This window comes from Triticum urartu, chromosome 1A, assembly GCF_056163025.1.
Source record: "Triticum urartu cultivar PI428250 chromosome 1A, HENAU_Tu73, whole genome shotgun sequence".
Lineage (NCBI taxonomy): Eukaryota > Viridiplantae > Streptophyta > Magnoliopsida > Poales > Poaceae > Triticum > Triticum urartu.
In genome coordinates this window covers 278,862,963-278,935,051 of record NC_141873.1, presented here as the reverse complement: position 1 = coordinate 278,935,051, position 72,089 = coordinate 278,862,963, and the positions used below count along the sequence as shown (strand labels likewise).

The 72,089-nt window shown below is 43.9% G+C and overlaps 2 protein-coding genes across 5 annotated transcripts; both read right to left on the bottom strand.

Annotated features, from left to right (window-relative positions):
• Window positions 1-29,402: 29,402 nt before the first annotated feature.
• Window positions 29,403-34,888, bottom strand: LOC125507836 (putative methyltransferase PMT3). 2 transcript variants are annotated; one of them, XM_048672352.2, is made up of 8 exons: window positions 34,703-34,888; window positions 33,482-33,847; window positions 33,221-33,385; window positions 32,714-32,896; window positions 31,981-32,575; window positions 31,239-31,351; window positions 30,934-31,154; window positions 29,403-30,184 (listed from the first exon to the last, which is right to left on the bottom strand). In XM_048672352.2, exons 2-8 carry the CDS (start codon window positions 33,731-33,733, stop codon window positions 29,863-29,865), a joined length of 1,851 nt encoding a protein of 616 aa, XP_048528309.1. In that variant the 5' UTR covers window positions 33,734-33,847; window positions 34,703-34,888; the 3' UTR covers window positions 29,403-29,862. The 2 variants fall into 2 exon arrangements, with proteins under 2 accessions (XP_048528309.1, XP_048528319.1); XM_048672362.2 differs by lacking the exon at window positions 34,703-34,888 and adding an exon at window positions 33,937-34,355.
• A 1,148-nt stretch (window positions 34,889-36,036) lies between these two features.
• Window positions 36,037-51,204, bottom strand: LOC125507812 (exportin-4 protein). 3 transcript variants are annotated; one of them, XM_048672321.2, is made up of 32 exons: window positions 50,921-51,203; window positions 50,118-50,205; window positions 48,861-48,969; window positions 48,668-48,766; window positions 48,145-48,187; window positions 47,466-47,537; window positions 47,280-47,375; window positions 46,943-47,176; window positions 46,691-46,874; window positions 46,427-46,538; window positions 46,251-46,337; window positions 45,907-46,045; window positions 44,890-44,980; window positions 44,707-44,769; window positions 44,509-44,618; window positions 44,297-44,404; window positions 43,933-44,006; window positions 43,372-43,447; window positions 42,848-43,066; window positions 42,352-42,423; window positions 41,882-41,953; window positions 41,724-41,788; window positions 41,538-41,640; window positions 41,344-41,475; window positions 41,082-41,225; window positions 38,803-38,910; window positions 38,668-38,718; window positions 37,956-38,033; window positions 37,758-37,871; window positions 37,027-37,223; window positions 36,835-36,904; window positions 36,037-36,724 (listed from the first exon to the last, which is right to left on the bottom strand). In XM_048672321.2, the coding sequence occupies exons 1-32, from the start codon at window positions 51,005-51,007 to the stop codon at window positions 36,536-36,538; spliced, it is 3,486 nt and encodes a 1,161-aa protein (XP_048528278.1). In that variant the 5' UTR covers window positions 51,008-51,203; the 3' UTR covers window positions 36,037-36,535. The 3 variants fall into 3 exon arrangements, with proteins under 3 accessions (XP_048528278.1, XP_048528285.1, XP_087374820.1); XM_048672328.2 differs by having other exon boundaries at window positions 44,297-44,401; XM_087518694.1 differs by having other exon boundaries at window positions 41,724-41,953; window positions 50,921-51,204.
• Window positions 51,205-72,089: the final 20,885 nt, after the last annotated feature.

Sequence of the window (72,089 nt, the reverse complement as noted above, 5' to 3'; positions counted from 1 at the left end):
TCAGTAACTTGTGTTATGGATTTTGCATGTAATCCCTCTGCTCTCATGCCTTTGAAGACATGTTCTAGTGTCTTTGTTCACTCATTTCTGTGCGTATATGTAGTCATATATGGAGTATAATATCGAAAATCATCTTATATTTCTGAACGGAGGTAGTAATAAAATATGGTTTCTGTTTGAATTAGAACCAGGTCCGCGGTGGAGATGAAGTTCTCAAAGTCATGCCGTGTGAACTAGAAGACCTGATGATGAGTTCTACTGCTGAACTATCCAGCTGTTGTGTCCTTGTCGCCACGTGTCCTGAACTAGTGTTTTCCTATAGCATTATTGTCAGGCGTGTTCTCGAGGCTGTACTTGACCACAACAATTTCCTGGTTGTGCCTTCGATTACGAAGGGTGTGGTTCTTGTAAAGCTTCCCAACAAATCTGATGCGGCCTGTCTTCATCATCATGTTTATGAGTAGAAAGACCACTCTGTTAGGTTCTCCAAGGTTGACAAGATGGTGATGGTGCGTGTAGACATCTCACACGAAGCCCATGGCCTAGTCAGTTATGCGGGGTTCATCCCGTAGGTCGGTGGCAAGAAATAGTCTGCAGAGTTTAGTTAGTGCAACTTTGCTTGTCTATAGTAAGTACTATTGTTCAGTACTTGATTTGTGCTTGTGAACCCTGTATTGTTTATTAGTACTACCGCTTTTGGTGTGTGGTCAGTCCTGAGAACGGTCTATGTTAATGTCTGTCCACTCAATTCAGTCTGTATATTTTGAAGTATCCAGATCATATTTTTTGTGAGGACGGTTTATCAATTATGGTTACACTCCAATATCTGTATGCATTGCAGGGTTTATCGCACCCACCAGGATTTCCAGTCCCATGGATGTTCGGTCCATAGGATTTGTCACGACCTTTGGACTGTCCTGCTTGTGGGAGCAGGCAGGGCCCCTGCATGCCACGCATAGTTGGACGATCAATCTTCTGTTTAGTACTTCAACATAGTGATTTCCTGGTAAGGATTCACTCATGTCACATCAAGTAAATATTATTGATTTACTGTCTAAATCTTATTGATTTAATGTCATGTTTTCTTTCTTTTCCTGCAATTTTATGATGCAGGTTTTGCCATGTGACATTCATCACAGAATAAACCGTTTGGTTTGCTCTACGATGGCTATTTTTGCAGGTTTCACTTCTTATGTCGTGTCAGTAACGAAGGCACTGTCCATCACTTATATTACTGGAAAAATATGGATTAGTCTATTGTCTGAGTACAAGCTGAATCCCTATGATGAACTGCAGTTTGGTTTAACAAAAACGCCACAATTAGTCCTTCTCACATTTAAAAGAAATGAAGAAAAAAACTGGATCACGGTCACGGATCCTAGTCAAGTTAGAAAGCTGATCATAGCAGACCAGACACGATCACCGCTGTCTCGCACAGATCGAGCACCGGCAGTTGCTCTAGCACTGACAGCGGCAGCAGCTCAGTCTGATCCAGCTGAGGATTGGGCACCGACCGTGTCAGCGGATCAGTCTGATCTACTGGAGGATCGGGCATCGACACCGGCACCTGCTCCGACACCGGCACCAGCTCTACAAGGAGCACCATCTCCGGCAGCAGCAGCGGCTTCGGCACCTGCACCAACACTTGCACTTGCATCTGCTCCGGCCCGTGCAGTTGCACCGGCAATAGACTGGGCTGCAGTTCGCACTTCATATACCAAAGTCCTTACAAAAACTGACATCTCCACCTTCTTGGTAAGCATTGGCCGCCCAAGTGCTTCGTTCTTTTTTCTTTCCATGTTGTTTCACATGATCCACTCTGTTGATCTAACTGTTTGGGTATGTCTTCTTATTTGCAAACAGAGAATTCCTAGAGCAACGAGGGAGTCGTTCAACAATCCGGGCGACCGCGGCCAAGTTTCTCTTACCATGCCTTGGTGTGAATGAACCTGCTCAATATACTGTAAGTACAAAGGATGGTCGCATGATGATTGATGCTAAAGGATGGTCAAGGTTCAAATCTAAATCATATCTTGCGGTAGGGGATGATGTCAAAATCGAACTTTCTCGGCAAGGAGAGCTGGTCCAAATCAACTTTGAAATTAGCAGCACGCAACTGCCGAACTGATCTATCCTCTGAGAGATTTTTGATGTAATAATCTGGCATGGTGAAACAAGTGTCATGTGTGTATAAGTAGTACAACAGTATTATTTATCACATGGTATATCGTTGATAGAATTGCAAATCTGATTGCTGGTTAGGAATTGTCGTTCGATTTCATTCCAACAGCTGCCGTGCTTTATTCAATTTTGTGTATTTGCCTTGCGACAGCATCTAAAACCAGCGCCGTACCGATCACTTGCAATATGAAAAGTGCTGAGGTAGAACACATGGGCCCCCAAACATGCAGGGTCGGCCTATGGCCCAAAGTCTAGAACCGTGAGCCTATCTGAGTATTATATTCTCAGCTGAACCCCCATAAAAAAGTTGAACCCCCATAATGCCCGTGCGTTGCAGAGGGAGTATATTTCTTGGCAAGGTGAGCCTGTGATATAAAAGATTTGTATATTTCTTTACAGAGGGAGTATCTCTCTGTCAAAATATATATTTATGTGTAACTAGTTACTCCTGTCTTTCTACTTCCTTTCGCTGATATGTGGGGCAACCGGCAACGGGGTCCACGTGCCATATGCACAAATTAGAGTGCACAACTTCACGGTAGACACACCCCGGTCGTAGGGCCGCAGTAATGCCCAATGAGCCATCAAATCACAACCCCCCCTTTCCAGCTTTAGCAGTAAGCTGGACGGACGAAGCGGCAATATTTCACTGGGCCTAAATCCCCTTCTCCCTCGTCTGCTTGTTCAGAGAAAACCACCTCTCGGCGATTGCATAGGGTTTTCTCATGGAGAACCAGGTATGAATTCTTCATCCATCCCCGATAAACCCAAGTCCCTTGGTCGCAGGTAATCCTAGGATGGCAGTCGCCGCTGTTGATGCATTTTTCTTCCTACTGAATCTAGTGTGTTTGATTTGCAGTGCCCAAAGTGCGAGTACCCTACAGGTTTTTGCGCCCTCGGCGAGACGCCACACTTGTTCCTTCTCATCCTAACACGGCATTTTGAAATGCGCACAGTATGTTCCTAGAATCCTCTTTTCTATCCGGGAGGGTGGGGGTTTTTTGAACAAGTTGTGTTCTCATATTATTTTTCCTGCAGTGTATTATTTGCTTTGCCAGAACACGTGTACTCAAGATGCTCGGCCTTGCCATAACTGAATACACTAGTTTAATGGTCATAGTGAAGACAAGCCATGGATATAAGTTCCGAGTTGGGTTCATGAACCAAGAAGATCGCTGCTTTTTTATGGCCGAACTTGGATAAACTTTCTCAAGTGTTATGGATTGAAAGTTGGCGCACGAATGTTGATGGAAATAGCAGAACCTGGTCTCATCTTCACTGCGATCTTCCACCCCGACGTCGTTCCAATTGTTCATCCATGTTAGTTTTGTATCTGGTTCTTGCTTGTTGCCTCGATTACTTCTTAATCCACCTATTCTGTCTAACTAATCACAATTTAACTTTAGAAGTAGCAACGAATCTCTCACAAAGATGCTACTTCTAACTAATATTTTCTTATAATTGGTGGCACGTGTAGGTTTTTTCAGAGTTAAGCAGTCTGCTCGTTTGTTACTCTGTAATAACTCGGCTGTTACTAATGGCACTGAAGTTGATTGGATCGACATCCACAAGTTCCTACACTTTATTGATCGTCTTGATGTCCTTGTGGGGCGTTTCAATAGTGGAAGGCCACGTGGGATATGTGTGCCACTGCTGCACTCGTTGAACAGGTCCAACTGTGTCGAGAAACTTATGGTACAAGCTGTTTTCTATTATATATGGTGTTCATAAACTATTGCTTATACACAGTTTTACAGTTGTGATCTTCTTGAAACAGGAACTGCCGAGTTCTATTGTTCCTATACAGATGTCTGACCATGGTCGGGTCAGACTTGCGCTTGGTCACAACATGATGTATATGTTGACCTACTCAATTCCCCTTGGGGTGAAAATATACTTATTCATGGGTGGTATCAAATAATGAAGGCCCGTCCATCTTGGAGAATAGGACAGAAGATTATGTTCATGCTTTTCCATGGCTCTAAAGCGAATATTCTATTTATTTACCACGTTGTGAGATGAAGCCGCTTTCAGAAGGTTGTGGATGCGCGGGGTGGCGCATGGGCCTTGTCATGGGGCTTGGCGGCCTCACCCTTGGTTAACTGTAGGCAAAGTAGCATTGTTCGAGGCGTGCTTTGTACGGTTGAACCTGTATAAGTACTCATATTGCTTTCAGCTTTGGTTGTTAAGTGCCCCTGCTGGTTTCAGTTAAGGTTGTTAAGTACTCCTGCTGCTTTTACAGTCTGCCGTGTCTCTTCAGTCCTGTCTTCATCCAGCCACCAAAACCAAACCAGCACCGGCGGGGCCGCCTGGTTCTGCCTCCCACGGCTGGCTGCGCCTCAGCGCACGCATCGCCGCCCCACCGTCTCCTAAATCGTTAACGCTGACGACCTCCGCGCGCTTTGGTGCGCTCGCCGCGGCGCCGCCCTCTCGCGTTTTCAACATGGTCAACAAACAACAGGAATCGGCAGAAGTACGTGGAGAGGATGACAGTAGGGGCCCACCACATCAGCGTATGGAAAAATAAAATGCTTCCTCCTAGTGTTTTCCTGACATCTGGGACCCATGACATTGTGAGCGTATATAGTCAATAGACAAGAGAACAGCACAAGATCGGCTGACACCTGGGACGTAGCTACTCGAGCAGTATTTTTTTTGGTATTGTTGAGACGGAGCAGGGTTTGAACTGGGCTGTGGCCCGTCTAGCCCAGGCTTATATTTTATGTTCACCATGTGACCAGCCCAGCTATTTTTTGTTTGTGAAAATGAGCCCAGTTTATTTTTTCTGAAGAATAACCAATCCAGGCCTACTTATTTTTCTACGCCCTGATGGGCTGCAACTCTTTCAAGACGCCTGCAAATCTTGAAAGTAATATGAAATGGGTTGTAAATATAAAAACAGATGACAAATTGGCAATTACTTTATAATTTCTGAATTTTATCACATTTTCAGATTCCTATTTCACTGGGCATTAACCTAATTTAAATATATCTTCAAAGTACTTCAAATCTGGCTGGACATTTCGGTATTAAAAATAGTTTGGAACCCACAGAAATATGCGAAATTGGCCCTGGCCAACCAAAAAAACAACTGCAATAAATTGCATAAGAAGTTTCCTTGAGCTATATATAAATTATTATATATAGCCCTGGTGCACTCAGCGCGGCGTGGTCAACGTGGTCAAGGAACGGCTTCCATTGGACGTGGACTGTACGTGGAGAGGCTAATAGCTGGGTCCACGGCCGCAGCAAGGAAGTGCCTCCTTATTACGTGCAAAATAATTATTCCTCCACCTGACAGCAGGGACCCACCGGACGGGCCACCAGTATTTTGTGAAAAAAAATCGTTTTCCCCTGACTGCTGGGACCCACCGGACGGGCCACCGTATTTCGCAAAAAAAACGTTCCCCCCGCTGTCAGCTCGGACCCACCGGAAGTGCCTCCTTATTACGCACAATAAAATGAATACTCCCCCGGCTAGCTGGGACCCACCTTGGTGGGAGGCTGACTTGTGGGCCTACTAAGTTGACGGGGACGAAGGGCTTTGTCAACTTAGTCAATATGAACGATTCTAGCTGCATTGACCGTACGATGTCCATCCAACGGCCGTAGTGCTTCTTCAACCTCTGGTCTTCTTGCTCCAGCCGCCCAAAGCAGCGCCGGTCGTGCCGCATGCTCCTGCCTCCCGTGGTCGGCTGTGCTGCCGCGGAGGCCTCACCGCCCCCTATTATTCCCACCGCTGGCCAGGCCTTGCGGCGATGGCAGCCTCACACCGTAGTCGAACCAGTGAACCCTCGTACTCCTCTCCGCGCACGCCCGGGCTTCCACTGCCGCGTCTTCCCCGGCTCCCCGTCGTCCCCTTCCTAGGCCTCACCGTCGTCCACCGCCCTGGTGCTCTCGGCGTGGCGTGGTCAACGTGGTCAAGGAACGACTTCCATCAGACGTGGACTGTACGTGGAGAGGCTGACAGCTAGGTCCACGACGGCAGCAAGGAAGTGCCTCCTTATTACGCGGAAAATAATGATTCCTCCACCTGACAGTAGGGACCCACCGGACGGGCCACCGTATTTCGTGAAAAAAACGTTTCCCCCCTGACTGCTGGGACCCACCAGCTACACCTTCGCACGCAAGGAAGTGCGTCCGGGCAAAAAAACGATTCGCCCCCCTGACTGCTGGGACCCACCAGCTACATCTTCGCACGCAAGGAAGTGCGTCTGGGCAAAAAAACGATTCGCCCCCCTGACTGCTGGGACCCACCAGCCCCCCGACTACTGGGACCCACCAGCTACATCTTCACACGCAAGGATGTGCATCCGGGCAAAAAAATGATTCGCCCCCTGACTGCTGGGACCCACCAGCTACATTTTCGCAGGCAAGGAAGTGCCTGACAGTCGGGACCCACCTGGTCGAAGCGTACGTAACGTTGACATTCTGGTCACGAACATGTACGTACATACTGGTCGATGTAGAGGCGCGCACGTGTCGTAGTAGAGGCACGCACGTGTCGTAGTAGAGGCGCGCACGTAGCATGTACACGTACGTACAACGGCTAGGGTGCAAGAAAGAAAATACGGCCACGTATGTGTGCATACGGGCGGGGTCTCGAACGCCTACCCGTGCATACGTACGGCGAGGGCTCGTGTACATGGCTGGGTCGGAATGGAGAAACAGCGTCGTCGTCGTGTTCACGGGTTGGAACAGAATGCGTGGTCGTGTTCATCGGGAGGGCTTGGACGGAAGAGGCGATGGAAACGAGGCCCAGCGTACCGCACAACGGAGGAAACGGACCTCCTACGGTCGAAACGGGGGTCCTGTTGATCGGGAGGGGTGTGGCGTACCGCAAAACGGAGGAAACAGACCTCCTACGGTCGAAACGGGGGTCCTTTTGATCGGGAGGGGTGTGGCGTACCGCAAAACGGAGGAAACGGACCTCCTACGGTCGAAATGGGGGTCCTGTTGATCGGGAGGGGTGTGGTGTACCGCAAAACGGAGGAAACGGACTTGTGTTGGAGCGCTACAGTCAAAACGGGGGTCCTGTTCATCGGGAGGGGTGTGGCGTACCGCAAAACGGGACTCCACGAGATACTGTTCATCTCCACTGTCGACCCCCTCCAGCCTCCACGAGCTACTGTTCATCCACCGTCGACCTCCTCCAGCCTCCACGGGCTCCTGTTCATCCAGCCTCCACCGCGCGCTACTCCACCGGCTACTGTTCAACCACCCCTCCACCGTCTACTGTTCATCCAGCCCTCCACACCACAGGGTCCTGTTCAACCACCCCTCCACGGGCACCCCTCCACCATCTACTGTTCATCCTGCCCTCCACACCACGGGGTCCTGTTCATCCACCCCTCCACGGGTACCCCTCCACCGTCTACTGTTCATCCAGCCCTCCACCACACCACGGGGTCATGTTCATCCAGAGGCAACGCCACCGCTCACTGTTCATCCAACCCCCCCCCCCCCCCCCCCGCAACACTCACTGTTCATCCCATCGATCGGCTTCAGTTAGCAGCAGTAGCCAAGGAATCGCTCGATCGGGTTCAGTTAACAGCCATCGATCGATCGCTCGGGTTCAGTAACGCGTAGCCTGCAGTGCAATCGCTCGGGTTCGGTTAGAGCCCAATGCCTCACTCGGGTTCAGTTAGAGCCAATGCCTCGCACACATGCGCGTACGTGTACGAGAGAAACGCGCATCGCTCGGCCCCCGACCTCCCACCGTAACCGGGAACTCCCCGAAATTTTCCTCCCCCTCGCTTCTACCACGGTTTTTTCCGTCATGGACGGCCCAAAGAATGTCATGCAGTTGCGTCTCCGGCCCGCCCAGGACGAAAAGCCCATTTTCTGTCATGATTTTTTGTCATAGAAGTAGGCGTCCACCACATCTATGATGATACCAGGTTTTGTCACAATTATCGTCATAGAAGTGTCATATGTATGACAGAAAAAAAATTCGTTCGGCCCAAAATGTCACGGATGTGTCTTTTTTTTGTAGTGTATTCAGGGTTCGTTTTGCCTTTTTTATATACATTAATTGAGTTTCTCTACATTTAATGTGCATAATTCAAATTTAAACTACAAGCGCATGCTCCAGTGCATCGAAATGAGTTAAAAAATCATATATGTGTCCTTGGGTGAATGTTTAGATCCCATGCAAGAAATGGGAATGAATTTCAAACACCTTGGCATCGTGGCTCAGATGGAAACACTGAGATACTTGGTTTTAAAATTCCTGTAAATCCAAAAATCGCCTAAAAACACAAAACTTGGCATGGTATCATAAAATGGAACCAACATGTTGTGGTAAAAAAATTGTCCGATTTGGAACAAGTTTTGGTATAATCTTCTTACAAAACGGAGCTTCTCTCAAGAAGCCTCATGGTTCTGAGAGGGGACATTTCACCTCTGTGTGCGAAATGACATACACCGCCTCTTGCCGCCTTGATTTCTTTTACAGAGGTAAGATAGATGAGTAGGAGTATCATGCTAAATTTTGGAATTAATCCGGGTACGTCTGGCCTTTTTTATACATTAATTGAGCTTCCTAGGCATTTAATGTGCATAATTCAAATTTCAGCTATGGGCACATGCTCCAGTGCATCAAAGTTGGTTGAAAAATCACATGTGTGTCCTTGAGTGAATGTTTTGGTCACATGCAAGAAATGAGAATGATTTTCAAATATCTGGGCGTCGTGGCTCGGCTGGAAACATTGAGAAACTTGGTTTTTGAATTCCTGTAAGCCAAAGCTCGCCTGAAAATCATGAAACTTGGCATGGTCTCATGACATGGCACCAACATGTTGTGATTAAAATTTCGTACGACTTGGGACAAATTTTGTCTAGTAGTTTGATAGTTTTGATAGTAGCAGTAACAATAGCAATAATGACAGTGATAGTAATAGTAGCAGTTTTGTAGTGATTGTAATGGAAGCAGTGACAGTAGTAACTTAGGAAAGACAATATGAGCAAACGTGGGCACTGGATCAGCGATGGATATTTGTATGGATGATATTCATCATGCAACAGTCACAACCTAGAGTGATACACAATAGCTCCAGTTCATCAATTCATTGTAGGCATGTATTCCATATATAGTCATACGTGCTTATAATAAGAACTTGTATGACATCTTTTGTCCTACCCTCCCATGGCAATGGGGTCCTTAAGGAAATCTAAGGGTAATTAAGGCCTCTTTTTAATAGAGAATCAGATCAAAGCATTAATACATAGTGAATACATGAACTCCTCAAATTACAGTCATCCTTGGAGAGTATCTGGAAGATTGAGGACGTCGCCTAGAGGGGGGTGAATAGGTGTTTTAAAATAATTATGGTTTAGGCTTGAACAAATGTGGAATAAACCTAGAGGTTAATTTGTCAAGCATAAAACCTACAACAACTAAGCTCACCTATGTGCACCAACAACTTATGCTAAGCAAGATAAACAACTATGTGATAGCAAGATATATAACATGAAACACTATGGCTATCACAAAGTAAAGTGCATAAGTGATACGTCTCTGTCGTATCTACTTTTCCAAACACTTTTGCCCTTGTTTTGGACTCTAACTTGCATGATTTGAATGGAACTAACCCGGACTAACATTGTTTTCAGCAGAATTGCCATGGCGTTATTTATGTGCAGAAACAAAAGTTCTCGGAATGACCTGAAACTCCACGGAGCGTATTTTTGGAAATAATAAAAAATACTGGCAAAAGATCAAGGCCAGGGGGCCCACACCCTAGCCACGAGGGTGGGGGCGTGCCCCCTACCTCATGGGCCCCCTGGAGCTCCTCCGACCTCAACTCCAACTCTATATATTCGTGTTCGGAGAGAAAAAATCAGAGAGAAGGATTCATCGTGTTTTACGATACGGAGCCGCCGCCAAGCCCTAAAACCTCTCGGGAGGGCTGATCTGGAGTCCGTTCGGGGCTCCGGAGAGGGGAATCCGTCGCCATCATCATCATCAACCATCCTCCATCACCAATTTCATGATTCTCACCGCCGTGCGTGGGTAATTCCATCGTAGGCTTGCTGGACGGTGATGGGTTGGATGAGATTTATCATGTAATCGAGTTAGTTTTGTTAGGGTTTGATCCCTAGTATCCACTATGTTTTGAGATTGATGTTGCTATGACTTTGCTATGCTTAATGCATGTCACTAGGGCCCAAATGCCATGATTTCAGATCTGAACCTATTATGTTTTCATCAATATATGAGAGTTCTTGATCCTATCTTGCAAGTCTATAGTCACCTACTATGTGTTATGATCCGGCAACCCCGAAGTGACAATAATCGGGACCACTCCCGGTGATGACTGTAGTTTGAGGAGTTCATGTATTCACTATGTGTTAATGCTTTGGTCCGGTACTCTATTAAAAGGAGGCCTTAATATCCCTTAGTTTCCACTAGGACCCCGCTGCCACGGGAGGGTAGGACAAAAGATGTCATGCAAGTTCTTTTCCATAAGCACGCATGACTATATTTGGAATACATGCCTACATTACATTGATGAATTGGAGCTAGTTCTGTGTCACCCTAGATTATGACTGTTACATGATGAACCACATCCGGCATAATTCTCTATCACCGATCCATTCCCTACAAGATTTCCATATATTGTTCTTCGCTTATTTACTTTTCCGTTGCTATTTTTACAATCACTAAAAAATACCAAAAACATCACTTTTGCTACCGTTACCACTACTATCATATTACCTTGCTACTAAATACCTTGCTGCAGATATTAAGTTTCCAGGTGTGGTTGAATTGACAACTCAGCTGCTAATACTTGAGAATATTCTTTGGCTCCCCTTGTGTCTAATCAATAAATTTGGGTTGAATACTCTACCCTCGAAAACTGTTGTGATCCCCTATACTTGTGGGTTATCAAGACTATTTTCTGGCTCCGTTGCCGGGGAGCGTAGCTCTATTCTTTGAGTCACTTGGGATTTATATCTGCTTATCATTATGAAGAACTTGAAAGATCCAAGAACCAAGATTTATCCCTCAACTACGAGGGGAGATAAGGAACTGCCATCTAGCTCTACACTTGATTCACCTTTTGTTTTGAGTAAGCTTGCGACACCTAAACCTGCTTCTGCTATTGATTCTGATATCTCGCATGTTATTGATGATGCCACTTCTGCTATGCATGATACTTATGATGAAACTACTTCTATGCTTGATACTACTATGCCACTTGGTGAATTTCTTGATGAACAACTTGCTAGGGCTAGAGAGAATGAAATTATTGAAACTGATAATATTGATGAAAGTGATGATGAAGACTCTCCCCCTAATAAATATGAATTGCATGTTGTTCCTGAGGGTTATGTTATGGATGAAGAAGCTACTAGAGCTATTTTAGCTTGCAATGATAGATATGATCTAAAGAGGTTATTAGCTAAATGGAAGCAACAATCCCTTAATGCTAGAATGAAACCTGACCCTGCTTTTGCTACTTCACCTATCTGTGTTACTGATAAGGATTATGAATTCTCTATTGATCCTGATATAATTACTTTGGTTGAATTTGATCCTTTTTATGGCTATGAATCTGAAACTGTTGTGGCACATCTTACTAAATTAAATGATATAGCTACCCTGTTCACTAATGATGAGAGAACTCGTTACTTTTATATTCTTAAAATATTTCCGTTCTCATTAAAGGGTGATGTAAGATATGGTTTAATTCTCTTGATCCTGGTTGTGTGCGTAGTCCCCAGGATATGATTTATTACTTCTCTGCTAAATATTTCCCTCCTCATAAGAAACAAGCTGCCTTAAGGGATATATATAATTTTGTGCAAATTGAAGAGAGTCTCCCACAAGCTTGGGGAGGCTTCTCCAATTACTTAATGCTTTGCCTGATCACCCTCTTAAGAAAAATGAAATACTTGATATCTTTTATAATGGACAAACTGATGCTTCCAGAGATTACCTGGATAGTTGTGTTGGTTCTGTTTTCAGGGAAAGAACACCGGATGAAGCTGAAATTCTATTGAATAATATGTTGACTAATGAAAATAATTGGACACTTCCTGAGCCAGCTCCTGAGCCAACTCCTGATCCTATTCCTAAACCAACTCCGAAGAAAAGGGGTGTTCTATTTCTTAGTCCTAAAGATGTGCAAGAGGCAAAGAAATCCAAGAAAGAAAAGGGTATTAAAGCTAAAGATGTTAAGAATTTACCTCCTATTGAAGAAATACATGGCCTTAGTTTACCGCCTGTTGAAGAAATATATGGTCTTAATCCATCACCTATTGAAGAAACACATGGTCTTGATAACCCGACACATGTAGTAAAGGTAAATTCTCTCTATAGATATGATAAAGCTGAAATCCCATTTACTAAGTTTGCTAGCCCATGCTTAGATGAGTTTGATAAATTTATGGTTAAGCAAGAAGACTTCAATGCTTATTTTGGTAGAGAATTAAAACGCAGTGCTGATATGCTTGAACATTTGGGTGATTATATGGCTAATGTCAAAGGTGAACTTAAACTTATTAGTAAACATTCTTATATGGTTACCACTCAAGTAGAACAAGTACTTAAAGCTCAAAATGATTTGCTCAATGAATTGAATAGTGAGAATAATGATTTTGCTGTTAGAGTGGCTACTAGAACTGGTAAGATGACTCAGGAACCTTTGTATCCTGAAGGCCACCCTAAGAGAATTGAGCAAGATTCTCAGAGAAATAATATAGATGCACCTATTCCTTCTAAAAGGAAGAAAAAGAAAAATGATAGGACTTTGCATGCTTCTAGTGAACATATTGCTGAAACACCTGAGAATCCAAATGATATTTCTATTTCTGACTCTGAAACACAATCTGGTAATGAACATGAAACTAGTGATAATGTAAATGATAATGTTCATGTTGATGCTCAACCTAACAATGATAATGATATAGAAATTGAACCTGTTGTTGATCTTGATAACCCACAATCAAAGAATCAACATTATGATAAGAGAGACTTTGTTGCTAGGAAACATGGTAAAGAAAGAGAACCATGGGTTCAGAAACCCATGCCTTTTCCTCCCAAACCATCCAAGAAAAAGGATGATGAGGATTTTGAGTGCTTTGCTGAAATGATTAGACCTATCTTTTTGCGTATGCGATTAACTGATATGCTTAAAATGAATCCTTATGCTAAGTACATGAAAGAAATTGTTACTAATAAAAGAAAGATACCGGAAGCTGAAATTTCCACCATGCTTGCTAATTATACTTTTAAGGGTGGAATACCAAAGAAACTTAGAGATCCAGGAGTACCCACTATACCATGCTCCATTAAAAGAAACTATGTTAAAACTGCTTTATGTGATCTTGGAGCCGGTGTTAGTGTTATGCCTCTCTTTATATCGTAGACTTGATTTGAATAAGTTGACACCTACTGAAATATATTTGCAAATGGTTGATAAATCAACTGCTATACCTGTCGGTATTTGTGAGGATGTGCCTGTTGTGGTTGCAGGTGTTACTATTTTAACGGACTTTGTTATTCTTGATATTCCCAAGGATGATAGTATGTATATTATTCTTGGAAGACCCTTTTTGAATATTGCAGGGGCTGTTATTGATTGCAACAAAGGCAATGTCACTTTTCATGTTAATGGTAATGAGCATACGGTACACTTTCCGAGGAAACAACCTCAAGTCCACAGTATTAATTCTATTGGAAAAATTCCATCAATTATTTTTTGGAGGTTTTGAATTTCCTCTTCCTACTGTCAAGAAGAAATGTGATATTCTTATTGTTGGGGATGTGCATATCCCCGTTGAGGTAACCTAGTGTTATTCAAAAATTCTCTGGTTCCATGTTATTCAGAATGAGTTTGTTAACAAGACTTGATCAACCTTGTTAATGGATTCCTTTTGATGATCATGAGATGGATGAATTTAGAAAACACAACTCTCTGTACCCTCTTTCTACTTTCTGTTAAATAAAGTAAAAATAGTATTTTTCTGTCTGTTATCTGAATTATCCGTGTAATATAAAAATACCCTAAAAATAAAAGTTCTCCAAATGCCCTGAAATTTAAATATGATTTTTTTCTGGAATATTTGAGAATATTTGGCACTGAGAACACAGCGGGGGGGCATCCACCTGGCCACGAGGGTGGAGGGCGCGCCCTACCCCCTGGGCGCGCATCCCTGCCTCGTGGGCCCATGGTGGCCCTCCTCCACTTATTCCTGCACCCACATACTCCTTCTTCCTCCCACAAACACCATTATCCAGCTCAAGCACGAGTTCTAGCTCATTTTGTTGCGATTTTCGATCTCCTTGCTCAAAGCACCTCTCACAAAACTGTTTTGGGGGATTGTTCCTTGGTATGTGACTCCTCCAATGGTCCAATTAGTTTCTGTTCTAGTGCTTTATTCATTGCATATTTTTGCTGCTTAGGTGACCCTGTTCTTGAGCTTTCATGTCAAATTTATGTGGTTCCAAGTAGTTTTGATGCATGATATAGGCTCTAGGCACTTGTAGGAGTAGTTGCTATCAATTTTGTTGAGTTTGGTTTACTTTTATTTGAAGTTACTAAAAATTTCAAAAAAATTTAGAAAATAATGAAGATATTTTTGAGGGGCTCATCGAGCCGAAGCTCGAAGGAAAAGCAAAATGAAGAAGCAAAGAAGCCCAAATATAATCTGGCTCGCATCGTGGAGGTTCGGCCGTGTGAATGGCCTTGTGATGATTTCTTGAGAGCAGCCGGGATTTATGATGATTTCTATGAATTGGCTGAGAATGCAGGCCTCACCACCTTCCTCCACGACCAGCGCGAACAGTATCTCTTACTCACCAATATCTTTGTGCAAAACTTTCATTTCCATGCTAGGAGCTCACCACCTACGGTGGAGTTTTATTTATATGATGAGCATAAGGAGATGTCACTTCGTGATTTTTGTCGGGTTTGTTTGATCCCTTTTGAGGGCATCATAGAAGAACCACATCGCGGCTATGTGGATGGGTTTATTGATACCATCACTGTAGGGGAAACGAGGAAGGTTTCCGATGCACGAACTACTAGCATACACTTTCTTGTTCGACGTTACTTTGCTATATTTGCTAGTAGATGCTTAATTGGGCGCGGAAACTGTGGAAACCTGAGTGCTCCTGATATTGTTATTTTGTGCCACGCCTTATTTCGTGATGATACATTCAGCATGGGTGCTATTATTGCAAAGCGGTTAAATCTTAACCATACTAAGGGCCCAGTCTTTGGAGGAATCTTCGCCTCACGCCTAGCTGCACATTTTAACATACCTATTAGGCATTATAAGAAGGAAGAAAAATTGTTGCCTCCTGTTTATTTAGATTATAAGAGTATGGTAGCACACGATTTTATTGTCAAGAATAAGGGAAATGAGCTCAAATACAAATTGTTCTTTGATAAACATCATCCTGAGACTATTACCCTGCCTGCTCCTTCCTTGTTTGATTTATCTGCAGGCAAGTACCTTGTTTCATTGGAGGCTATTCACGCCTACCGGAACCCTACATCAGCCATAGAGCCAGATTCGGAACCACAAGTTGATCCTCCACGATAGTCTAATTACCAATGGGATCCGGAGATGATTGCCAACCAGTGGCAATCAGAGACTTCTTCTTCGCAGTACGACCCCAACTATTACTATGGATATCCGCCAGGCCAACCGTGGCCATAGATCAACTTAGGCCAAAAGCCTAAGCTTGGGGGAGTATGTATTTCTCACTGACATTATATTTATATTCACACACTCATTGCTAGATGTCAGTGCTCATACTTTTTCATTGTATCATCCATGATAGTTTATTTTCTCTTTTTATGCTTTCTTCTTATGTGTTTGATAAACCTTAAGAAAAACAAAAGGTTAGTTGCAGCTTTTAGCTAGTTTTAATTTATATGCTTGTAGTAGTAATTAAAAAGAAAACCCAAAAAGATTTCTTGTTCTTCTTTTGCTTGTTGGGAGCTTTCCCGTGTAAATAGTTTTATTTCTTTTCCTTTCTTTGGGATCGATAGGAGAAGATCATGATTAAATTGTTAAAGTGGCTCTTATATGCATTATTGTTGATCTGACAAAAGAGCCCGTATTGCCTTGTCTTCTCCTGTTTATTGAATGCTTGCGGATTCCAGCTTAGTCCAATGCACGTGCACTATTATTATTATCCACGTCGTTCGGTCGTGCAAGTGAAAGGCAATAATGATGATTATATGATGAACTTATTGAGATGAGAAAAGCTGGTATGAACTCGACCTCTCTTGTTTTTGTAAATATGATTAGTTCATCGTTCCTGGTTCAGCCTATTATGAATAAACATGTTTGCAATGACAACTAGAGATCATAGTTTCTTGTGCCATGCTTAATTAGTAGGAGCTTATAATGGTTTACCTTGCATGCCAACATGCTATTAAAATGGTTGTGATGTGGTATGATAGGGTGGTATCCTCTTTTGAACGATTCGAGTGGCTTGACTTGGCACATGTTCACGCATGTAGTTGAAACAAAATCAACATAGCCTCTACGATATTTATGTTCATGGTGCATTATATCCTACTCATGCTTGCATTCGGTGTTGACTAATTTTAATGCATGTTCATGACTGTTGTCGCTCTCTAGCTGGTCGCTTTTCAGTCTTTTTCTAGTCTTCACCTGTACTAGGCGGGAATACTGCTTGTGCATCCAATCCCATAAACCCCAAAGTTATGCCATATGAGTCCACTATACCTTCCTATATGCGGTATCTACCTGTCGTTCCAAGTAAATTTGTATGTGCCAAACTCTAAACCTTCAAATAAACATATTGTTTTGTATGCTCGAATAGCTCATGTATCAACTAGGGTTGTCCGTATCCATGTTAGGCGGGTTATTCTCAAGAGGAGTGGACTCCGCTCCTCACTCACGAGAAAATGGCTGGTCACCGGGATGCCCAGTCCCATGCTTTATGCAAATCAAATCAAAATAATTGCAAACAAAACTCTCCCTGGGACTCTTGTTAGTTGGAGGCACTCGTTGTTTCGAGCAAGCCATGGATTGATGCTTGTTGGTGGAGGGGGAGTATAAACTTTACCATTCTGTTTGGGAACTGCCTATAATGTGTGTAGCATGGAAGATATCGCCATCTCTTGCTTGTTATGTTGACAATGAAAGTATACCGCTTAAAATATTATTCATCTCTATTTAAAAACCGAGCTCTGGCACCTCTACAAATCCTTGTTTCCCTCTGCGAAGGGCCTATCTATTTACTTTTATGTTGAGTCATCCTCCTCTTATTAAAAAGCACCGGTTGGAGAGCACCGCTGTCATTTGCATTCATTACTGTTAGTTTACATTGAGTATGACTTGACTGGATCTCTTTTACCATGAATTACAATGTCTAGTGAGTCCTTGATCTTTAAAGGTGCTCTGCATTTATGTTTTGCGGTCTCAGAAAGGGCTAGCGAGATACCATCTTGTTATATCATATTATGATTGTTTTGAGAAAGTGTTGTCATCCAAGATTTATTATTATTGCTCGCTAGTTGATTATGCCATTGATATGAGTAAACATGAGACCTAAGTGTTATTGTGAATATGGTTAGCTTATAATCTTTGCTGAAAACTTGAATGATGGCTTTACATATTTACAACAACAAGAGCAAACAGAGTTTGTAAAAGTTTTTCTTTATCACTTTCAGTTTATCAGCTGAATTGCTTGAGGACAAGCAAAGGTTTAAGCTTGGGGGAGTTGATATGTCTCCGTCGTATCTACTTTTCCAAACACTTTTGCCCTTGTTTTGGACTCTAACTTGCATGATTTGAATGGAACTAACCCGGACTGACGCTGTTTTCAGCATAATTGACATGGTGTTATTTATGTGCAGAAACAAAAGTTCTCGGGATGACCTGAAACTCCACGGAGCATATTTTTGGAAATAATAAAAAATATTGGCAAAAGATCAAGGCCAGGGGGCCCACACCCTAGCCACGAGTGTGGGGGCGCGCCCCCCTACCTCGTGGGCCCCCTGGAGCTCCTCCGACCTCAACTCCAACTCTATATATTCGTGTTCGGAGAGAAAAAAATCAGAGAGAAGGATTCATCGCGTTATACGATACGGAGCCGCCGCCAAGCCCTAAAACCTCTCGGGATGGCTCATCTGGAGTCCGTAAGAGGCTCCGGAGAGGGGAATCCGTCGCCATCGTCATCATCAACCATCCTCCATCACCAATTTCATGATGCTCGCCGCCGTGCGTGAGTAATTCCATCGTAGGCTTGCTGGACGGTGATGAGTTGGATGAGATTTATCATGTAATCGAGTTAGTTTTGTTAGGGTTTGATCCCTAGTATCCACTATGTTCTGAGATTGATGTTGCTATGACTTTGCTATGCTTAATGCATGTCACTAGGGCCCAAATGCCATGATTTCAGATCTGAACCTATTATGTTTTCATCAATAGATGAGAGTTCTTGATCCTATCTTGCAAGTCTATAGTCACCTACTATGTGTTATGATCCGGTAACCCTGAAGTGACAATAATCGGGACCACTCCCGGTGATGACCGTAGTTTGAGGAGTTCATGTATTCATTATGTGTTAATGCTTTGGTCCTGTACTCTATTAAAAGGAGGCCTTAATATCCCTTAGTTTCCACTAGGACCCCGTTGCCACGGGAGGGTAGGACAAAAGATGTCATGCAAGTTCTTTTTCATAAGCACGTATGACTATATTCGGAATACATGCCTACATTACATTGATGAATTGGAGCTAGTTCTGTGTCACCCTAGGTTATGACTGTTACATGATGAACCACATTCGGCATAATTCTCTATCACCGATCCATTGCCTACGAGATTTCCATATATTGTTCTTCGCTTATTTACTTTTCCGTTGCTATTGTTACAATCACTACAAAATACAAAAAACATTACTTTTGCTACCATTATCTTTTGCCACCGTTACCACTACTATCATATTACCTTGCTACTAAATACCTTGCTGCAGATATTAAGTTTCCAGGTGTGGTTGAATTGACAACTCAGCTGCTAATACTTGAGAGTATTCTTTGGCTCCCCTTGTGTCGAATCAATAAATTTGGGTTGAATACTCTACCCTCGAAAACTATTGCGACCCCCTATACTTGTGGGTTATCAATAAGTACAAGGCTCGGGTAAGAGATAACCGAGGCACGTGGAGACGATGATGTATCCCGAAATTCACACCCTTGCGGATGCAAATCTCCGTTTGGAGCGGTGTGGAGGCACAATGCTCCCCAAGAAGCCACTAGGGCCACAGTAATCTCCTCACGCCCTCGCACAATGCAAGATGTTGTGATTCCACTAAGGGACCCTTGAGGGCGGTCACCGAACCCGTACAAATGGCAACCGTTGGGGGCGGTCACCGAACCCGTACACTTTGGCAACCCTTGGGGGCAGTCACCGATACCCGTCAAATTGCTCAGGGTGATCTCCACAACCTAATTGGAGGCCCCGACGCTTTCCCGGAGCTTTACACCACAATGATTGAGCTCCGAAGCACCACCAATCGTCTAGGGCGCCCAAGCACCCAAGAGGAACAAGCTCAAGGGTACCAAGCACCCAAGAGTAATAATCTTCTCAACTTGTAACTTCCACGTATCACCGTGGAGAACTCAAACCTATGCACCAAATGCAATGGCAAGGGCGCACGGAATGCCCAAGTCCCTCACTCTCAAATCCCACCAAAGCAATGAAAGCTATGGAGGAAAATGAGAGGAAGAACAAGAAGGAGAACACCAAGAACTCAAAGATCTAGATCCAAGGGGTTCCCCTCACATAGAGGATAAAGTGATTGGTGGAAGTGTGGATCTAGATCTCCTCTCTCTTTTCCCCCCAAAACAAGCAACAATCCCCCCCCCAAAACAAGCAAGAATCCATGGAGGGATTGAGAGATAGCAAGCTCGAAGAAGGTCAACAATGGGGGAAGAACACGAGATCAAAGGATAAGGTTCAATGGGGAAGAAGACCCCCTTTTTATAGGAACCCCAAAATCGAACCATTATGTGCCCAGCCCGCACACAAGTGGTACTACCGCTCAGAGGAGCGGTACTACCGCCCGGGCGGTAGTGCACATAGAGACATGCAATGGTGCGAGACCACGAGCCGGTAGTGCCGCTGGAGCGGTACTACCGCTGGGGTTGCAGCTCAGGACTGCCTCCTTAGTGCCCTGAGCTGCAACCCCAGTGGTAGTATCGCTCTGAGCTGCAACCCCAGCGGTAGTACCGCTCCAGCGGCACTGGGGTTGCAGCTCAGGGCACCAAGGGTACTACCGCTTGATTCACTCTTTGACTTAGTCTTGATCAACCTTGAATCTTTTTAACTCTCTTCATTAGGATGATGTCTTGAAGGAACACACGAATGTTCAAACAATCTTCTTCTTCAAGACATGCTTGCAATAAGCTCAAGTCTCACATGACCAATATTTGAATAAATCCTTGAATAGCACCTTGGCCAACACATAAACTCTTTGAAACCAACAAATGGACTTCAAGAAAAAGCCTATGGACAAATCCTTCAAATGTAACTCAAGGCAACCATTAGTCCATAGAGAATGTCATCAATTACCAAAACCTAACATGGGGGCACCGCATGTTCTTTCAGTATCCCAATTATTTTCACCTAGGGTCTACGGTTCGAAACAATAACAAGTGCATATAACTAGCAGATAGGATCAAGAACTCAAATATATTCATGGAAACATAAAGGGTTCAGATTTGAAATCATGGCACTCAGGCCCTAGTGACAAGCATTAAGCATAGCAAAGTCATAGCAACATCAATCTTAGAACATAGTGGATACTAGGAATCAAGCCCTAACAAATTGACTCGATTACATGACAAATCCCATCCATCTCCATCACCGTCCAACAAGCCTACGAAGGAATTACTCACTCCCGGTGGTGAGCATCATGGAATTGTTGATGGAGAATGGTTGATGATGACGGTGACGACGAATCCCCCTCTCCGGGGCCCCGAACGGACTCCAGATCAGCCCTCCCGATGAAGAACGTGAGGTGACGGCGCCTTCATATCCTAAAACGCGATAACTCTTTCTCTAAAAAAATTTCTCCACGAGACGGAACTTATAGGACCAGAGGTAGGGTAAACGGAGGCTTAAGAGTCAGCCATTATGGTGCGCCCTAGGGGGCGCGCCACCTAAGCTTGTGGCCCTGTCCTGGCCCCCCTCCAGTAGATATTTTCGTTGATATTTTTAATTAATTCCAAAATAATTCTTCGTAAATTTTCAACCAAATCTGAGAACTTTATTTCTGCACAAAAACAACACCATGGTAGTTCTGTTGAATACAGCGTCAGACCGGGTTAGTTTAATTCAAATCATGCAAATTAGAATCTGAAACAAGAGGATAAGTGTTTGGAAAAGTAGATACATTGGAGACGTATCACTTCTCCTTTTGTGCCCTTCTCTTTGGCAGAGCCGTCTTCATATCTTTAAAAAAATGTCTTCTGTCTTGCCTCCTCTTCATATCTTTAATTTTTTGTCTTATGTCTTGCCTCCTCTGCCTTTCCAAAAGCAAACTCATTAAAATTTTGTCTTTCTCACTTCTCTGTTATGTCTGCATCCTCACTAACAAACAAATTGTAACACCCTCGATGCAGCTATATCTCCCACGTGTCGAAGCACGACTTAGAGACATAACCGCATTGAAAGCAATGTCGCAAGTGAGGTAATCTTCACACACCCCATGTAATACATAAGGGAAAGAGATACATAGTTGGCTTACAATCGCCACTTCACACAATACATGAATAACGCATTACATCATCCAGATACAATCAAGGTCCGACTACGGAACCAAAATAAAAGAAGACTACCCCAAATGCTACACAGATCCCCGATCGTCCCAACTGGGCTCCACTACTGATCAACTGGAACGAAACAACACAAAGGACAAGATCTTCATCGAGCTCCTCATGAGCTTGGTTGCGTCACCTGCTCGGCAACATCGGCACCTGCAAACTGGTTTTGGAAGTATTTGTGAGTCACGGGGACTCAGCAATCTCACACCCTCGCGATCAAGACTATTTAAGCTTATGGGTAAGGTAAAAGGTATGAGGTGGAGCTGCAGCAAGCGACTAGCATATTTGGTGGCTAATAACGCAAATGAGAGCGAGAAGAGGAGGCAAAAGCACGGTCGAACAACTATGATCAAGAAGTGATCCTAGAACAACCTACGTCAAGCATAACTCCAACACCGTGTTCACTTCCCGGACTCCGCCGAGAAGAGACCATCACGGTTACACACACGGTAGATGTATTTTAATTAAGGTCAACTTCAGGTTTTCTACAACCGGACATTAACAAATTCCCATTTGCCCATAACCGCGGGCACGGCTTTCGAAAGTTCAAATCCCTGCAGGGGTGTCCCAACTTAGCCCATCACAAGCTCTCACTGTCAACGAAGGATATTCCTTCTCCCAGGAAGACCCGATCAGACTCGGAATCCTGGTTACAAGACATTTCGACAATGGTAAAACAAGACCAGCAAAGCCACCCGAATGTGCCAACAAATCCCGATAGGAGCTGCACATATCTCGTTCTCAGGGCACACCGGATTGTCCAAACTTCCGGTAGGCCAGCCCAGAGTTGCCCCTGGTGGCCACCGGCGGCTGACAGGTTGGACCAACACTCAGAGGAGCACTGGCCCGGGGGTTTAAATAAAGATGACCCTTGAGTCTGCAGAACCCAAGGGAAAGAAAAGGCTAGGTTGCAAAAGGTAAAACCAAGGTTGGGCCTTGCTGGAGGAGTTTTATTCAAGGCGAACTGTCAAGGGGTTCCCATTATAACCCAACCGCGTAAGGAACGCAAAATCCAGGAACATAACACTGATATGACGGAAACTAGGGCGGCAAGAGTGGAACAAAACACCAGGCATAAGGCCGAGCCTTCCACCCTTTACCAAGTATATAGATGCATTAATTAAATAAGAGATATTGTGATATCCCAACAAAATATCCATGTTCCAACAAGGAACAAACTCCAATCTTCACCTGCAACTAACAACGCTATAAGAGGGGTTGAGCAAAGCGGTAACATAGCCAAACAACGGTTTGCTACGACAAGGTGGGTTAGAGGCTTGGTTCAACAATATGGGAGGCATGATAATCAAGTGGTAGGTATCGCAGCATAGGCATAGCAAAAGAGCGAGCAATTAGCAAGCAAAGATAGAAGTGATTTCGAGGGTATGGTCATCTTGCCTGAAATCCCGCAAGGAAAAAGAACGATTCCATGAAGAAGACAAACGGACATAGTCGAATGGGTCCTCACAAACGCGACGTAACGGAACCAACCCGAAGAAGCAACATCGGAAAGAAGCACACAACATAGTAAACAACCAACACACGAACATGGTATGATATGCGGGATGCGGTATGCGATGCATATGCATGATTTGGACCTGAATGATTGAACCTGGCCTCAACTTGGAAATCCAAGAGTGCCACTGGAAAGAGGAGTTGATTTCGGTTGAAATCGATATAAAGATCACTGGAATCTGATGCACGGTTTGGAAATGGCAAGCAAAACAAATATGGCACCGGTCTGCGATAATCAGCAAGTGACCAACTAAATGCAACAAGTTAAATATGCTACAGCACTCAAACATGACAACAAAATACATGGCAGGGATCCACTCATGATGCTTGACAAACGATGAACACTGAGCTACGGCTAATTCATCCATTAACAGGTTCAAACAAGCATGGAAAAAGTGCAAGTGACAACAGGTTTCAGACAGTGAAATTAACACAAGTCTGGAATTTATCATCAGGGAGCAATCTTTACAGCATGATAACTATATGCTACAGGAACTTAACATGGCAAAGCAAGGCATGGCATGAAGCTACTCAAAGCACTTAACAAAAGTCCCTTAGTGACCTTAAGCCAAAAGGGATCAGAAAGTACAATTGCAAGCATGTGAACATAGCAAAAACATAAACAGATTCAGACTTAGTGAAAAACTGGAGCATGCAAAACAGTTAACAAGTAGGCATGTTTACGAGCTCGATGCACTCACTACGAGGCATTGCATGACAAAGTAAGCATACACCCATCAAGAAGACATGGCATAGAATCTAGGGATGGCAAGAACAACAACATAGCATGCACAGATCAACAACAACAAGCTTGGCAAAATTGCTAAACATGTTAACAATCTACCAGGAACATTTTATAGCAAAAGTAGAGCTCGATTGACTCAAGCTAGGGTAATCCATAAATGCAAACAAAGACATGGATGGATAGAGCACCACAATGTTAACAAAACATCCTTACTGATCATCCTCAAAAGAGGCACGGATCACTAGGAAACAACATGAACATATGGCATAACAACAAAATCAGGACAAGGACTTAGTGAAATTCTAAGTACCTGAAATCAGCATTACCGATTACGCTACTTTGCATGCTTGTGCTAGTCACCACAAAGATCAAAAAAATACATGGCATACACCCCTGTAAAGATGGCATGGCAGACAACAAAACACATGTAGAGCTCAGGATCATATCATGCACACATTAATCATGGCAAAAATGACAAGATGCCATTTGCTGAAACAGATCTGACAAATTCATCACATAGCCCTCTTCCAACATTATTTCGGGCATCAAGATGAGCTCAAAAGAAAATGATGCAATGAGATGAAATGATGTACTCGTCGAGACGAACATTTTGATATGATATACGCACGAATCGGTGCTACGGATGCAGAGTTATGGCATGATGAATATTGCAAAATAAATCTGAGAGATGGGGAGAAAGTCAACCAATCCGGATCTAGGGTTTGCACGCGGATCGAGGCGGCGGCGGATCTCGCCGGAACAGGGGCTGTTGGAGCTCGCGTTCGCCGAAGAAGAGGCTGATCCGGGGCGCGCCGGCGACGAGGAGGCGCCGGACGTCGGCGGAGGTCGGCGCCGGGGCGGCGGAGGTGGCCGGCGTCGGGTGCGGCGACGAGGCGGAGCGGCGGCCGGCTTCGGCGCGCTGGCCGGAGAAGCTTGGCGCGGCGGCGGGGCGGAGCTGGCCGGAGACGATGCGGGCGACGCGTGGCAGCTTCGGCGATGGTGAGGCGCGGTGGCGCGCTGCGCCCGAGGCGGCGAGGGCGTACGGCAGCGGGGGAAGCCGGTGGCGAGGCAGGCGGAAACGCCGGCGAGCAGGCGGCGGCGGAGCTTCGTCGGCGGAGGCGGGCGGCGCGCGGTGGCCGACGCTGAAGGCGGGCGGCGGCGCGGGGCTCGGGCGCCTGCGGGTGGCGGCGGCGGCGTCCCGGGCCGGGAGGGCCCGATCCGGGCCCCGGCGGGCCGCGGAGGCGGGGGAGGCGCGGCTGCCACTTGACGTTCTCCGATTTGCTGCGGGGCGGTGGCGGACATGTCCGTCGGCGGGAAAATTTGTCCGGTGGCGCGGAGAGGAGAGATCTAGGGTTTGTACCGCGGAATTTTCGGGGGAGGCCACATATTTATAGGTAGAGGGAGCTAGGAGAGTCCAAATGAGGTGCGGTTTGCGGCCACGCGATCGTGATCGAACGACTGATATGAAGGGGGGGTTTAGGTGGGTGTTGGGCCACTTTGGAAGGGTGTTGGGCTGCAACACACACGAGGCCTTTTCGGTCCCTCGGTTAACCGTTGGAGTATCAAACGAAATCCAAATGATACGAAACTTGACAAGCGGTCTACCGGTAGTAAACCAAGGCCGCATGACAAGTCTCGGTCCAATCCGAAAACGTTTAATACCCGCACACGAAAAAAGGTAGAAAGGGACACCGGGTGACATAGGAGCGCCAGATTGCAAATCGGACAACGGGGAAAATGTTCAGATGCATGAGACGAACACGTATGCAAATGAAATGCACATGATGACATGATATGACATGCATGACAAGCAAGAAATGACAAGGCAAACAATAGTGAATAACTGGAAGACACCTGGCACATCGGTCTCGGGGCGTCACACAAATCCTCATACTCATCCTATGATTGAAAACCCTTTTCTGCCTTCTATTTCTACCTCTTCTCTTCATATCCTTTTCTCGAATTTTTGGTCTCAACATAAATATCAAACTCCTCATCATCACTCGAGTTATAGGCAAGATGCTCATTGTATATCTGTTGAACTTTTTCACCAGCATCACTATACTCTTCATCTGAGAGCAAATGACACTAATCTTAACCATTCACTTGTGTTAACTGAATTTCTTTCTCTCCATATGGATTCTCAGCAAACCTTGAATGCTAATCCTGACTAGCCACTACATGCACCTACGCATTATTAAGACCAACGGCATAATTCTTATGAGCAGAACCAACAGCGTCAGGAGGAGGTGCAAAAGCAATTGGAGCAGGATCAACAGGAATTGGAGCAGAGTCAACATTAATTGGAGCAGGAGCAACATCAATTGGAGCTTGATCATCAGCAACTGCTCCATGCTCAACAAGAACTACTCCATGGTCAACATCAGCTAGAGTTGGTTCAGTAAACCAGCCAGGCCTCCTATAACAATGCAATTCAACACTTTGTCATGCATTGTATTCTTCAACCATGTTCTCAATTGTACTCCCTCCGTTCCTAAATATAAGTTTTTTTAGAGATTTCAATATGGACTATATACGGAGCAAAATGAGTGAATCTACATTCCAGACTATGTCTATATACATCCGTATCTAGTCCATATTGGAATCTCTAAAAAGACTTATATTTAGGAACGGGGGAAGTAGTTTGATATGTTAGTTCAATCATGCTCATCCTCCTATTAGTTGGGTTCAACATTTTTTAATTTGCTTCTATAGTAAATAAAATCATTTCTGCTTTAACCCTAGTTGCACCAATTCATCCTTCAAGTTATCAAAAGTAAATGTGTCTAGATGCCAAGGCCCAGGAGAGGTTGAATAGTTGATTGAATGTGTACAAGGAACCTAACCAACCACCACTGATCCATCTGAAAAGACAAAATAATAGTACCTTACTAACTGAATTTTTGAACACGTGAAACTGAACTTTCGCAGAGATAACTGAACTTTGACCTAAATAACTGAATTTTTATGACACCTTAATTGAAATTTGGCAATAATTGCAAGTCTTAGTGGTACAATCCTAAACCTTAACTTTTCATATATTCCAAATTCTTCCGTTTGTGCCAACAATCCTTAGCCCTAACTCTTCAAAGGCATGCCTTTATCTATGCTTAAACCGCAAATTTAGCAAAAAAATATCATTCTTCTTACAAACAAACTTCTGGACGGCGGCACCATACATAGAGCCATCTAGGACAGCCTACCGAGCACAGCCATCACACTGGCATGGAGTAGATCCAACGCATTGACATGGAGATGGACTATATGAAACAAGGAGGAGGCGGATCTTACCTCTGGAGATGGACATGGACATGGAGAAGGAGGAAAGCTTACCTCTGAAAGGCAACACCGCCTGCTCCGTCGTCGTGATCGGCTCGACGCCAACTTCGTTGAAAAAGGAAAGTAGCGGGCCTGGGAAAGGAAAGAGAAGGGAGCACAATAACATAGAGGCAAAAAACACTGGTGGTACATCAAGTTGCATAGGATGACCACTTTGGTGCCTAAAGTTGAAAAATACATGAAACTAGTGCTCAAACTTGTCTCACGGTGCAAATACGGTGCAAAATCCGTTTGTAGACGAAGCTGGCACCTACGTGGCGTACCAGCATGGCACCTGGCCCACTGTTACGACTAGATTATCGCATTTTTGTGAAAACCGCCCTGAATTAATACTAAATTTGGTATAAAAATTCCTAGAACAGCACTATCCATCTCTATAACATGGGGTCCCACATGTGAATGAACTTCTGCGCTCCTGCCAACTGCGCTAGCCACTACGCTAGAGAACATTTCGTGTTGAAACAATATCGAGCTTAATGTTGTATAACTGAACACCCTCGTGGGGCATAAATGGACATAGTCAGTGCGGCCTATTTTCGATATGTTAGATATTTCCTCTTCTTTAGACATAAAAAAATGTAAATTATTATTTTATAAAATATTCATACCACTAAAATAATATAAATTATTTGAGGAACTACTATGCTGTCACACAAGGCTCGTACTTATTTTTTCCATGCAAAATTTTAATATTATTTTCGTTTAAAAGAGTCTTAAAGCATCAACACATACTATACATAAATATATTTGATTGAAAGCATGAGCATTTTTTAAATTATATGAACATTTATTTACATGTTAAAAATTCAAATTTTCGTTAATATATTTTTTAGATACATGAAAACTTTTTATACTAATATTTTTATAAATCATTATATTATTTTATTTATATGAATATTTTAAAAATAGTACTACATGAATAGTTCCCAAAATTACGTGATCATTTTCTAAAGTAAGTTATTTCATTACTAGGTATATTAAGTACTGCACACGAATATTCTAACTTATTTATATTACTGTTATCATAATTTACATATGTTTTGGAACTAATTCAGGGGTTTCTTTCACAAAAATGTGATGCCCCGGTCAGTGACAGTGGGCTAGGTGACATGGTGGCACCCCGGGCGCCGACTACGTTTACAAACGGATTTCACACTGTATTTACACCGCGAGGCAAGTTTGAGCACTAGTTTTATGTATTTTTCAATTTTGGACACTAAAGTGATCATCCTATGCAACTTGATGTACCATCAGTGTATTTGACTCAATAACATACCGAAAGAAGAATGACCAGGCGCGGCCCTTTCTCCGCCACGCGAAGAGGGCGCGACAACCTGGTGCGGCCAAACCAGTTTGGCGCGTCCAGACCTCGTGGGCACAAACACAGGCCCCGTTGGGTGCACCGGAGTTTAACCGGTTCATGATTAAAAAAACAGAAACAAAACCAATGGCCAAAAAACTGAGTTCATGGCATGCCAAATCGACAGCAAATTGGGATAGAAGTAAAATTGAGGGTAATTTGTATCATACTAGGGCAAAATGAGGAACAAATCTTTAAACTAAAGGTAAAAATATGACCAAATGTCGATTTGGGGGTAATTTTTGTGACAAGCATCAATCTTGGGGATAAAAAATGTGAAAGAAATATTTAAATTAGGGAAAAAAATGTGAACAAATGACGATTTGGGGGTAATTTCTGTCACAAGCGTTTCCTGATTTTCTACTATTCTCTCTTCAGCGTCTATCGGTGTTGTATTTGCTAGCTCTATCGGTTAAGAAAGAGACAAGAGGGGGAACAGACAGAACTTCAGAAGCACCACATTCTTCAGGTATACATTCCTTGGTGGTTTGAGGCCACTATCCCTAGCTAAACCTCATTTCCCCAAAATATGTTTACAGTTGAATCTTCTTACAATAAGCACCAAATCTGTTTACTAACGCCGCTTCAACAAATGGACGGGAAGCACCTAACTGAAGCTCAACAAGAAAAAGGTTTATTTCCTAACCAGGCTAGAGAACAAACATTAACTTACGATTACAGTATCTGTGGAGACAACAAAAGGAGAGAGGGCTTGAGCTCAGCCTTCCGGATACTTGCCATATCCTGAGAAACATTCTATCTTCACGTGGATAGTAGGACTGGGAATTCTACTCCTGGAGCAGCAATACTGAATCACGAATTTGGAGGGAGCAACTGAGCCTTCGCTTCTTGGCTCCTGAGCTGCAGATGCTGACGATGCCAAAGAAACTCGGACCAAAGGATTACGTCGAGTCCTGTGAACCTGCTTCTGGTAGCCACAATTTCTTCCGGATTATGAGTATCATTTCATTCTCCTCAGATTCCGGACTGGACTCACCATCCACAACGGTTACTGCCTCCCAGTGAAGTGCATTGAGATACTTCTTGATGAATACAATGATAGGGGCCTTGTCTCTCACGATGATAAAACCAGTTGGCCTGAGTATACGATCCATTTCAAGGAGCAGATCTTCAGCACTGCAACCTCTTTTCTCAAGGTCGGTGAAGACTGTCCACGCATGTAGAAGATCATATGTTCGAGGATAAGTAGAGAATGCCTCACACCTGCAAACAAATTATTGTATTTGAATACAGCTGCCTAACAAACCGGCCAGCAACGGTACAAACTGCATATAATTCTGCAGGGAGAAAGCTGCAGTAATTGAAAATAAACATTTGCAAAGAAATCATGGACACTACACTCTGATCCAGAAAAATGGTTTTTTTATTCAACAATATATTCTCCATTTCCGTAGTATCTTGGAAAGTGATTCTATTTCTTGAAAACCTAGAGAAGGGCTTCCGGCTTCGAGCTCTACGGCTTTATTGTCATTTCACTGTAAGCGCACAAGAATACAACGAATGGAACTGCTGAACTGCGACATACAAGGTGTACTGTTGCAGCTTAAAAAAATTAAGACACTAAAGGAAAAAAGGCAAAGGGTTAAACTACCATCGCATCAAGCTAACCAATTTGTTTTGATAGCAACAACATATTCTGAGATGAAAGCTTGGCAAGTAGCATAATAGACCTACTGATCTCACAATGTTTACTTTCCTCGAACTTACTGAGGTGACACAATGCAATACCAGGGGTAAATTCTAGCAAGGAATATTTCCTGCCAAAGCAATGAGGGTTTTATCCTTAATGTTCTAATGGCACATGAGAAGCTCAACCAATGATTAAGAAGGTTGGTAGCAGTACTGTTTCCATCATAAAACCCTATTAATGCCTTGCAGATACGAGGATCAAAATCTCCTTCTATGTACTAAAATCTAACAAAACCATAGTCCTAATGTGAATTGAAGCATACCAGTCGTGTGTAGAGCCTATGAGCCCTCTGTCATAGATTATCTTAAGAGTGTTTGGTCCATCATGGGACACAGCATTCATCACCCATACATCCTTTTCCTTGAGAGCAGCAGCAAATGATCCAAAGTTTGCTTTCATGTCCATGATGTTTCTAATACTCTCTGGTTTTACCTTTGGGCGCAATAAATTCCAATAATTGTCTACTCTTTGCTGCCACATTTCCTGCATGGAGACATTTCATCTAAGATCCTTGAAGGATTATTTGGACATAATTGAAGTTATGAAGACATAATATGATCAACTTACCGTATCTTTTTCAAATGTGTCAGCTGTAACATACAAATCTGCAAGACGAGGAGGTGGGGTTGTTAATCGAGCAGGCCAAGGAGCCAATCCACTTCCCCCATCCCTGTGCATTTCTGCAAATATTAAATCAATTGTCACTTCACTTGAGATGTAAATTAGCTGCAAAATGTCGTGAGGAAAAAGGAAGAAAAGAAATGGTATATATCTCCATGTTTTTACTGCTGACAGAGTACAGGGATGATTCGATCGTTTCAAGACTAATGACCATAAACCATCCTACCTGTTAGCATAACCAAACCTCCATGAAACCACAAATTAACACAAATGCTACTTTGGTTATTACTTTAATTCCCAAATTCCAACATTCCTGGGAAGCATGGTGAGAGGGACAAAGAGGAAACAACCCAAACTGAAGATCCTTTGTTTACCAGTACTGACAAGTGTGTGTGTGTGTGCTTATGTGTGTGCGCACACTTTTTTTAGATAAAACAAAACGGAAAGATGCATCCTTGCAGCACACAGTGACTATAAATCATAGCTAATGTTTCCTGTCACTCAAATTCTTTTCCAACAACAGTAATCTAACGTGCAGCAAACAACACCCATGGAACAATTCACAAGCCGACCAGTTTGAAGTACCACAAGCACTAGAGAAGGAAGATGACAATATATCAAGTATTCAGCCAGTAGATAAGCAATAAAAAGTAAAAAAAACTACAACTGGAATAGGATAAATACGCACGTTCTGGATATGGAGTAATGCAAGCTTCCATTGTCACTCCCCATACTGAATCTGGATCATCACCACTTTTGCATAGAGGTGGATTTGTACCACGCGGCCGGCTCCTGTAGCAATCATTGTTCAGAGGCTTGACCCAAATAACTGTCTGGTTTTTTTTCTCTGCAATTTTCCAGCACATCCTTTCTGCAAGGGAACTCATTTCTTTCCAGATTCTACGGTCCTCCTCATCCTGTGCGTATGCCTCAGGAGATGAATAAGCAAAATAACCTCCAGGCCTGAGTAATCTGTCCAGTTCAAGCATAAGAATTCCATCTCTCTGAAGCCAATCAATCCTGCAACGAGAACAGTGGGCTAATTCGAACGATCTACTGGGGTATGGAAGCCTTTTTGTTCCCAAAACACCAAGATAAGCAGGGATCCCCCTTTCAAGAGCAAATTGGATCTGGTTCTGATGTACATCGTTTGGTGCCAAAGACATCGCTATGACATTCGATGAAAGAAGATATCCTCCAAAACTAGCCACTCCGCAGCCCACATCAAGTACAGTACGAAGCATTCCCTCATTGTTTATAATGTTATCTTTGAAGTTTAGCATCTGTCAGATAGTAGAAGAAATGAATCACAAAGTGAAGCTTACAGTCAAAAAAAGTGAAGCTTCACAGGGCATGGTGCTCAAATATGTGTAGCGTATCTTTAGCAGAGCATTACTGTGAAGAAGCTAAAACATACTTACATTTGCAATGCTTGATATATATTTGTCAGCTCCATGATGAAAATGTGTTCCGCCACCTGGAAACTTAATTTTTTCGCCTGCATCAATCATCCAGTTCTGGTCTGACTTCTCTTTTGCAAGGTGAGTGTGAGGAATATTTGCTTTCCACACTATATCACGACTTTTTGGCCATTTTATGGGAACCTGCAAAACTAATGTGGCTTAGCACGAATCAAATTAAACAGAACTATCTCACACAAGTACAAATTTGATAGGTCAGGAGAAGGTAACAAGATTGTCCAGCTACAGAGCAGGCAAAATTCTAACCATGATCAAACCTAAATCTACATGCGGAAGACAGCTTGACCACATAATGTATAATCACCAAAATTAAGTGGTTCAGCTTGAAGATATATGTTGAGATGGTGAGTATAGGAACCCAACTCCAGCAACTTTGTAGCTTGGAGACGTTATCAAAGTAAGGCAAGGAGAAGACAAGAAAAAACAAAGAAAGGATAATCTAGTGACCTTATAGCCATGTGGCGGTGGAATCAGGCAATTAAATCGCCTCTCAGGAGGAGGGCAATGCCGCTCATAATGCTCCATCAAGTTTAGATCCAGCTTCAACCTCATCTGATATATCAAATTCCTATCCAAGCAGGGGATCAGCTCAGAATGCCGATCATCGCATACCTTCGGAGCAAAGCAAAAGAAAAAACCTTTAGAATTATCATCATATATGTATGTATAGACTGTTAACAACCAACTGGTTGCTGGTCCTGAACTCACCGGGAAGCTCTTGAGCTTAACGTCATTTACATCGCCAGTCCCAAAAATCGACTCCTCTGAGCCATCGTCGCCATCTCCATCGCTGCCCCACCCAAGCGAGCGAGAAAACTTGGTGCCATACTCTAGTGCCGCGCTCCCAGCCTGCCCATTGGAGCCCGAGAAATAGAGGAAGAGGAGGCAGAGGCACACGACCATGACGCAGAAGAGCACGACGGGCCTCTTGCTCTGCCCCCCGTCATTTCTCCCCCTCATTTCGGAGGATACCAGATCCTAGCAGTAGTAGTACCCTACTGCCCCCCTAGTATAGACTGTCCTCAAGATTCATGAAGGACCACAAAAAATCCTAGTTCTGTTGGGCGCACGGATCTGCAGAAAGCAAAAACAAGCCATGAGACCAACAATAAGATGGTATAACAAAGTAGCAGCAAGCCGCAGTACAGTTCAAGCAACCGAACCAAAATTGAGATATGCACTGGAAGGGGGGACGAGACGAAGCTGGAAGCCTGCTAAGAAGAGAAACCCTTGGGACAAATTAAATGCTCGCACCGAAGCCCGTATAAGTATGCAAACGGGCGGCGGTGGTAAAGAGTGAAGTGGGGGGCGGATCACAAAGAGGCAAGATGAGCACTAGTGGTACTTTAAACAAAGCTCCCCTTTTTCCGAGCTATTTGACTGGCAGGTTGCTTCCGATCTGCGGCGTGGTCTCGATTCCAGTCCCACGAAGCGGGCTTGGAATTCGGCTCGCCAGCACGGAAGCTCTCTGCGCAGTTGGATTAGGCAGCCGAGCATACGGCGGTAAGAAGAGCTTCGGTTTGACCCAGCGGAGACGACTGAGACAGCGACGGGCACTGCGGCCTGGCTGCGGAGGAGTGGCTGCTGGCTGAGTGCGTCCGGCGCGAGGCCAGCAGCGGATTAAAAATCCCCAGGGTTTGCAGCGACGACTACGAAGCAGCTAAAGACGAACCAACCAAATCCTAACAGACGGGACAACAGAAACGAACCAGCACAAAAACCCCAACACGCACGCACAGCGCGCGAATCCCACCAGACGCGAGAAACCCACGCCGCGCCCGCCGCTCCCTCCCTTTCGCGTGGGGCATCGCAGCCAGATCGCACCGCCGGGCGGCAGCGACATGGACGGCTGGACCGAGGGGGGGAGGGGGTAAGGGGGCAGCGGAATGCGAGGGAGGGGGGGGGGGGGGGGGGGGGGTAGCAACGCACCGTCGCGGATCCCGTGCGCGGGCGGCGGGCGGGCGGGCGGGGGAGTGCCGCCGCGGGCCGGGCGCTCGTCGCCTCCGTTGGCTGGCTGGGGCGGGGCGGGGGTGAGGAGGGCCAGCGGAAGGCCTCGATTTGCGGGGCGGAGCGTGGGAGGGGGTGAGAGGCGGGCAGCGAACGCGGAGAGAGAGGGGGCAGGTCTGCACTCTTGGTGGCGCGTGTTAATGAAACCAGCAACAACAAGATCCGCGAGATGATTAGCGAGCAGGGTTGCAGATTAAACTAACACGCCGCGGTACACGGGACGCTGTTAAGCGGAGGGAATGTCCCTCCCGTGCCGAGATGCGCGAGAGCGAGACGGATAATAATTGTTATTCTTTTTTTTGACGGTTTTTTTCCGGGGAAAAAATGTTATTCTGGTATTCTAGTACTGTGTGAATTTTGAATTTGCTAACCACATGTCCCAGGTGGTTAGTATTCTAGTACTAGTAGTAGTAGATTAGTAGTAGTACTGTGGGGGTCATTTTTATAAGACGATTAACGTTGGGGATTTAGAGGGGAGATCTCTGTCGGCGCCGACCCAATGGGAGGGAGGGGAAGGGATATATCATTATTATTTTCTCTCTTCCTTCGCTGTCCTGCTGCTGGTGCTGCAGTGCTGATGCGCGTATGGCCAATCAATCAGCTTTGTCACGTGAGTCTTTCCTTTCGTTTCCGTTTGTTTTTTCCTATGGACTTTGCTCCTCGAGATGCTGCGCTTTCATTCTTTGCCAAGAAGTTGTAAGGAAAGACTTTTAGTGCAACGAGCCGGAGGAAACCCAAACTGGCCACGGCCGAGCAAGGGGATACTCACGCGGCTGCCGACTACGAGAATGTACCGCTTCCGGGCAAAATGCCTGATTGGTTTTCTATATCACGTGCATCCCACATTCCCACACTCTACGCACAGAATGTTCGATCAGAGATCTACCCATCCATCCATCCACGCGCCGACACGGGCATGCAGCCACCGACACGCAACAGCTTGCTCGACGGAAGTCCATGGGATCCACACAGCTAATGGTCACCAAAATCCACAAATGCCAGCGACACACGGGGCCTCATGTCCAAGGGAGTTATGGCGCGCCCATAAAGACCCACCCAAATTTGGTGCGTGAAGGTTGAAGATCTTTTAGCCACAACACTGCTGGTCATTTCGCTCGTGAGTTCCTGGCCAGAAGAAAAAGGAAAAAAACTCTAGGGCTCCGATGCTCAAAGTGAGCCCCAGCTGGTTACAGCGACACGCCGACACCATGTGCTTGTTCAGTTGCTCTGGAAGAAGACATTTTACACGAAACAGCTTGGTTCCCACAGGAGTCCAGTAAAAATCGAGCATTGCAAAAGCAGGCCCCAGGCCCAGTGTCTCACGTTTCCCGACGGGCAAAAGTTACGCACCACAAGGTGCCGAATCGCTTCTTCTAAGCTGTATCTCCCATACACGTGGGAGAAAAAAACTGTTCCATCTGAGCAGTCGCAACAAAATGACCACCTTCTCCGTTTAAAAAAAATGTCCGCCTTCTCTGTATGATTACATCTAGACCCAATTAAATTTACACGACGATCTCATCTCAGGGCGTCCAATTCTCCACCGCCAAATGCAGCCAGACACAGATCCTGGAACACGTCGACATGTTCCTGTCATTTCTGTTTGAACTCCCTTCAACACACAACGGCGAATGCGTTTTCGACCTCTAACGCCAGAATTCCTGCTCATGGCTCCGCCACACATGGACTCTGCCACAATGGAGAAAAAACTTCTGGGGATCGACCAGACATCAATGCTTTCATGTCACTCCCCATCTACTTTATCTGCATGAAGCCCGAGACCTCGCCTAAGAAAACCCGGAGATTTTTCCGAAATTTCTGCCTGTTTGGCCGGTCAAGGGTGCTTGAGAGATTGTTTGAACTTGTCAGGTTATGGAAAGCAAGTGCCAGCCTTGATTTTATAGTCGGATTCTGCTCTTTCTCAAGCAACTCATGGACCAGTCTCTGCAGAGGGAGACGTGATGAGAACACATAGCAAAATAACAAAAATTAAGCCTTAGTATTGTACTTGATCTGATAACTGTTAGCCTATTAGATAAGTGGCGAGAAAGGACCTGATATAACTCCTGTTCACAAAAAAGTAAAGGAAGCAAAGCATCTGCAGCAGAACCTGCTAGTTCCATTCTGCAAGAGTCGCATATATCAGATATGTACAACAACAAATAAGGTAAATGGAACAATATGAAGAAAAAAAATGAAGTTACAGGATCCTAAATCTATACTGAATGTCGACGTGGGGAGCTCACCTAAAATCTTCAAACAGAAGTAGTTGCAGGAGAAGCCTCAAGAAGTGACTTGATATGCTTTCCTGAAGTTTGCCATTCGATCCTTCAGATTCCATAACCTGCGAGCCAAGCCCTCCTCTGCCTCCAAATCTTTCTTTGAAATGGTACGAGGCAAGGGCATTTACTGCTGTGAGGCACCTCTCAACAACATCGCCATCCTGCAACATGGAAAACACAAACCTAGCTATATCAGCTGAAGAATATAGACTGTATTTCAACATACAGAATGCACGGCAATGGCAATTGTTTCACATATTATATAGATCAAACAATATTTGTAGACATCACAAGTGGCAGGCAAAAATACATCTGATTATTCATTGTAATTTGCCAGTTATATCGCATTTCAGAAAACAGAAGTTCTGTCCAGTCATCTTATAGCATACACCACATTTTCCATGATTTCAATACACTGAAGGCTTGCTCTGATCACCTTATATCAGTCAAGAATGATTGCACATTTAGGTGCTCACAGTAGCAAATCAGAAAGATATAGAAAGTTGAGCGTAGGTTCATAGAGAATCCAGATGCAAGAGTCATTGGTAGCAGAGGGTATGTACGCACGCCATATAACCAAGCAAGGTCCAGTTGCTACCAACTCAGTAGCTCACTGCAGTGAGTACTGCTGCTATTTGAAAATTTAAGCAAAAGTAGGACAAGCAGTAAATGCAGTTACGTGAAGATCCTCTTGCCTGATTACGCAGGCCAAATTCAAGACTACCAGTAATTCTTCCAAAGGCATCCCTGTTTAAGTGAGCAACCTTCTCAGGGTACACTTCCAACAAGTGTGACATAAGTACAAAATACTGCAAAGAAACCAAATTACTTAGTATCATTTGATTGTCATTATATTATACTAGAAGAAAAATGGAAAGAAAAAAAAAACTTACATCACGACTTAGTTTAGGGTACTTGAGAAGATCCAAAGATATCAAGGGAGTCACAATATCAAGACCAACATAGATGACCTGCGAAAGTAACATTTGAGTTATTTTCAAACTAACTAAGTAGTAAATGCAGTTAACTCTTGATGTGGACAACTGAATACCCCTGGTTAAATGGTTAAAGTAAGACATGACAAATGTTCTTTAACCAGAATGCTTTTAGTATTTTTCCTACAGAAACTTTCCTTCAATAACCTCAATGTTTCTGGTTCAAGACATGGCAGATGTATGGCAACCATGTGTCTAATTGGGGGCTAAGCCACAGATACATAGCCTTGAATTTAACAAGGATTTCTTCAAGGCCATATTTCTGGTTCATGTCCAGGATGTCCCAGCTGTGTCATTTCTTGCTGGTCAAATGCAAGCCCGTAGACAGGTCAGCACTTAAAAACTTCGCAATGCTCCAATTGCATAACTGTAAGTAAACGTTAATTGGCATATTGGTTACCTATCTGACCAAATTGTTCTGTGGTTTTGTGATCATGAGACAAGTAAATAGAGTTGGCTACCGATGGCAGAGGTGGACAATTTTGTTTATGGAATTTCCTAAAGGTGACCAGTAACCACGAGTGCTAACAGTAAACAATCTATACACAACAATATGTACAGTTAATTTTCTTAGAAGCAGAAAATACTGGAAAAACATCAAACGACGTACCTCTGCAATATCTGGGGAGCCTTCAATGTTGCTATCAGATAAGAAACCCACCTGCATTTGCCAACAGTGTCACTTAGTCATCCGGGGCATCTTCGAACAGACAATACACAACAGGGTGTAAAGGGTGAAGGTTACCAAATCCTTTGAGCAGATATTTGTTAAAAGCCGAAGCAAAGCACGCAGATCCTTGTACTTTTCGGATTGTGATTCACTTCGCAGAGTTGAAGAAAGCGAGAGCATTACCTAGGCAAAAGAGACAATAAGCAAGTCTTATAGAACATTCTCTCTAACATTGATGGCAACTGCACTGTCGGGAAGTTACTCCCTAACATTGATATATCACAAAAGTTTAGAAAAAAACAGAAGCTCATTTGCTTTGGTCCATATTACATTGGCCACAACAAGGCTTTTTTGTCAGTTTGCAGTAAGTAACATAAATTTGATGAGCGTATGCAAATATTTACTGTCCTCACACATTATCTCCAATAGCACAATGATTGTTGACAATTTGTTCCCTTTAACTACCATCTGGAAACAGAACAAACACAGATCTCCTGCCCCCGCGTCACCTTCCTCAGGCGTCAGGTGGTGACCCGCCGCCGCCTCCTGGTCCCAATTCGCGCCCCTTCCCCAAGGCTCTGTTTCCTTCCCTCTCTTCCCCCATGTGGATCCCGTCCTCGTCGAGTTTGGCTGCCCGGTGTAGCATGAAGCCTCCTCCAGCACCGCACAGTGCCTCCTTTGGCGCCTCTTCCCCAGATCTGGTAGGCAGAGGCCCACATCCGGCCCTCCCGGGTGAGAAGCTCGCCACCTCGGCACCCTCCGGTCTCCCTCCCTGTCGGGGCGACCTTGTGGCGCCTCCGGCGCTTGGCTCCCTTCACCACGGGTTGGTGCTATCCCTGGAGGTCGGGGCCATGGGCTAGAGGGCTGCGATCTCTCGTTCTCTCGCGCTCTATGGCTGTGGGCAGGCTCCGGCTGCGGCAGCGCCCCTGCCTGGCTGGGTGTCGGGTCTGGGGGCATGTAGGAGAGGATTTGGGTGTGGTGACTGCAGCCAGGCGGGCTGCGATCACCGTCCGTCCACTCATGTGCCGCTGTCTGGCCGTTTCAGCCCAGATTTGGGCGCTGCAGAGGTGTTGCAGGTCCAGTAGGTGGCGTGATCTAGGGTTGGATGGAGACCCTTGTTGCTGCTCGGGTGGGTGTCATCTGGATGTCAGGTTGGTGGGGTGATGTGGATCCTTGGATGCCAGAGCAGCGGCCCCGGAAGGTGAGGCTGCGCGGATGGCTTTACGGCGAGCAAGCGAGGGGAGTGGTGGCGGGTGATCCTGGTGTTATCATGGCTTTGGCAGTGGCGGCCTCCGGTCTTGGTCTAGAGGCCTCGAGCTGGCGGCAGCAGTTCTCCCCTCGGGTTGGGTGGCGACCTTGGTACCCCTTGTGTCAAGGATGAGGCTCAGAGCGAAAGCTCCGCGCCCCGTCACCGGCGATGCCTACGAGTATCATATCCCTCTTGGGGGCATCGTTGTAGGTCCCCTCTCCATGTCAGGGCTCCGGGCGAAAACCCTTGTATATCTTCTTAGGCTCAGCGACTGCGGTGCATTGTGTCGTCTCCCTCTTGCGGGTGTCTTCCTAGAAGCTCAGGTGCCTACCAGTCGCGGCTCGTCGGCGTATTCAAGCATGCTTTGATCCTGGTGTGAAGCTTCTTCGATTGTGGCATGGGGTGGCCTCGTTGGCCTCCTACCTTTTACACATGACCTTGTTGTCACCATTCTCGGTCCTCGCTGTCCGTTGGCAGGATCGGCGCTCTGCGGCCTGGAGCAAGAGGGCAGGCGGACCTCTCCGGCCATAGCTTGGCGTGTACGGTGCAGTGAGGCGCGGTTTCAACCCAGGTTGGTAGTCTCAGTTGCCTAGTGTTGGATCTGGCTACTCCTGTTCTCTTGCTCGGCTTTGGGCTGGTGGCATTCTCGCTACTTTCCTGGATGTCATTTTTAATTTTGACCTGCTTTGCAAGAGGATTTCCTCATCACCTTGTATGATTCGGCCGTTTGTGATTTATATTATAAAGCAGGGACCAAGCCTGTTTCGAGGGAAAACTACATATGAAAAGCCCAAAGCAAATCCCCTTTTCCAAACCTTCCCTAATGGCATGTTTGGATAGATAGGGATTAGAGCCAATCCTTTTGTATAGGCTAGCTCTAATGGTGCTCTATCTAGAAGCAAAAGATCCGACCCAACACAACAATGGGCACATGCCGCATGTGCCATGCAAACATGGCAAAAATGTATGGAGCAGGCGTGTGAACACAAACCACCTTGTTAAACATGCACGCGTGTGTATTTGAGAAAAAGGAATGTTAGCAGCATCATTGTGGAGAAAATTTTCTGGCACAGAATAACACAGTAATAAGAATTCCTGTTCTTACCTTTCCAATATTATGAGAGGAGTATATCTGGAGCAGATGTAAGCAAAAGCTCATCAAAACTGATGTCTCCTTACCATCCAGGAATACAGCTTGACCATCAATGAAGTCAACCACGAACTTGAGTATCATGTATACGACTTCAGACTAAAAAAATAAGAAAAATTATTCTAGGATCTTCAAGGTTCAAATTCACATGTCTAAGCGTGATATGATTTTATCTAAAAATAATTGATAGGATGCATCAATAGATGAGCTACAATACCTGATTTTTGTACACCTCCAGAAGAGTCAAGAGTGAGTTCATCACAGTATGACCCATCTCAAACAGAACCTTTTGAGTGCGAGGCTGAGTAGCTCTAGCAGCTCCTCTTAGCCGTTCCAATAGGCAACAGACCTACAGTTATTTCCCATTATACTAGCCTCAAAGAGCTTAAAGCAAATAACATGCATACTCACCATGTAGATAACATCTGGTTGATGTGCAACAGATTTAAGATCACTCCTACTAGCATTTTCTACTAGGCATCCTGCGACTGGTCCCATGAGGTCTCTCAAATACCTTTGTCAAACCAACACAGGCTCTGTTAAATCTCACATATTTATTTATTATAAGATAACATACAGCAGCTCAAAAGGGCTTACTGCACAGATGCTTCGGGATCTTTGATGCAGGAAGCTGCACATGCAAGTGTTTCTGCTAGAGATCTCTGTGAAGGTGTGGTAAGTAGTAACAAAAGCATAAGGTCTTCACAAATGAAAGCATAAGTTAAAACTGCATGGTGAGTGCATATAACACTTACCTGTAAACGTCCACTCAATGAAAATAAAGAACGCCCACTTGCAAAAGCCCTTGTAAGGTCACGCCATGAGTCCTAAGAAGGTATAGTGTCATGAAACATGAAGCAAGAGAAAACAGGAGGGGGGGACGTTTGTTAAAATGTTAATAGTATCACAGGGTTCATTGCCAAGTTTTGCCAGTCTTCTAGAGCCATGACAGATTCGGCAAAACCAACGACAACAAAGGTAGCTTGAGGTGCATCCACTTATACGAGCGTAGAATCCACTCTCACTATTACTATTCAATGGTATGCTGAGGAGGAAAAGAATCTACAACCTGCACCAAGGGACGTTTGGCTAAAACAAGCACACTATACCTATGGTGATAGAAATGCTACAAACATTTTTACCATGTGCAACATAATACTACAGAGCATGCAAATATTAGTATGATAACATAGGTTGTAGCTGTGGACTTGGATTTTGGACTTACCAACTGAACAACATAAGCACATGTGTGTTTCCGTCGAACAACTGAAGCAAGTAGTTTTTGGCATGTAAGTGTCTGATAACATGAAACAAAGCAACAAATTAGGGATATCCTTCACAGCAGAAAGATGATTTTTACATGTGAGCCCTCAATAACAAATACTCCTTTTACTCACAAATTCTGTCACTGTTGTTGGAGGTATGTTCAAAATTAAACCTCTTGCCATTTGGAAATGTTTCTAAATATTTGGTATTTAGCATTGAAAGCATGAAAAATGAACAAACTACTATACTTATATAGTATTAAAGTTGTGTTAGAACTAACATCTCAGAGACAATGAAAAGTCAAAAACATCATACACTTCTAAATTTTGCACAGGCTTGTCACCAGTAGTTATTATTTATTAACACGGCAAAACATATAGGCATGCAAGTGTACACGCACGGGTAGACACAAAATTATGCAGTCTTGCAGGTTGATCGGTAAAGGTGAAGGTTACCTGCAGCTCAATTTCGCCCTGATATGTAGTAAGTGCCACCATTGACATGAGAGCAACAAAATCAAGAACAAGCTCCCCTTGGTTATTGTCCCACGCAAAACTGTTTAGCAATTTTCTAGAATGCTGGGATCCATGTCTACCCACACTGTCAATTTCTCTACTCACATCAAGCGGTACTAAATAGGTTGCAACCCATCTGGCCAGGAACCAAATCACCGCCTACCAACAACCACAAACAAGTTAGGGGAAGTTCATTGTCTTAAAAAACGACAAGTCCAAAAATGTATAGAACAGCTATCTAAAGAATACAAAGTCGACGGGCAAGATGAGATATATTAGTACTTGTAGTACATAAGTAAACTAAATAATATCCCTTAAAGACAACATAAACACTTACGACCTTTGGGAATGGAAATAACAGGTCCAACGAACTGTGCATAGCAAGATAATAGTATAACTCTCGTCCAAAGCAAAAATGGAAATAGAATAAGATGAAGGTGACAGGTAACAGTACAAAAAAGTACCTCCATGAGCCGGGGACTGAAGTACCTCCCTCTAATTCCTGGGTCTAGACATTGCCTTGAAAAATTTATTATAGACCTACATAGACAAAGAGAGTCAACAGATCATGTTGTATCGCAATCCCAGTAGCTTAAATCTTGGACAGATAAGCCTAAATTTACATTACCAATGAAGTGGATAAAAATTCCGGTTATAAAACACAGATATTTAATGTGAGGTCTTAATAAATATGCTTCTGAATACCATAGAAGCCTTGTCTTACCTTGGCCATGCGGATGTTTTAACTTATTTCTAAAATTTAATTAAATGATAGATATAGTTGCATAATAGGTAAAGCATTTGGTGTTATAACTCATGAAAACAGGAAATATAATTTTTAGGACCGCGACTCAGTGTCAAATATTTCTATACTATATAACAGAGCTAGCATTTTTCATAAATCAAAACTGGTTCTGAAATTCTTACGTTGCTGACATATACATTAACAGGTATAAGATCAGCAGTTTAACGTTTTCTACCAAACAGGTAGCTCTGTCAAGTGACCAATAGGCAAAGATTATTACCATGACAACGTAACTACAGGATGTTGAGCTACTTCAACTACATTGGTGAATCCCGCCTGCAAAGCTTCAGGAATCTGTAAAAAAATAACTAATAGTGAAAACTTTGAGAGTTATGATATTTATCTTAGCTGATAGGAATAAACACAATAATAATATGTAAGAGCACAGTGCATTCAGTGCAGCATTTTATGTTTTATACAATATACGTAATGATAAATCGAGCACCATATGTTATAAGAACTGAAGCCTCTAACACAAGTTGAATTTGACGATTGCAGGAACTATGAGAAGAAGATGGAACTGCAAATAGTTTATAAAAAATTGAAAACACAAGTAAAAAAGAAGGAAGCTTTGATTTATTTACAAGCAGTGTTTCTCCTTCGCCTGAGTCAGTTAGGACATGACTGGTAATCAGCAACAGCCAATACAGCTCCTCCAATGTTCGAGTGGGATCATTTTCGACATCTCTCTGCTAAGAACAATGTTACACATATCATGGAAGGAAGGTTATTATGGCAGGAACACATAGGTAATTTTGAACCAAGATAAGGCACAAGATGAAGCTAACAAGGAGACCTGGCTTAGCCGTGCAAATCGCTCAGAAAATAGTTGCTCAAGAAAGGGTATGGTGGTGTCAGCAGCTGCTCGTGCAATCAGAGCATACAAGGCCAACTGCTCATCACGCTCTGGACCAAACAGTACTTCATTAGTATAAGGATTCCCAAAGAGGAGGGTGCTCGGAATAGAAAGTATTTATTAAGAAATTCAACATACTTGAAACAGAAACATGAAAGTATTCAGCATCGTCACTATCCTCAAATGCAGAATCAGCAGCAGCTACGTAAACGAAAAGAAGTGCAGTCAGTATGCAGCAGGAGATGAGAACAGCAGATGAAGTACTCTCTATGCATAAGTATCAATGTCTTCGAGGGTAACTTCAAATGAAAAGGTCTGTACCCTTCAAATGTGACTCCACAATTATCTTAAACAAATTTGAAGCTGCAAGTGCTCCATCAGCTGACATAGGACTTTTATCAGCACAAGCTTCCTGTGTATAAACATGATTGAAATGAATCCTATGCAGTAATTAATGGTTATAATTAATAAAATGGCAGAATGGCTTATATTAACCAACCGAAGTACCTACTCTCGTTATGTATATTGGACAGTGTTCAATAAAAATCATGTGATAATTAATTTCGTTTTCGATGTACCAAATAAGGTAAGCCCTTTTATCAGCAAGCAAATCTGAACCCAAGCACTTCCATGCCCCATGGTGCCAAGGAAATTATCGATAACAATCAAGCAGCTTTTAATTCCCTATCGGAAGGGAATATGCTATGACATTGCCGACAGGGAGTTTGTATCTTATACATAATCAGGAATGCGCTCTACAAAGTCAAGTAAATTGTAAAGCACATACAATTGCCAACTTTTCAAGGGAAGAGATGCTACTGTTTCCATATAAGTACATATACCAAAGTCTTTCCAAACAAACATGCACATACCTTTACCAAACAAACATGCATATACCAAAGCATTAAGCTATGCTAAAGAGTAATACAATTATCACTCTAACCTCTTTCCCGTGAAAAAAATAACTCCTCAGTGCTGCTAAGTGATGAACAGGTGATAACCAATCACAGTGGTCAAATTCTCTGCTCTAACGTGCACATTGAACAAAAAGGATTTATGTCATAATTTAACATGCATAACTTGCGTTTGATCAGGGAAAGACTTGGCGGCAAATGATGCCCGATAAACATTAAAAAAATCTTGTGTGGACCTAGAAGACGGAGTCATAAACTTCATTGGAATAATATATGTGACTAACAAGTAGAAAAAGAAACATCATCACTAGCCGACAACCATATCACAAAGGAATATTGGACGGAGATTAGGAATGAGCACTAGATTAAGGAAGTTGCATAAAAAGGTATACAAATAATGTGAAGCACAGATCAATGACAATACCCCCAGAATAACATTCCATGTTTCTAACAATATATCTAGAGCATCTGAACCCCATGTTTCTTCTTCATTCTGGTTATCCAGAACAGACTTGACAGCTTCGGATGTCAAAGCAGAAAGCAGGTTAATTGTGCCATATTGCCTGCAAGCAAGTCCATATTACAAGAAATTAGTAAGTCAAATCCTATCTGGTAAACAAATGGTATGAACAGAACCCTGAAGCTTGAAGGTACTAACAGAAGTGACTTTTCAATCTATTGTGTGTTTACTGATACAAAAGATAATCGTTGAACTTACAATGTGCTGCCTTATAAAAAAGAACAAGAAAAAAATGTGCAATAACTAACCTTATCGATTTCAGGAGGTTGTCAAAAAGTGAACTACTAGTCAAAGATGCCACTGAAAGCAGGACATGGCAAGAATCTATGAACTCACTGCACAAATATTAAATCATAATTCCCATCAATATTTCTTAATGTTTGCTCAGATTCAAGGAAGATCATGATCATAGTTCTTGCACAACCTTTCACTTCCTCCATTTCGAATTGATTCCGCAATGACATTCGGAGGTTCAATCCACAAGATAACAGCGGATAGTATGTGCATAAAGTGTTCAATTTGTGCATCTCCATTATCTGAAAACAGAGGAAAAGGAAGTTATTGAGATGATCATTAACATATTTTGCTCATTTGCTGGTTGAGATAACATTAAGCAGCTTTTCATGAACATCAAATTTGTACAACATGGGAACATAAACAAACAATGAGTATTTGAAATGCAACATACCATTAGGAAAAACAGCGCCTGCCAAGGAGCATAATTGCACTATGAGCTGTCTGCAAGAGACAGCAATAGGAGAATCACCCCATAGTGTATCATACGAGTACTTCTGACGCAGGGTAGTATAGAAGTTCAAAACCCAGATAGTATGTGCACTTGATATAAGAATATCAGTCCACAAAGACCCTGGCTACAATAGAAAATGTAACCATTTATCAGGTGAACTGAGCAAAGATGTAAATAGCTCAAAGACTGTACCTTCACCAATGAACGTTCGAATTTCCTCAGATTTATGGCATCGCTCCTCAAACCAGATTTTATTTTGGCATCTAAATTCTCATGTTCCAAAGTTGGCTTGAAGCTCCAGCTTAAAATTTGAAGCATGAGGCGCAATGCCGCCGAACATGCTTTCTCCTCGGGTATAGTTACATTTGAATTCAAGATTTTGTCTGCGGTATTGAATACAGCAGCTTGTGCCCAGCAATAGAAGTCCTTGCAACAGGAAATGGCACATTAGAACAATGATAAAAGCAGTTTAGATGACATGGCATAGCCGACATTATTCTCATGTGAAAAAAAATATATATGGTTCCACCTTCAGAAACTTCACTTCAAGTGACAATTGGCATTGGTCATGGAACTCCTTAGGCAGGCCCATAGAAGAAGCAGTTGAAGGGGAAAACTCTGAAACCTAGCTCAAACATGAAATTTGATTCTGACTCAGTTGGAAAGGACAAGAAATTCAGAGAAGCAAACACAACAGCCTACATGAACAGCATACCAAGGTTTCTAAGAAGTTGATCCCAGCAAACTGTCGATTAGGCCCGTGCATGCCCCGGATGGACTGTTCAACCTGAAAATGGTATCAAACAGTACGAATGGGAAATTTAAATGATTAAAATTGTAAGACAAACAATTAATACATAACACAATTATGAAAAATAAAACATAGATTTGGCAACCAATAAATACTAGTGGGACTGAAAGCTCTATGTTTGCTTATGAGGGTGAAATTAAACACTATCTCAATCATCCATCTAACCGTCTATACCAATTTCGATTTTGATTTCTTCCTGTACATATAGTTCAGTCCAGCGTTGCCAATTTATGAGAAAATGAAATTTGGATGTCCCTAGTGTAGAGAGATCCACGATTGCCAAAAGCCAAACAGCTTAGGCTATACATCACTGTCTACTTAGCTGGCCCAAGAATATGCAAAGTAGGATACTCTTACTGTTTTCTTTCAAAAATATAATTTTGCTGGCCCACGTATGAGTTATACCAAATTACCTATTTCAATTTCTTGCTGTACATGTATTTCAGTCCAGCATTGCCAATTTATAAAAATATGAAATTGGATGTCTCCCGTTTAGAAAAACCCATGACCATAGAAAGCCAAAAAACTTAGGCTCTACAATTGATGAGGCTGTAGCTGTCTAACTGTTCAGCGAAAATTATACCTCAAAGAAGATAGCACCTTTTTCTTGATCCGGAAACTCAAGCCTGCAAAGCATGTATTCCATATGAAAACATCTAAATTTTGAGTGTCAAATCTTCAAACAGTCAATTGCCTTGAAGCACACTATAGAGCAGAAAATTCAACTGAAATAAAATAATTATCTATATACGCATGCTTTTGAATAGACACCTTTTTTGCATCTAATCATCATGGATGATATCGTACAACCCAACCACCCAAATACCATAACTCTTGATGCAGACATAAGCTAAATAGCTAACTTTTTTTACTAGCAAGAATATATAAGTATTCAGTCCCTTATTGCACCAATTCTTCTTTCCGAAGGCTGCATCACTCTAAAAAGAATCATAACCAACCCGACAACCCAATGAACGAAAAAATATGCACAAATGGATATTTATGCAACAAATAAACAGATAAATAGAAGGTACGACTACGAAGATGCTAGTACAAAGAGGCATAGTGCCATGGCATAGTAGTAAGCAGAAAAGTAAAAAACTAACCAGCCTCTTTTTAGTAACCTAGCTGCCACAGCAGAAACTTTTGATTGCACGTAGCCATCAGGGGAACCTGCATGCTCCATAACGTAGTTCAAACAATATCTACAACATTAGGAGAATTATATTATACACAAGCTTCTTTTGTTGCAATCATCGCACATTAAATACAAGCTTAAAAAACTCCCCAGAAACTCACAGTATTAGGCTTCTTTTGTTGTCATCTGTTAAAATTCCCCACTCCCTTATTGCAGCATCACCAATTGCTCCAGCAGCTTGGAATCTCGCATTTGGCATTAGGGATGTCTCTGGGAGAATCATAGAGGAAAATTGTTAATTTCAACTGACCAAGGTTTTAAATGGCATAATAGAAATATATGTCACTATGTACCCCTGTAATTATATAAACTTCTTTAGATTTGGACGAAACATGGATAGATTAGTTACTTTGATCATTGAAACAACAATATGCATATGACAACCTTGATTGGTAATGTCAATTTTACACACAAATACAATTAGACCCCAGCTTGTTCATTTTAGTTTCACATTATTGTTGATTTGGTATGACACTTCAAGCCAACTAGCACCGACTTGACTTGAGTCTTTTCTTAGCAAGTGATATACTCCCTCTGTAAAGAAATATAAGAGTGTTTAGATCACTAAGTAGTAAGTTAGCATAGTTTCCAGAGACCAAAGATCTTTCAGAAATTACACGACAAGTGCATTTCTAGGGAACTACAGAGTACACAAAAAAAGGGACAAACCCAGTGCTAGAAGCTCCCATGCCAAGTGGGGTCTAGGGAAGGAACGAGTCAAGCCTTATCCCTGCAATGTGCAATGCAGAGCGGCCACGTCGAACCCAGACCTCTTGGCACAAGCGGGGAGTACTTCACCACAGCACCAGGCCTGTCCTTCTAAACTACAGAGTACACAAAACCAGCAAAAAATTACATAAAGCTTAAACAGAGTATTTTATTAAAAAGAATGATAATAGACATATTCTCAAAATGGCCCTGGGCAACTCGAGAAACATATACACCTAGAGATTCACAACTTCAGAAATTTGGATTGCCATTACACAACAAAATAAGCTCTCTTCCCACTAGATAAATTCACTTTAATGGTCACTAGATTTACTCAAATAGTAAAGTGCAAGTACAGCTGGCATAAGCTAATCACAGGAAAAACAACTAACAGATGAATCTATGAGTTGGTCTACAAACTGCATTTAAAGATGAGATGGGGGCATTTGCAACATTTGTTTCAGTTGATTCTTGTTTTAAATCATAAGAAAGAAAAACTGTACAGGACAAAGGTTACATAGACGGACAATCCTGCTGATATGAGAAGTCCTAGGTCCTACTCAGCAATCCACATCCAAATTGAGGATATCTTAAGCCTTATCGAGAATTGATTCCAGTTCTTTGATGTGTGCAGCTAAACAACAGCATACCAAGAATAAATCTGCATGCTTGATAAGGCATCAGAGATGAATGGAGTGAACTTAGAACTTTTTCCGCTTCAGCCGGATTCATGTGCACCTGTGAAAATCATGCAGACGTCAAAAGATTGTCTCCTGAGTAAAGTTCATGGAAAATGGATGAAACATCTATAGCAAGGAAAATGGTTCTATGCTCATTCAATGTCCCCTGCCATAGAAATCACATACTCAAAATCTATAATAGCAAGAAATAAAACCACCAAAGTGGCAATTAAAAGGGATCCCCTCGCCAGATCAACACGGAAACACCGATTAGTAGCCCCGATACCAATTGTAAGAACTCTCGCTAAAGACCAGTATAAACTTCGGTGCCAGCTGAACTGTGCCGTTGCTTTACTCGATGAGGCATCAGAATATCTCACCTGACTGAATAATTCAGAGGCGCCAAACCCCCTAAATTAAGCAACTAACTCTAAAGCACCTAATCCTCGTCGACAACGCAGTAAACAAAAAGGATCCCCTCATCAAATCCGCACGGGAACACTGATCAGCAGCGCGCAGCAAGCACTGATCGATGGTTCAGGGAGGAGAAAGACAAAATGCCACAGCATCTGCGCGAACCAAGCACTTCCTCCATCAAACGACGCCAAGGCACAACAAAGTCGAACAGAAGCCCGCTGCCCACATGCGGGCCAAATCTACAGAGACACCGACGAAATACAGAGCGCTAGCCGCAGGAAGGGGCAGAGACGCTGAATTTAGCAGGGCGATAACGTCGTGAGCGTCCGCAGCAGCGAGCTGGAGAGGGCCCTGACCTGGATGAGGGAGCAGGCCTGCTCGATGGCGAGCATGGTGGCCTGGAGCTGCTGCGGATCGGGGACGCCGCCGGGGAAGCCCTGCATGGCGGCGGCTACTGCTGCTTCCGATCGCAGCGTCTATATGCTTGCTCTTGGGTCCCGGCGGTGGCCTAGGGCTTCAGGCCGCCAGCCGTGGAGGAATTTGGGGTGGGAGCGAGGCGGAGGCCGAAGTGGAGAGCCGAGAGAGAGAGAGAGCGGCTGATGATGGTTTTCCTTGGGTTTGGGGGCGGAACAGAGGCGACGAGTATAATTAATCAATTTAACTGGAATCGAAATGTTTATAGCTTTTTAGGGCTTTTGTTTGGTCAAAAAGTGATTCTATAGGAATTTTTAGATATATTTGTATATAGGATCCTAAGCCCAACTCCACCGCGCGACCCTATGCTGTCCGCCCCGTCCGTTTGGGATAAAACGGACAAAGGAGGCGGACCAGCGCGCGACAGCCCGGACCCATCTTGTTTCTTTTGTGTCCGGGCCGACCCATTTCGAGCGCAAACTTGCGTCGGGTTTGGTCGCGACGGACACCAAACGAACGCGCGTCTCGTCCGCGTCGGGGCCGCGTGGCAGACGGCCACCTACTTCCCACCCGCCCACATGAATGCACACGAGCAGGCGGCCCCACCTGTCATCCGCACGTCGAACGGTCGTCGTCCTTCTTTAAGTGGGAAGCGTGGACGGGTCGTCGTCCACACTGCCCCACACCATCCCGCGGCCTCCTCGAAACCCGACAGCCCCCGTCCCAAACCCTAGCCAACACCTCGCTGGCCGGCCGCCCGCAGCCATGGGCCGCAAAGGCAAACACGACTGTGAGGCTGGTTCCTCGTCGGGACGCCGCCGCGGCTCGCCATCGCCACCACGCCGGGCCCTCGTGCCGCCCGCCTTCTCCATCGCGCCCACGTCCGCCGGCGGCCGCGACCGGCATTACGTCCGCTCGTCGGTGTGCCGCCGTTATTGGGAGACGAGGACGTCGCTCCCCTGGAGCGACGTCCATCTCCCCAATGACCGGCATCTCTCCGCCGACCGGGTCCCGATCCCGCCGGTCCCGACGAGCGGCCGTGCGCGCGGCAGGGAGATCGAGCGCCGTCACCGCCTCCTCCCCGACGACCTCTTCTACGACCCCAGGTACGCCCCCGACTCCGGGCTCTGGGACATCTGGTTTCGTGACGAGCACGACACCAGGTGCGCGTCCTTCTTCGCCGGCACCTCGACGGGGCCGCGGCGGCCACGACAGGAGCGTGCAGCGCCTACTCCCCAGGAGCGCGGGCGTAGGCGGGTGCGTAGCGTCACGCCCACGCCGTCGCCTTCGCCGTCTCCATCGCCACCACCACCTCCTCGCATGATGGATGAGGAGGAGGCCCGTCTCATGGCGCGTGTTATGGAGGACTCCATGTACACGCACGATGAGCGGCAATGGGAGGGCCTGGAGGAGATGGCGGCCCGCTCCGCTGCCGGCGAGGTAGCCATCCCCGAGGAGGAGCCGCCAGTGGCCGCGTTCCAGCAGCTGCTGGGCCAGGGGTGGGGCTGATCCTGCACTACTCCGGAGATGGCCGCCGGCATGGGCGTGAACTGGTGCCCCACTCCGGCGCGGTCACCGGAGCGGGAGGCGTCGCCACGGGAGGAGGTGGTGCAGGCACCTCCGGCCGTCCAGCCCGCCCCCGTCTACCACGCACCGCTGGTCCACTTGTGGACGCCGCCGGCCTACGTCGACCCCGTCAGCGACGACGACGACACCGGCGGTCAGTGAAGACGGCGACGGCCACGGCACCGACGGGCGCGGCAGGAGCGCGTCGGAAGCGTTTTTTTTATTTTGTTTTTATATGTCAATTATGAAACTGGGCCTTTTAAGTGGCCGCGGAAACTGGGCCGTTTTGTGCCGACCCCTATATATGTTTTATATTTTTTAAATGCGTTTATTTACTTTTTTTAGTTATTTCATTCTAGTTTTATTTATTTTTTATTCACGTCCATCCCGGACACGATTTGGGGTGCGGCCGCGCGGTGGGCGCACGCACGACCATCTGACAAAACTGGACACGGGCGAACCCATCGGCGCCCCAAAGGGACAAAATCAGGCCAATCCGGACGTCCGTTTGGGGTCGCGCGGTGGAGTTGGCCTAAATACTACAAAGTGCAGCTGCGCTATTCCGTTGATCACCCTCCTCTCTCATCAATGTGGATAGATCCCGGGTGCCACCAAACCTAACCACCTGAGTCATGTCAGTCCATTAGCGCGGTGACCGTCACGACATGGGCCCAGCCCACCCGACTTGTGGTGGTCTCGAATTACGTGCACGAACGATGGTGGTCGCGCGCATGCTCTCAGGTGCACGCGCATGCTCTCAGGCGCACGCGCATGAGAGAAAGCGGAAAAGGGACAAGGAGAGGGGAAGCGTGGCGGCGGGAAGAAGGAAGAAGGGTTATGGTTAGGGTTTGTGCATGGGGTGCAACTTTAAGAGAGTAGAGGGGAGGATCGGGGGCGCGATCGGTAGGTGCGTCTCACGTCAATGCCCAAGAAAGAAGACGACGACGAAGGGTTGGTGGGTTGGGCCCCGCGGGTTGCGGGAGGGAGGAAAGAAGGTGGGTGATACTCAAGGTGCGCATTCCGTTTTTTCTTTTGATTCGGTTTTGGTTTATATGGTTTTTATATTTTAGTTTATATGGTTTTATACATAGATACAATTCAATTTCGGTATTAACCATTTATTTTTGGTTCGGTTTCGGTAATAACCAAAGTAAATACATGTAACTTTTCACATGTAAATACATGATATATATCATAATGAGGAAAGGGCGATAAAAAAAGAATAAAGAAGGGATGTGGATAAGCAATCAAGCTAATCACGTAAACTCAAACACTAAATGGACTAGAAAGTATTGTACTATAGCATCCCATTACGCTTTTGGACCCAAAAAACCTTAATTTTGGTTAATTCGGTTTAACCCTATGGTTTTTGGTTTCTAAACGAAAACCCGAAATGCAAATGGTTTTCATATTTCAAAACTGAAACTGAAACCTTAAAAAACTGAAATTTCGGTTCGGTTTGGTGTTTTTGGTTTGAATTGTGGTTTTCGGTTCGGTTTTGCACACCCTAAGGAGATAGGTCCCAAACGTATATAAATTTTGATTGTTCAATGGTATCATATTAGCATTTCTATATATACCTTTCATAGCGATTTTATATTATTTTTATGAACCAACCTATTAATTTAGTGCCTGGTGAAAGTTCATGTTTATTGCTTGTTCTTTTATTCGCGGGAAGTCAATATCTACATAGGTCAAAATATTTTGCCGATTTAACACGATTTTTTGGCAACAAGAAACACTTGAAGCTTCAAGAGGAGTTGAGAAGAGCCACGAGGGGCCCACAAGGCCAAGTGGTGCGTCTAGGGGTGGCCGTGCCCCTCGTCCACAAGGCCAGATCCCGCCTTGACCTGATTCCATCGTCATAAAACCCTATACATATCAAAACCATGCATCGTACCTCCAGAAGAATTTTATCACCACCGCATGTCTCTGTTCTAAAGAAATCCCATCTGGAGCCCTGTTCCGGAGCCCTGTCAAAGGGGGAAGCCGTTGTCGGAGGCCTCTTCATCAACCTTCCTGCCTCTATGACCATGTGTGAGTAGTTCCTTTAGGCCTTGTTCAGTTCCATGACAAATGAGAGGGATTGACAAGTATTGGCAGGGATTAAATCCCATCTAGTTCAAATCCCCCCCAAATCCCCTCCAATCCACTCCAATCCACTTGGGGAGTGGCTTAACCGAACAAGGCCTTAGGAAGTCATAGTAGTAGCTAGATGACTCTCTCTCTCTCTATCTCTTGTGGATCTTCAATGACATGTTCTTTCTTGATCGACATCTCTTCGATGTAATCGATGTTGTGTTTGTTGGGACATGATGGATTATCATTCTACAATCAAATCGTTCATTGAAATCAACTGAATCTATTTGGGTTTTCTTGCTACATAATTAAATAGCTTTGTATTTATCTCCGACCTATCTATCTATCTTCTTTAGCCAAGTTTGGTTGATTTATATTCAGTGTGAGAGGTGCTTTGTAGTGGGTTCAATCTTGAAGTGCTCTAGCCCAGTGCCAAAAAGGGCCAAGACATGTATTGTACTATTGCTAGTAAGGATCAAACGACGGGGTTTTGTCATATTGATTGACTTCTTCATGTCTACATTATGTACTCTTGCTTATTGCGATACTCTGTTTCTTGCAAACTTAATACTTTGAGATGCATGCTAGATAGCGATTTAGGAGTGGAGTATTAGTAGTAGATGCGATTGGACTAACGGTCTAGTTATCATGGACGTAATGCTTATGTGAGATTATGCCATTGTCACGTCCCGATTTTTTCCAAAATTTGGAATGTTCAAAATTTAGAGGGAATTAAAATTTGCTTGCTAAATAACTAAAGTTTGTTGATGGTTTGATTGTGGTTGATTGCTTAGGAGGGGTAAATGTCATATGCAACTTGTTGAAACCTAGTTAGCATTTGGTTGAAATCTAAATACTAAAAAACTAAATGTTACAGAGTACCCTAAAAGGGCTGAATAGGAAGTAATTTCCCAAAAGGAAATTATTAAATAAATATTAAAGACAAGTAAAGATAGGTTAAGGGAAAATGAAGTTACAGAAAACCAGGACATAACTATTTTGGAAAATAAAATATAGTCAAGAGAAATGTTTAAATAAAGCCCGCAAAATAAAGGTACATAAATAATTGCTCAAAAGGCTCAAATAAACTGTTCACATGTATAGGAATTTTCCAAATAGATTTTAGAGCATTTTTTCTTTTGGAATAAAATTCAAATTCATAATGGATTTGAATTTAGAAACAAACAGAAAAAGAAGGGAGAAAACAAAAAGCAAATAAAAAAGAAAAGGGGCCAACCAACCAGGCCATGTTGGGAACGCAATATTTGAAAATTTTACCTACGATCACACAAGATCTATCTAGCAGATGCACAGCAACGAGACGGGAGAGTGTGTCCACGTTGTTGGGGAACGTAGTAATTTTAAAATTTTCCTACGCACATGCAAGATTATGGTGATGCATAGCAACGAGAGGGGAGAGTGTTGTCCACGTACCCTCGTAGACCGAAAGCGGAAGCGTTAGCACAACACGGTTGATGTAGTCGTACGTCTTCACGATCCGACCGATCCAAGTACTGAACGCACGGCACCTCCGAGTTCAGCACACGTTCAGCTCGATGACGTCCTGCGAACTCCGATCCAGCAGAGCTTCGCGGGAGAGTTCCGTCAGCACAATGGCGTGGTGACGGTGATGATGTTGCTACCGACGCAGGGCTTCGCCTAAGCACCGCTATGATATGACCGAGGTGGAACATGGTGGAGGGGGGCACCGCACACGGCTGGGAGAGATCAACTGATCAACTTGTGTGTCTAGAGGTGCCCCCCTGCCCCTGTATATAAAGGAGCAAAGGGGAGGCCGGCCGGCCCTCTATGGGCGCGCCAGGAGGAGGAGTCCTCCTCCTAGTAGGAGTAGGACTCCCCTTTCCTACTCCTACTAGGAGGAGGAAAGGAAGGAGGAGAAGGAGAAGGAAGGAGAAGGAGGAAAAGGAGGAAAGGGGGCCGGCCCCCTAGTCCAATTCGGTTTGGGCTAGGGGGGCCGCGCGCCCTGCCTCCTCTCTTCCACCACTTGGCCCATGAGGCCCGTTACTTCTTCCTCGTATTCTCGTAACTCCCCGGTACCCCCGAAAATACCCGAATCACTCAGAACCTTTCCAGTGTCCGAATATAGTCGTCCAATATATCGATCTTTACGTCTCGACCATTTCGAGACTCCTCGTCATGTACCCGATCTCATCCGGGACTCCGAACTACCTTTGGTACATCAAACCACATAAACTCATAATACAATCGTCACCGAAACTTTAAGCGTGCGGACCCTATGGGTTCGAGAACTATGTAGACATGACCGAGACATGTCTCCGGTCAATAACCAATAGCGGAACCTGGATGCTCATATTGGCTCCCACATATTCTACGAAGATCTTTATCGGTCAGACCGCATAACAACATACGTTGTTCCCTTTGTCATCGGTATGTTACTTGCCCGAGATTCGATCATTGGTATCTCAATACCTAGTTCAATCTCGTTACCGGCAAGTCTCTTTACTCGTTCCGTAATACATCATCCCGCAACTAACTTATTAGTTGCAATGCTTGCAAGGCTTAAGTGATGTGCATTACCGAGAGGGCTCAGAGATACCTCTCCGACAATTGGAGTGACAAATCCTAATCTCGAAATACGCCAACCCAACAAGTACCTTCGGAGACACCTGTAGAGCACCTTTATAATCACCCAGTTACGTTGTGACGTTTGGTAGCACACAAAGTGTTCCTCCGGTAAACGGGAGTTGCATAATCTCATAGTCATAGGAACATGTATAAGTTATGAAGAAAGCAATAGCAACAAACTAAACGATCAAGTGCTAAGCTAATGGAATGGGTCAAGTCAATCACATCATTCTCCTAATGATGTGATCCCGTTAATCAAATGACAACTCATGTCTATGGTTAGGAAACATAACCATCTTTGATCAACGAGCTAGTCAAGTAGAGGCATACTAGTGACACTCTGTTTGTCTATGTATTCACACATGTATTATGTTTCCGGTTAATACAATTCTAGCATGAATAATAAACATTTATCATGATATAAGGAAATAAATAATAACTTTATTATTGCCTCTAGGGCATATTTCCTTCAGTCTCCCACTTGCACTAGAGTCAATAATCTAGATTACACAGTAATGATTCTAACACCCATGGAGCCTTGGTGCTGATCATGTTTTGCTCGTGGAAGAGGCTTAGTCAGCGGGTCTGCAACATTCAGATCCGTATGTATCTTGCAAATTTCTATGTCTTCCACTTGGACTAAATCCCGAATGGAATTGAAGCGTGTCTTGATGTGCTTGGTTCTCTTGTGAAATCTGGATTCCTTCGCCACGGCAATTGCACCAGTATTTCACAAAAGATTTTCATTGGACCCGATGCACTAGGTATGACACCTAGATCGGATATGAACTCCTTCATCCAGACTCCTTCATTTGCTGCTTCCGAAGCAGCTATGTACTCCGCTTCACATGTAGATCCCGCCACGACGCTTTGTTTAGAACTGCACCAGCTGACAGCTCCACCGTTCAATATAAACACGTATCCGGTTTGCGATTTAGAATCGTCCGGATCAGTGTCAAAGCTTGCATCAACACAACCATTTACGATGAGCTCTTTGTCACCTCCATATATGAGAAACATATCCTTAGTCCTTTTCATGTACTTCAGGATGTTCTTGACCGTTGTCCAGTGATCCACTCCAGGATTACTTTGGTACCTCCCTACTAGACTTATAGCAAGGCACACATCAGGTCTGGTACACAACATTGCATACATGATAGAGCCTATGGCTGAAGCATAGGGAACATCTTTCATTTTCTCTCTGTCTTCTGCGGTGGTCGGACATTGAGTCTTACTCAACTTCACACCTTGTAACACAGGCAAGAACCCTTTCTTTGCCTGATCCATTTTGAACTTCTTCAAAACTTTGTCAAGGTATGTGCTTTGTGAAAGTCCAATTAAGCATCTTGATCTATCTCTATAGATCTTAATGCCCAATATGTAAGCAGCTTCACCGAGGTCTTTCATTGAAAAACTCTTATTCAAATATCCCTTTATGCTATCCAGAAATTCTATGTCATTTCCAATCAATAATATGTCATCCACATATAATATCAGAAATGCTACAGAGCTCCCACTCATTTTCTTGTAAATACAGGCTTCTCCAAAAGTCTGTACAAAACCAAATGCTTTGATCACACTATCAAAGCGTTTATTCCAACTCCGAGAGGCTTGCACTAGTCCATAAATGGATCGCTGGAGCTTGCACACTTTGTTAGCTCCTTTTGGATCGACAAAACCTTCTGGTTGCATCATATACAACTCTTCTTCCAGAAATCCATTCAGGAATGCAGTTTTAACATCCATTTGCCAAATTTCATAATCATAAAATGCGGCAATTGCTAACATGATTTGGACAGACTTAAGCATCGGTACGGGTGAGAAGGTCTCATCATAGTCAATCCCTTGAACTTGTCGAAAACCTTTTGCAACAAGTCAAGCTTTGTAGACAGTAACATTACCGTCAGCGTTACTCTTCTTCTTGAAGATTCATTTATTCTCAATTGCTTGCCGATCAATGGGCAAGTCAACCAAAGTCCACACTTTTTTCTCATACATGGATCCCATCTCAGATTTCATGGCTTCTAGCCATTTTGCGGAATCTGGGCTCACCATCGCTTTTTCATAGTTCGTAGGTTCATCTTGATCTAGTAGCATGACTTCCAGAACAGGATTACCGTACCACTCTGGTGCGGATCTTATTCTGGTTGATCTACGAGGTTCGGTAGTAACTTGATGTGCAGTTTCATGATCATTATCATCAGCTTCCTCACTAATTGGTGTAGGTGTCACAGAAACCGGTTTCTGTGATGTACTACTTTCCAATAAGGGAGCAGGTATAGTTACCTCATCAAGTTCTACTTTCCTCCCACTCACTTCTTTCGAGAGAAACTCCTTTTATAGAAAGGATCCATTCTTAGCAACGAAAGTCTTACCTTCGGATCTGTGATAGAAGGTGTACCCAACAGTTTCCTTTGGGTATCCTATGAACACACATTTCTCCGATTTGGGTCCGAGCTTATTAGGTTGAAGCTTTTTCACATAAGCATCGCAGCCCCAAACTTTCAGAAATGACAACTTTGGTTTCTCGCCAAACCACAGTTCATAAGGCGTTATCTCAACGGATTTTGATGGTGCCCTATTTAACGTGAGTGCAACCGTCTCTAAAGCATAACCCCAAAACGATAGCGGTAAATCTGTAAGAGACATCATAGATCGCACCATATCTAGTAAAGTACGATTACGATGTTCAGACACACCATTACGCTATGGTGTTCCGGGTGGCGTGAGTTGCGAAACTATTCCGCATTGTTTCAAATGTAGACCAAACTCGTAACTCAAATATTATCCTCCACGATCAGATCGTAGAAATTTTATTTTCTTGTTACGATGATTTTCAACTTCACTCTAAAATTCTTTGAACTTTTCAAATGTTTCAGACTTATGTTTCATTAAGTAGATATACCCATATCTGCTTAAATCATCTGTGAAGGTGAGAAAATAATGATATCCGCCATGAGCCTCAATATTCATCGGACCACATACATCTGTATGTATGATTTCCAACAAATCCGTTGCTCTCTCCATAGTACCAGAGAACGGCGTTTTGGTCATCTTGCCCATGAGGCACGGTTCGCAAGTACCAAGTGATTCATAATCAAGTGATTCCAAAAGTCCATCAGTATGGAGTTTCTTCATGCGCTTTACACCGATATGACCTAAACGGCAGTGCCACAAATAAGTTGCACTATCATTATCAACTCTGCATCTTTTGGCTTTAACATTATGAATATGTGTATCACTACTATCGAGATTCATCAAAAATAGACCATTCTTCAAGGGTGCATGACCATAAAAGATATTACTCATATAAATAGAACAACCATTATTCTCTGATTTAAATGAATAACCGTCTCGCATCAAACAAGATCCAGATATAATGTTCATGCTCAACGCTGGCACCAAATGACAATTATTTAGGTCTAAAACTAATCCCGAAGGTAGATGTAGAGGTAGCGTGCCGACCGCGATCACATTGACTTTGGAACCATTTCCCACGCGCATCGTCACCTCGTCCTTTGCCAGTGTTCGCTTAATCCGTAGTCCCTGTTTCGAGTTGCAAATGTTAGCAACAGAACCAGTATCAAATACCCAGGTGCTACTACGAGCTCTAGTAAGGTACACATTAATAACATGTATATCACATATACCTTTATTCACCTTGCCATCCTTCTTATCCGCCAAATACTTGGGGCAGTTCCGCTTCCACAGTCTGCTTGCAGTAGAAGCACTCAGTTTTAGGCTTTGGTCCAGATTTGGGTTTCTTCTCCTGAGCAGTAACTTGCTTACTGTTCTTCTTGAAGTTCCCCTTATTCTTACCTTTGCCCTTTTTCTTGAAACTGGCGGTCTTGTTGACCATCAACACTTGATGCTCCTTCTTGATTTCTACCTCCGCAGCCTTTAGCATTGGGAAGAGCTCGGGAATTGTCTTATCCATCCCTTGCATGTTATAGTTCATCACGAAGCTCTTGTAGCTTAATGGCAGTGATTGAAGAACTCTGTCAATGACACTATCAACAGGAAGATTAACTCCCAATTGAGTCAAGTGATTATGATACCCAGACATTTTGAGTATATGTTCACTGACAGAACTATTCTCCTCCATCTTGCAGCTATAGAATTTATTGGAGACTTCATATCTCTCAATTCGAGCATTTGCTTGAAATATTAACTTCAACTCCTGGAACATCTCATATGCTCCATGACGTTCAAAACATTGTTGAAGTCCCGATTCTAAGCCGTAAAGCATGGCACACTGAACTATCGAGTAGTCATCAGCTTTGCTCTGCCAGCCGTTCATAACATCTGGTGTTGCTCCAGCAGCAGGCCTGGCACCTAGCGGTGCTTCCAGGATGTAATTCTTCTGTGCAGCAATGAGGATAATCCTCAAGTTACGGACCCAGTCCGTGTAATTGCTACCATCATCTTTCAACTTTGCTTTCTCAAGGAACGCATTAAAATTCAACGGAACAACGGCACGGGCCATCTATCTACAATCAAACATAGACAAGCAAGATACTATCAGGTACTAAGTTCATGATAAATTAAGTTCAATTAATCATATTACTTAAGAACTCCCACTTAGAAAGACATCCCTCTAATCTTCTAAGTGATCACGTGATCCAAATCAACTAAACCATAACCGATCATCACGTGAAATGGAGTAGCTTTCAATGGCGAACATCAATATGTTGATCATATCTACTATATGATTCACGCTCGACCTTTCGGTCTCGGTGTTCCGAGGCCATATCTGCATATGCTAGGCTCGTCAAGTTTAACCTGAGTATTCTGCATGTGCAAAAGTGGCTTGCACCCGTTGTAGATGGACGTAGAGCTTATCACACCCGATCATCACGTGGTGTCTGGGCACGACGAACTTTGGCCACGGTGCATACTCAGGGAGAACACTTTTATCTTGAAATTTAGTGAGAGATCATCTTATAATGCTACCGTCAATGAAAGCAAGATAAGATGCATAAAAGATAAACATCACATGCAATCAATATAAGTGATATGATATGGCCATCATCATCTTGTGCTTGTGATCTCCATCTCCGAAGCACCATCATGATCACCATCGTCACCGACGCGACACCTTGATCACCATCGTAGCATCGTTGTCGTCTCGCCAATCTTATGCTTCCACGACTATCGCTACCGCTTAGTGATAAAGTAAAGCATTACAGCGCAATTGCATTGCATACAATAAAGCGACAACCATATGGCTCCTGCCAGTTGCCGATAACTCGGTTACAAAACATGATCATCTCATACAATAAAATTTAGCATCATGTCTTGACCATATCACATCACAACATGCCCTGCAAAAACAAGTTAGATGTCCTCTACTTTGTTGTTGCAAGTTTTATGTGGCTGCTACGGGCTTAGCAAGAACCGTTCTTACCTACGCATCAAAACCACAATGATAGTTTGTCAAGTTGGTGCTGTTTTAACCTTCGCAAGGACCGGGCGTAGCCACACTTGGTTCAACTAAAGTTGGAGAAACTGACACCCGCCGGCCACTTGTGTGCAAAGCACGTCGGTAGAACCAGTCTCGCGTAAGCGTACGCGTAATGTCGGTCCGGGCCGCTTCATCCAACAATACCGCCGAACCAAAGTATGACATGCTGGTAAGCAGTATGACTTATATCGCCCACAACTCACTTGTGTTCTACTCGTGCACAACATCAACGCATAAAACCTAGGCTCGGATGCCACTGTTGGGGAACGTAGTAATTTCAAAATTTTCCTACGCACACGCAAGATCATGGTGATGCATAGCAACGAGAGGGGAGAGTGTTGTCCACGTACCCTTGTAGACCGAAAGCGGAAGCGTTAGCACAACGCGGTTGATGTAGTCGTATGTCTTCATGATCCGACCGATCCAAGTACCGCACGCATGGCACCTCCGAGTTCAGCACACGTTCATCTCGATGACGTCCCGCGAACTCCGATCCAGCAGAGCTTCACGGGAGAGTTCCGTCAGCACGACGGTGTGGTGACGGTGATGATGTTGCTACCGACGCAGGGCTTCGCCTAAGCACCGCTACGATATGACCGAGGTGGAATATGGTGGAGGGGGGCACCGCACACGGCTGGGAGAGATCAACTGATCAACTTGTGTGTCTAGAGGTGCCCCCCTGCCCCTGTATATAAAGGAGTAAGGGGGGAGGCCGGCCGGCCCTCTATGGGCACGCCAGGAGGAGGAGTCCTCCTCCTATGTAACATCCCAAAATTCTAAATTTTGGAATGTTATGAACACATAGATAGATAGATTGATTGTTTGATTGATTGCGTGAATTGAGTGAAATTCGAATTCTTTTTGAAAGTTAAATGAGAGGGAATAAAAGGACTTTCCCAAACTTTCATATTGGTTTTCTGATCTTCGTAAATTCAAATTCTTTTCAACACAAAACCCCGGAGAGAAGATGACATGGCTTCTTCCATTTATTTAAATGACACGGGGTGTTGAAAATATTTGAATTTCATTTGAAAATATTTCCAATTCAGAAACTTTAAGCAACTCAATGATTTTCACGAGAGAAGATACAATGACTTCTTCAAATTGTGAAATATGAGTTGGGAGTTTCAAAGAATTAAATTCAAAGTTCTTTTGAATCTATTTTTCAAATTGGAATACATTAGATCATCATGCATATCCTATTTTCTTGCATTTTGGTCGATCCTAGAAATTTCACGCAACTCAAGGACCTTCGGAGAGAGTTGGAGATTTCGTTATTGAGAGTTTTCTCGAATTTGAAAAGAGGGTCATTTGATTTATTTATTTCATCTTCAATTATTTTTCCGACGTAAAAAATATAAGAGAGGGAATAATATGACTTTCCCAAAATATAGGGAAAATGAAGATTTAATAAATAGATCAAATTTCGTTTTCCGGTGTGTGTTTGTTTTTCTTTGGATAGGGAAAAATGCGCATTTTTGAAAATTTTATTTTAGGCCCGGAGAAAAGTTCATTTTGTTCGGCTCATTTTTAGGAGTCGGGGAAAATTTACTTTATTAGTTTTGGAATCTGGTAGATTTTTTTTTCTGTGTTTTTCCAAGCACGGATCTGTTAAAAAAAACTGCAGCGCCTTGGGCCAAAGGCCCAAGCCACCAGCCGGCCGAGGCCAAGGCCATCGCTAGCGCCCCAGCCTCCCCGTGCGCAGGCGCCAGGCGCCAGGGAGCCGCCGCCTCTTTCTTTTAGGAAATCCTAGTAGGACTTTTGTCCTACTTCCGTTTATTTTTCTAGATCTTTCCTACTCTTATTCTTATTTCTTGTCCCCTATCCCAAGTCTCCTCACCCCTTCCCAATATAAATACCAACACCCCCCCTCTCCCCACACAAAATTCCAAGCCCCTCTCTCCTCTCTAAGCCGCGCCCCACCCCGCGCCTCTCACCCGCGCCGCGCCTCTCGCCTTGCGCCGCACCTTGCCGCATCGCCGCCGCCCTGCGTCACCGCCACCGCCGCACCTTGCCGCGCCGCCGCCGCCCTGCGTCACCGCCACCGCCGCACCTTGCCGCGCCGCCGCCGCCCTGCGTCACCGCCACCGCCGCACCTTGCCGCGCCGCCGCCGCCCTGCGTCACCGCCGCCGCCTTGTGCACCGCCGCCGCCGCCCAACGCCGCCGTCGCCGCCGTTCGCTGGAGGTACCGCGCCGCCTCTCTTCTTTCCCTCGGTTTGGTTTTTCTTATAAACCGTTCCGATTCTTTTCTTCTCTACCGATTCGTTTTCTTTCCGATTTTTCGCTAAACCGTTCCGGTGTTCTAGATCGGTTTTTCGTTTCGATCTCTTTTCCGAAAACCCTAGATTGGTTTTCGTTCTTCTTTCGGACCGTTTGTCCTAACGAACGTGATCACCGGATTCTTCTAGGTTAACGAACGTCCGTTCGTTTAACCGTTCTTCTTTTTCTTCTCGTCGGATTTATTCCGCGATCGCGATCTCAGATCCGATCTTCGTTCTAGTTTATCTTCTCGCTCGTTTATCGGAATCAGGTGATTCAAGCGCCTGGAGTTTCATCTCAAAACCGTCGTTCCGTCTAATCAACTTGAACAAGTTTTTGCTACTGTAAAATTTTGACCTAGTTCAACTTGCTAGAACCGAGTTGTTTTCTTCCGCCGTTTGTTTTCCGTTTCTTTGTTCGGTTCCTTCTTTCTTTGCAACCGGAGTTCTTAAGTTGAACTATCTGGTTCGTTCTCTTGTTCGAGTTTACCTGTGCATTAGATGAGTACTTATTGTGTGGTTACTATTGTTTGCTTACGATAGATCGACCGGAGTGTGACGAGTAGATCTATCACGAGTTTTGAGTGCGAATCATCTTCATCTACATTGCAGGCAAGTTCACACTTTGATCATACCTTTTCTACAACCCAGTTTTATTGCATTAGATCAATCCTCACACATTGCATGATTAGGATCTAATTAAATTGTGGGATGGGAAGTAGATGAGGTAGTACCTATTACCTGTATTATTATCAAACCCTTGGGAGTTACTTCTACGTTGCTTATTATGCCATGCTATGCTAGTAGACGTGGATTGGGTGAGTGATATCCATGACAGATGTGAGATGATAATTTTAATGGTTTATCTAAGGTGGCAACTTAAACACACATCTGGGTGGATTGAGGCACCTGATGTCTATCAGGACTTGCCTGTTTTTTTGGACCGCCACCCAGGCTCAAAGGGATCATAAGATCTTTCATGCTAGAAACTTCCGTGTGCAGCCACAAGCCATTATGGGCTCTGGCATAGTTGACTAAGTAGTGCGAACTCTTACGGGGTGGACTAGCAGATGTAGGGGATGTAGGTGTACCGGTCTACCCCACATGTAAGGTGCTAGCGCTTCTGAAAGACTATGTCTCGGTCATCCGTCTTCTCAAACACCATGTAGTGCGAGAAACCAAACGGAGGCGATCGAGTCTTGTGGGGAAAAGTGCGCAAACCTCTGCAGAGTTTACAAACTAATCATGATTAGCCGTGTCCCCGGTTATGGACAACTTGAGTATCTAGTACTTGAATATCATTGTGAATCTCATCATGTTACTTCTAATTAATATTGTTGGGTTTTAATTATTTTTAATTGGGATTGAGAATGCTGTCAACCATTCTCAATGTTTCACAACCACCCTGATAGTAATTAATCTTATTCCTTTGCAGTAAGGAAAAATTGGCTTTACGCAAAAACCTTATAACCATAGAGCTTTTCCACCAGCCAAATATGCATGTAGTGATAGTCATTGTTCATCATTCTCTATGGTGTGAATTTGCCAGTACATTCAATGTACTGACCCGTTTTCGGGCTGCAACGTCTTATGTTGCAGGTTTCTTACGACGAGTAAGTGATACGTTAGGGTTACGATTTCTACACTCAACTTTGCCGTTGGTGTTGATGGGAAACCACAACCTTGTTGCTTCCGCTATATTGGATTGAGGTAATAGTATTTACGTTACTTTATACATGTGATTTACCACTGTTATAAATCCTTCGAGTACTGTGTGTGTCAGCATACTGATCCAGGGATGACACATAAGCACAGAGACTTGATCCATTTGGGTCGGGTCGCTACAAGATGGTATCAGAGCACATGTTGACTGTAGGACGTGACCCTAGAAATTGGCAAGCCCACAGCAAAGATTTTTCTCTACAACTTTCCCTTTCAAAAAGATCTTTTACCTCTCTTCTCTTCTGATCTTATTCAAAAATTCCCTTTAGTGAGACCATACCCCTTTCCCCTTTTGACCACTCGAGGATTCGACTGATGAGACCACTCCAAGAAGTACAGGATATCAGACTAGTAAGACCATTCGGAATGAAGAGGATTTTACCATACATTATGATAATGGAAACTACAGCTGTTGAAGACTCTGAAGACTAGGAGAATTGGAGGCTCTGAAGAATCCCTAGATTTGTATGACCTAGGAAGGCTACCCTTATGGAACTTGGCAGACTATGAAAGTTGTCAATACCCGAGATCAAGGTGTATCAGAGAAAGACTGAAACAAGGAGTACGAGAACTCGAAGAAAACCCTAAGGCAGAAGATATCAACTATGGAATGATAGCTCATGAATGACAAGAGCAGAAACATGGTTATCCGTGATGTCATCGCCCGCTGATGCTACTGTCACCGTGCTGAGTTAAGGATGCATTTCTTCAGAATGGATTTGATGGAAGAAGGCTGATGGAGCACCTAATAGTAAGATGAAGTTTTAACCTTAGCCGGTGTAACACCAGGGTCTGGAGTAGTACATCAAGAAGTTTAAGGTGGAGCTACAAGAAGCCGTATTTTGACAAGGAGCATTTCGTGAAGAACTCAGGGACCAAAAGCTGAAAATAGCCAATCTGGAGGAGCTACAACCTCGAGATACCGGAGATTTATCAGGAACGGAAGGACAGTATGACCATGGATCATGCCAAGGATGTTGAAACCCAGAAGTTTGAAATGCAACTCCAGAATATTCAAGGATGTCATGAGAGACTTCGCGTCAACATAGTTGATCTGGCGAAAGGACTTGAGAAAGATCAAGCATGACCGAAAGAAGCCATTGGAGGCATGAACAAGGCTTGAAGAGTTTGGAGACGTTGAAGATTTATAGACCTTTAGAAGACCAAACCCCTATTATATACCTACGTTAGATGCGACGATTGTGAGCTGTCACTTGTTTGATGTTTTTCGACAGCCACAACAAAAATCTGTCTTTTCAAAACTATTGTTTGCATTTTGTGTATCCCTCTCTATCCCTCTTATCTCACCCCAAACCCATGGACCCAATAGCGGATGAATGAAGATGAGCTTGTATTTTCTAGACCGATGAGTCAATTGGAGACGGACCGATGGATTCAGAACATGGAGGATCATATGGAGAACAACCCTATAGTCGGAAAGGATATGGCCCAGCATGCTCTTCAATGCTTTGAAAGAGGTGCTGCTACTTGGTGGAGGATGTACCAAACCATCAATGGATGGCAAGGAGTAACCACTTGGAAAGAATTTAAGTTGACTTTGCTAAAGTCTCAGTTTGTGTCCCAGAAGTTGAAGCCTTATGGAAAGGATATGAGGAAACCATGTGCATGCAAGATTTGTGGAGAAATTGGACACACCCATAAAGAACACGAGGATGAATGCCCTAATTGTGAAGGAAGTCACCCAGATGAAGAATTCCCAACTAGGCAGATCACTTGTTTCTTGTGTGAAGGGACTACCCACTACCCTGCACAGTGTCACATTTACCCCTTGGTACAAAGAACCATCCAGCAGAAGGAAGAAGCAATGAAAGGAGCCCTAATGGAAAATTTAGAAGAACCTGCGATGAAGGAAGAGGTGGAGGACACACCGAAAGAGGAACCAATTAAACCCTGCACCAAGTCTTGCTATTCATGTGGAGAAGAAGGACACATCTCCCAAAATTGTATGAATGGGGATCTAGTGGAATTCCCGGCTGAGGAAGTAGAGTATGACCCACAGGAAATAGAAGCCCTGATTGGATTGGAAAAGTCCAGAAAGAGAAGTAGATTGGATTCCAGGAAGGACCTGAGTCATATCACATGTTTCAGGTGCAAAAATTCAGGACACCACTTCAATGATTGCCCAAAAGGAAAGATGAGGACCCCAGGAGGCTATACAATCACAAGGAAACCTCGAAACTTGTCAGAAGTAATATGTTTCCGTTGTAATGAAGCAGGGCACTTTGCCAGAGATTGTCCGAAGGAGAAGGAGACTTGTGATAAGTAGTTGAGTTTGTAACAGAAGAAATATAGTCGTAGTAGTGAGGACATTTTCCTTTATATTGAGGTGTTGAGTTGAGACATGTAATGGAGAAGCGAGAGATTGTAAACATTTGAGAATCAATAAAGTTAGCAGTGTTGGTACTGATTTGGAGTTGTTACCCTATGAAGAAGGATTTTGACCATTTTGAGGATATGAGAAATATGGTCTATAAAATATTGGAGCATTTTAAGGGTGGTAGTACCCTGTAAAGAACCATTGACCCCTGGAAAAGATAAGGATACTCCACTGAGTGGATCCCAGACAAAATGAATACGAGTTTTGTCTGGATATGTGTGATACCCCAAGAGTATGTGGGATGAAGTTGGAGACCGACAGTTGTTTGGACCAAAGGTGATCAAAGGAGTCAGAAGAGAATGTTAAGTTGATTCGAGATAGACTGAAGGTAGCTTAGTCCAGGCAGAAGAGTTATGTAGACTCACAAACTCAAGGAGGTAGTCTATGAAATTGGAGACAGAGCATGTCTTCATGTGTTCCCTCTGCGAGGAGTTAAACGGATTGGAGTTAAGGGACAGTTAGCCCCGAGATTTGTAGGACCATACCGAGTTTTGGAGCGTATGGAGAAGTGGCCAACAAGTTGGAGTCACCCGAAGGACTGTTAGGAGTTCAAGATGTGTTTCACGTTTCCCTGTTGAAGAAGTGCCATGCAGAGATGGCCAATATTCCCCTGTAAGGATGCTTGACCGCGGAAAGGATAATGATGTTCCACGAAGTGGAATACGGACTTCATAAGTATAAGTTTTACCTCGGTATGAGGGATATACCCCGAGGATGAAGAAATAAATTACTATTGGATATAAAGGAGGTATGATGTTGGAAATATGGATCAATGGAAACTCCATGATGAGTTTGAGTAAACATGTCCTAGTTTGGTGCCAATAGAAGGAAGGAAGACAGTACAATTGGATGGATTTAAGTATGCTAGGAAGCTGGAAGTTGGATGTTGGAATAATGAACAGTTGCCCGATGATAAGTTCAAGGACTACAAGTGATGAGATGGGCCATAACCCACAGGCCCAGGACCTGCGAAGAAGCAAGCACATTCTTGCTGAAGGAAAAACCCTGGAGGAAGTTACGACTTTATCGATAGACGATCTTATAGGAGTAACGCAAAACCTGAGAGTTGTGAAGGAACGATAGATGGTTGTTTGGCTTGCAGAATCTATGGATTATTCCGAACTTGGTTCGTCGACAAGAGAAATTCTGCAATGCTTGTGAGGATGACCGAGTGTTAGAATGCGAGATTCGCTAAACTGTATACAGGGTAATGATTTGGGTGCGGGATGGATTGATCACCATACCGACTTACTCTTATTATTCGCCTTGCTATATGGAATGGTAAATCTGAGTGACTTGCCTATAGTAGAGAGACGACGATATTAAACCTTGTTAAACCTTAGAATGGTATAAGAATTTTCCCTTGTACACGGCAGCTCTTTGCCAACCGTAGGTTATACGGTGAGGATCACCCAGACCCATTTCCTGCAGGAGAAACCATAAATTGTTGACCACCATGAGATATCGATAGTTGTTTAGTCTTGGCGCCAGACCGTCAGCTAAGAAGACCCAATCTCGGAAGAACCTTACCAAGATGAAAGGATAGAAGAATTGTGGTAAAGGTTATGCCACTACCATAAGAGCTCAGAGAAGGAATTTTCTCGAGGATCTAAGAAAACCGACACTGTCAAGAATAAGGATGGAGTATATGAGTATTGATGGAACAGTAACGATGTTTCTAAAGGTGGTAGCACCCCAGACCCCGTGTGATGATCGATGGATTTTGAGGAGACCCCCAAACCCTAACCTTTTCTTGCTAGCCTCTCCGAATCTCGAGGACGAGATTCCTTTTAAGGGTGGTAGGTTTGTAACATCCCAAAATTCTAAATTTTGGAATGTTCTGAACACATAGATAGATAGATTGATTGTTTGATTGATTGCGTGAATTGAGTGAAATTCGAATTCTTTTTGAAAGTTAAATGAGAGGGAATAAAAGGACTTTCCCAAACTTTCATATTGGTTTTCTGATCTTCGTAAATTCAAATTCTTTTCAACACAAAACCCCGGAGAGAAGATGACATGACTTCTTCCATTTATTTAAATGACACGGGGTGTTGAAAATATTTGAATTTCATTTGAAAATATTTCCAATTCAGAAACTTTAAGCAACTCAATGATTTTCACGAGAGAAGATACAATGACTTCTTCAAATTGTGAAATATGAGTTGGGAGTTTCAAAGAATTAAATTCAAAGTTCTTTTGAATTTATTTTTCAAATTGGAATACATTAGATCATCATGCATATCCTATTTTCTTGCATTTTGGTCGATCCTAGAAATTTCACGCAACTCAAGGACCTTCGGAGAGAGTTGGAGATTTCGTTATTGAGAGTTTTCTCGAATTTGAAAAGAGGGTCATTTGATTTATTTATTTCATCTTCAATTATTTTTCCGACGTAAAAAATATAAGAGAGGGAATAATATGACTTTCCCAAAATATAGGGAAAATGAAGATTTAATAAATAGATCAAATTTCGTTTTCCGGTGTGTGTTTGTTTTTCTTTGGATAGGGAAAAATGCGCGTTTTTGAAAATTTTATTTTAGGCCCAGAGAAAAGTTCATTTTGTTCGGCTCATTTTTAGGAGTCGGGGAAAATTTACTTTATTAGTTTTGGAATCCGGTAGATTTTGTTTTTCTGTGTTTTTCCAAGCACGGATCTGTTAAGAAAAAAAACTGCAGCGCCTTGGGCCAAAGGCCCAAGCCACCAGCCGGCCGAGGCCAAGGCCATCGCTAGCGCCCCAGCCTCCCCGTGCGCAGGCGCCAGGCGCCAGGGAGCCGCCGCCTCTTTCTTTTAGGAAATCCTAGTAGGACTTTTGTCCTACTTCCGTTTATTTTTCTAGATCTTTCCTACTCTTATTCTTATTTCTTGTCCCCTACCCCAAGTCTCCTCACCCCTTCCCAATATAAATACCCAACACCCCCCCTCTCCCCACACAAAATCCCAAGCCCCTCTCTCCTCTCCAAGCCGCGCCCCACCCCGCGCCTCTCACCCGCGCCGCGCCTCTCGCCTTGCGCCG

What these genes read in the sequence shown, in the direction of transcription:
- LOC125507812 (XM_087518694.1), bottom strand. Translation starts at nt 51,007, where the DNA reads ATGCAGGGCTTCCCCGGCGGCGTCCCCGATCCGCAGCAGCTCCAGGCC. An exon ending in CATGGAATGTTATTCTGGGG is followed by an intron (nt 44,981 to 45,906) that starts GTATTGTCATTG and finishes GTTTATACACAG; the next exon opens with GAAGCTTGTGCTGATAAAAG. An exon ending in GATTTGCACGGCTAAGCCAG is followed by an intron (nt 44,405 to 44,508) that starts GTCTCCTTGTTA and finishes CATTGTTCTTAG; the next exon opens with CAGAGAGATGTCGAAAATGA.
- LOC125507836 (XM_048672352.2), bottom strand. Translation starts at nt 33,733, where the DNA reads ATGAGGGGGAGAAATGACGGGGGGCAGAGCAAGAGGCCCGTCGTGCTC. An exon ending in ATATATCAAGCATTGCAAAT is followed by an intron (nt 32,576 to 32,713) that starts GTAAGTATGTTT and finishes ACTATCTGACAG; the next exon opens with ATGCTAAACTTCAAAGATAA. An exon ending in ACACATTTGAAAAAGATACG is followed by an intron (nt 31,155 to 31,238) that starts GTAAGTTGATCA and finishes GTCTCCATGCAG; the next exon opens with GAAATGTGGCAGCAAAGAGT.